General features: G+C 38.1%; 1 protein-coding gene across 3 annotated transcripts; it reads left to right on the forward strand.

Annotated features, from left to right (window-relative positions):
- Positions 1-31849: 31849 nt before the first annotated feature.
- Positions 31850-56996, forward strand: ikzf2 (IKAROS family zinc finger 2). Of its 3 annotated transcripts, none has more exons than XM_079464067.1 (8): positions 31850-31972; positions 34539-34586; positions 39971-40075; positions 44117-44308; positions 46089-46256; positions 50594-50731; positions 51178-51306; positions 52943-56996. In XM_079464067.1, exons 1-8 carry the CDS (start codon positions 31948-31950, stop codon positions 53671-53673), a joined length of 1536 nt encoding a protein of 511 aa, XP_079320193.1. In that variant the 5' UTR covers positions 31850-31947; the 3' UTR covers positions 53674-56996. The 3 variants fall into 3 exon arrangements, with proteins under 3 accessions (XP_079320193.1, XP_079320194.1, XP_079320195.1); XM_079464068.1 differs by lacking the exon at positions 31850-31972 and adding an exon at positions 32370-32887; XM_079464069.1 differs by lacking the exon at positions 31850-31972 and adding an exon at positions 33165-33275.
- Positions 56997-68548: the final 11552 nt, after the last annotated feature.

Consider the following 68548-nt stretch of genomic DNA (forward strand, 5'->3'; position numbering starts at 1 on the left):
TAAATAAAAAAAAATATATGATTTACCACATCTTTAAATAACGACATCATGTTAAGACATTAAAACCCCTCCATGATTTTCAAATTGCCCATTTGTAACTGTAACAACAACTGAACGAATAAAGTTGCTCAATATCCGCCGTCAAGTATTAAAATCATCATCCCATTCCTCTATAAAGTAATGGACAGAATGCTGATGTAGTTTATAAGTGCTGTCAGTGTGAAAGTTCACACATTCTTCTATAAACGAATGACTTGAAATAAGCCAGATATGCGTTTGTTTACATTGAACCGGACGTTTCTCTCATCTTTCGCGTAGAAAACTTATGGAAACATTTTCTGTTTGACTGCAAACGTCACATTTATAACGCTGAAATTGGCCGTAAATCTTGAATTGACAGCTTAAAATCATTATATTCTAAATTCAGAACAAAAACCCAAAATAGCCTATAAACAACATACATCTGCTATGAAATTCAACAGTCAAATATTGAACTTTATTAACCTGCCCTAACAATTGGTTTAACAGTTAAAGTCATTATCTTAATATAAGCCCTACAGCTGCACTTAAGCAAGATCTCAAGACCACCTGAGCAGCAGTTCTCACTTCATCAGAGCAGATGGAGAAAACGGCCACGCGAGATACTGTCATGCTCTTGAACAAAGTTTTCTGCCATTGGCAGCAAGTTAAACGCAGGTAATTAGAAGAGTCTGGTGTGTGGGAGGCTCAGAGCACTTGCGGTTGCTTGTGCCTTGGCTACCAAATGTCTCATGTCTGCCCACCTCTTAATAACACCATCTGGCCAGCAGTGGGGGCCTGTTCTTATCACATGCACAAAGGCTCCCGGACCGTGACCATTTCACCGGTTTGGATCGGTCACCGCTGCAGCAATTCTCTGATTAGATTGCCTCACACATGACCCAGATGCCAGGAGGGCTGATGAACCGCCACGGCCCTGGTTATAAAACACGAATGCTGACGGGACCAGGCTGGCGACGGGAAGGTTGCCGAGGTCACCTGGGCTTTTTGGAAGGGATTGAATGCTGATTCAGTTGCGGCACAAAGGACACCTGCACAGTTTTCTAAAGTAATGGGATTCATTGTTTGTGCTGGTGCCACCATCTTTAGATGGTGTTAAAATTCATGTGATATTATGATTTTGGCATTGAAGCATGACCGATGAACAGCTGCATGTAGTCCAAAACGGTCAACATGCTCGGGAGAGATTTCTTTCAGACTGAAAAAAGAATGGGTATCATTTCACTGAGGAAACTTTCAGAAAATAAAGAGAAACTACAACTGTGTGCTGGAAATGTTACTTCTGCCGTCTAAAGATTGAACCCATTCACATTTAACTGCATAAAATTGTTTAATCAAATTCAATAAAATTAGAATTTATAGTCCATATTGGGATAGTTACTTGGCATATGATTTCATATACTAAATTAATAAATGAATGCAGATTTGAAATACAATAGCATATGAATTTAAAAAGTATTGAATTATGAAAATAATAATACTATGGCTGCTTGATTATGACAAAAAGTTTTTTTGCCCAATGCTGAGATCATGATTATTTAACACGATTACTCTTTGACTTTCTAAACAATGTAATTATTAATAAAACAATAATTTTACACTACATGAAACTTAATAAAAAATAGTCAAAAAAGTATGAATGCATAACTTCAAATAAATAATATAAATAATTATAAAAAGTGTAAAACAGAATGCGGCACAATTATTGTTTTACCTTGATTATTTTGTTTTCATAATTGTTGAAAGCAAAACTTCGGCATCTCTTTTCTTATAGAACACATCCGAGAATCGTATAAAACTGGCTGTACTGCACGTCACAGTTTGAAGAAATGTTCCCCTAAATTTTATGAAAAATGATATAATCAACCTCTTCTCTTCATTGAAGATTGCTAAGAAATGATGCTTAGAAATTTTGAAGAGTGTGCATGTAAATTTAGGAATGCCGTGTAGAGTGTGAGAAATGCAGAGAGGAATCACAGTTATGAATCAGCTCTCCGAGGAATGACATTGGAACAGCGTGAGCTAATTAAATGGATTTGAGTTATAATCTAATGATGTCCACAACTATTCACTGCTCCAGCACACATACTGTCTGGAGGGACATTTTATATATGAGGATCAAAGCAAGACAGATAACCGTGAGAACTTCAAATTAGAGATGTTTTTGTATGCGCTAATATCTCCGTATGGCAGCTGTGTGACAAATAATTGCGAGATTAAGGGAAGAGTTTTAAAATGGTGTCATCTTATTCACCCTCGTGTCATTCCAAACCTGTATGACTTTCTTTAATCGAGAAGTTTAGCGGAATCTTGAATCGTTTCCAACAAATTCTGAATCTGCAAACAATGAATGCGACTATGTTATCTATGAAAGAAAGAAGTCTTTTGAAACAAGGTTTTGAAATGACATCCGGGCGAGTAAAATACGATACAATTTTCATTGATGTGAGTCACAGGTGAGAATTTCCCAGCGCAGCATCGATTCCTTGTTGATGTTGGCCATTGTTTTCACGGACCAATTTCTCTGAGATCCCCATTTTAATACCAGGAGGGTTTGCTTTTAAAATGGATAAATGCTCGGCCTCCCAAGAAGAGATCGATGCTTTCTCAGAACTCTCATTCAGACTCCTCTGGGAAAAAGAACAGTGGAAAATATCTTCCATGACCCGCAGTTCAAGTGATGCTGTTCAAGAGCATCTAAAAAAACTTGAAGACAGAGGAATGCACTTTTTATGTCCTAGAATAATTCACGAATCATGACAGAATGAATCACAGTTTAAACAAGTTAATGAGAACGTATACTCGGTTCTTCCTCTCTCAGCTCAGGTGAAGACTACTCAACATGTTTTGCCAAGGTTTGTGGTTCCAGATGATTTTTTCCAATCAATTTCACTTCAGAGATTTACCAGCTCAAACATTACAAGGTTTCACTTAAAGCATAAAAGTATTTCAATCACAGGATAAAATGTATGTCGAAGGATAATTGGTTAAATTGGTTAAAAGGATCTTTTCCCATCTTTCATTATTTAGTCGCCCTCAAATGTTATAGCAAACCCGAATGACTCAATTTCTTTTGCAGAACACAAAAGAAAATATTTATAAGACTGGTGGTAACCACACAACATTGACCGCACACATCTTTCAATGTCGGACACAAAACCACTAAGAAATGTCCCAAAATATATTATTTTATGTTCCATAGAGGAAAAAGTCATTTACAGGTTTTGAATGACATGCGCGTGAAAAAAAAGAGTAAATCTTCATTTTTGGGTAAACTTTCCCATTAAATAAGTATTTTATTAGGGAAAGAGGTACCAATTCCAAGGAGCACAGCAAATTATTTATAACAGGCAAGCATAAATGATAAATCTATTCATTTTATGATATTAATTTACTTTATGTATAATTCTATGTCATTAAATAGAAGAATTAAGCATATGTGTACTTAAAGCATAGTAAGCATTTAAGCTCCAATATTTCAAAACTTGAACTAAACTAAACTGGACTAATATCAACATAAAAATCTGTGATTTGTAACTTTGACATCATTTGATTATCAATATAAACATTTATGAATTTGGCAGACGCTAAGCGACTTACATTGCAATTTTCCTATACAAGTATGTGCAATGCCCTGGGATCCAACCCACGACCTTGCCATTGTTAAGGCCATGCTCTTACCACTGAGCTACAGGAAGGCTATATAAAGATTTAGATATTTAGTTTAAATGGATTGACTCATTTTGGCTTAATTCACAGTGCAGTGCAGGAGTGGGCTAAACTCATTTGGCAGATTTTTAATTTCAGTGGTTAAAGTGACTTGTCAGGTTCGTGATTTCATGTTTTTGAGTCTCAACAGGGCTCGTTCAATGTAAGAACTGATAAGTGTAAAATCTTATTTAACACTTAATTAGTCTTACAGAAGTTGCGAAACATTTTGATGCATATAAATATTTAAGCACTTCAGACTCAATTACATCTGCAATGCTTCATGGGAATGTGTGGTCGCAATTTACATTTCCATGGCAACAGCTACTTGTGTGAGGTCAAACAAATCTCAGTGTTTTTAAAAACTTATACAGAAGATGAAGAACTTGTTTCCTATGATGCCTATGATAATTCAACAATAAGTTCCTTCACTTATACAGTATATAAAATGTGTTTTGTTAAACTATTACAAAATTAATCCAAATCCTATACGTTGCACTACATTTAACCTCTCGACTGCAGCATACACTACTAAATGATATGTGACAATGCTCCTGTGAGTATTTACATTCAGCCCAAGGACTTACTCACATGGTTGTGGTATAATTAATTATGGACTCACCGGCCCCCATTTCTCTCGGTCTACTGGCTTTGCGGAGAGAGCTGAGGACATTTTTCTTTTGAAATGCATCAAATTGGTTTCCAGCTGCTCTGCCTTGACGCACATACTGCATGCAACAGCAACAAACAGCCAGCAGGAAGAGCTGCGTGTGTGTCAGGAAGACCAGGGGGAGAGAGTGGGATTGCAGACTGCCACGCTAAACAATTTTGGGACAATGGAGCAGCTAAGAAATATGTCACATATTAATCGGGATGAGAATGTCTATGAAATTTTAATATGAGGGTCTTTATTTAGAAAAGAAAGTCAAGATTGTATTCATTCCAAAAGTGGCCAAAGGATTGAACGGGCAGCTGATCCCCCACACGTTCTGTAAAGTGCTCGACTTGAAAGAGAAAACACACAAGATGATCGTTTTCTCCTCTCATTCAATATGAACGCTAATAGGTGCTTAGTTGTTCCAAATCTGTATAAGTTTGTTTTTTCAGATAAACACAGAGAAAGATATTTGGAAGAATGCTTGTAACCAAACAGTTCTTGGCCACCATTGACTAGTTGGAAAATTAAAGCTTTGTCAATTTCTTTGTTCTGTTGAATACAAAGAATGTAGGAAACCACACAGTTCTGGGGCACTTTTGACTACAATTGTAATTTTTCTTACTATGGTAGTCATTGGTGGCCAATAACTATATTGTGTTTCTATTTAATGCACTCTGAAATTGGTTCTTAAAACACATATATGCAATCAATTAAATAACATGCCAATATATCCCCAACTTTACAGACTTAACCGTACGTGATGTTTCAGCCTCATTTATGTTGAAACAAATCACAGTGTGTTTCACTTCTGGGTGATATTTCAAACTTGTTAAGCTTTCATAGTAATTAAAGAGGCCGTTAGCCAATCTTGTTTAGAATAACACACATAAAATCGCTACCATCAGACAGACAACACTGAAATGGGTGTCAAGAGAAATCACACCTGTCTCTTGGCAGCCCTCGGCTCTATAAACAGAAAACAAATTTGACAAGTGGCACATCCCTTTGTATCAAAAACGCTTTCGGGCCATCAATCATTTTGCAACGACGGGTTAACATGTCTGCTAACATCAGATTGGCTGACATGAATTTGGAGGGTGAGGTTTTGGAAGGACGGGGTTGAAGTTTGGAGAATATGAATAAAATTATACATTTATAATGTCAAATTGAAAACACACAAGTGCACAAAACTGCTCTAGTTTATACATGTGTGTCTGTGAAGTGTACATTTGCATTACAGAGTTTGAAAAGCGTAATTGGACAATTGACTGTGAGGTGACAATGTGCAGACTGACTGTTATAACAGCAAGAAGAAGGTTGAGTTAGGAAAGAATTGTTTTTCTCACTTTATTGACTATCCCCGCCTTTCCCGTGCGGCTTCTTGGAAAGAAGCATCTCTTTTTTGTTCTAGTCTACAGAAAGACATTTGCAAAAAGTCTTTTTTAGCCTGCAGGTCCTGGAAGAGTGGTTAAGAATAAATAGTGATTTTTGAAATTGTTGTTGGAGACTATGAATGAACCCGTTTACACAACCAACACGCAGATGGCTCATGTAACAGCAAAGAGTAATACAACATGTTGAAATGAATAGACATTATTGCTGAGCTCTTCCAAAATGTTTCTGCCAACAGTATGACGGCTTAGGGGAAAATATAAGCAAAAGAAAACAAAGAATAAAGCTTTTCTGGGGTTAGTCACGAATGGTTCACTTACCGGCATTCCTCTTTCTCATAGCTGATGAATCCCTGTCAAAGTTATTGATTTATTCCAGCACCCCTGCATACACCTGGATCTCCTTCATCTTTCGTCTTGGGCGGCAGCCATGTGATGACTGTGGGCCCGGTTCCAGATTCAGTTGATAAATGGAGGTGCCACCAAAGCATGGGTAAGCACTTTGTCACATTTTTGGATGAGACATCAAAATACCTGGGAAAGAATATGGAGGTGGTATAAACCAAAACAATCAGAGATATCAAACATGCTCCTTTAAGGATTGTTCTGGGTTAAATACAAGTAAAATGTTTAGAAGGGCCCAGTTCACTCGAGATGCGCCAATATATCGGCCAATAATCAGCATTGGCGATTGGTCGACAAATACGTCACATAGAACAGAAACCGAACTGCTAAACATCTCTTTTCTGCCTTTAATATTTTAGTCAAGATAAATTCATCGATGTTTTATTTATTGCAATCCATAAAAATCATGTCTCTCATGAGGCATAAAATAAACAAAAGATGGCGAATATGACAGACCGCATGCTGGACGTCTGACCGAGACTTGTTTGCATAATTTATGTTGTTATAGTAACAAAAACCACAGAGGATGCTCAAATGTGCAGGAAAACATGATATTTTACTTTTAATGAGACTGCAAGAAGGATCCCTTCAGTCCAACAGCACGTTGTGATTGTCTGTTTTGTCACGACTATAACATCTTAATGCAGTTTTCTGTCACACTTTATCTGTCTCCTCGTATACAAGGAGAGCAGAGCATCTGATGTTTAACTGGCATTTGTATTGCTTAACTTTTCAGGAGGTGAGAGACGTTCAGTGGGCTTACTGTCATGGGGTTTAAATCTCACAAAGGCTTTCCTGTCTGACTGACGCGTCAACAATATAACTCGAACCACACCCTGCTGCGTCCGAATGAAAGCTGTCTCACAGTGGGACGCATGTCCTTGTGCATCTTAGCAAAGGAATATTTTGTACCTGTTTGTTGAAGGGTTCAAAGCACATTGGGTCTGCCAATAATTACTGTAGCTCTTTATTATTCTTTTATAAAACAAGCGTGCATCTCCATTAATATTGCTAACACTTAAGTCAAGGATTGTTTATATTGAGCAGTGTTAACTAAACAGAGGAGAAAAGAAATGATTGATTCTATTAACCAATTTAGCATTGTATTCAGAAACACAACAAAAACGCTGATATTGTAAACTGTTTGGAATAAACTGCTTTCTACTTTACATATTTTAAAAGACATTTTTACATGTGATACTTAAGTCTTATTTTCAGAGGATAGTGGATACTAATGCAAACTACAAACAAACACTACATTATATCATCAGAAATGAATGCGTTCTCGATACCAGACACTTTCTTGTTATTATCACAGATAAAATATGAAAAGAAATTCTAGTATTTGAGCACACAGCACAGTGACTTGTGAGAAACGCATTTCAAAATAGATGAAAGCTATTTTGTACACTGCTGTCTTGAAGAAAGAAGCCAAACTGGATCCAACACAGACAGAGAGAACAGCACAACAACAAAAGTACAGCAGTGTCTCTTGTTTGAGAAGCAGCCCCCTCAATGATGCTCTGCTGTGGGCTTCACTGAACAGTACACACTATACATCATCTTCATCTGCAACAGTGAGGAGTAGTCCAGGATTCTGGCCAAGGTCAGGTTCACACCAGACCATCACATCAGACCATATAGGGCGAAGAATATAACATTACAAATAATGCATTTAGCAGACGCTTTTATCCAAAGCGACATACATTGCATTAACTTATACATTAGTTTCTAAGTATCTGCAATCCCCTTGGATCGAACCCACAATTCAATTGTTAATACAAGAAAGAGAAATAGCAAATATAGAAAATGCTTGAAGTAAACTCATACATGCATGCAAATGAATGCATGCTTTCTAAGATCTCAAAACTCCAGACTTTTGATAACACCTAGAATAACTAAATCCACCTGAGGTGGTAGAGATTTCTCATACGTATAACCTAAACTCTGAAAAAGCCTTCCCGATACTATTCGAGGGTCAGACACACTCTCCCAATTTCAATCTAGATTAAAGACACATCTTTTCAGCCAAGCATTAACTTAATGCATAATATGCTAAATAAACCACCGGGAGACTGCATTTATTAGATATTATTTACTAGAATGATCGTGATTGTTCTATAAACACCACGTACTTGTGCTGTGTTTTACCTTTTTTGTGTTTTACAGTTTTTCTTATTTTCTCCTATAAAGCTGCTTCGGAACAATGCACATTTTCAAAAGCGCTATATAAATAAAATGTATTGAATTGAATACATGCATAACTCTGTTCAAAAGAATTACACTTTGACATTTGCTAAATTACTTTGAATGCCTTGTCGGCTAGCTGATCTGACATTGTCGACTGTGATTAAGATGAACAAGTTCAATGAATACTGTATGAATTCAATAAATAAGCCCTATAAAATGTGTAATCAATTACACCCAAATAAAACTATGTTTATATATAAAACTGTAAATAGGTCATATTTATTATATTGAAATCAGTTCCAGTAGTGTGGGCATGCCAACATGGTGTTTGTTGGATTAGTCTGAATTTAGCCTTTAAAGGGATAGTTCACCCAAGAAAAGAAAGGGAAAAAAACCTTTTGTGGAACACAAGAGAAGATATTTTGAGAAATGTCTCATTGGTTTTGTGTCAATACAATGGAAGCACTGTAAATGTTGGTCAATGTTTTTTAGTTACCAACATTCTTCAAAATATATATTTTTTTTCCGCGGAAGAAAGCCATACATAGAATGGCGTGAGGGCGAGTAAATGACGGGAGCGTTTTCATTTTTATAAACTATCCCTTTAAAAAACCAAACAAGCTTCACATGATCAGAGTTACGCAAAAATGATGGTGCTTAAAAAGTGTCTTCACAACGATGCCATAAAATAACCATCGAGTCAAGGGTTCTTTAAAGAACCACCTCTTTCTTACCTTTTTATATTGTGACAAACCTTTTTGCCACAAAAGAATGCTTCGTGAGAAACGTTCATCGGATGTTAAAGTTTATTTATTGAAACATTTAGACAACAAAGGTTCTTCTATGGCATTGTGAAGCACCTTTATTTTTAAGAGTTTGCAGTAAATCATACATTCTGACTTGCTTCTGTTGTCCTGTTACAAAAGGCATCTATCAGAAAGCCAGAGATAGCAAGAGATGAAACATCACCTGAATATCACAGTTAGAATCTAAGGTCTGCACCGCTGTGACAGAAGGGCCCGAATCTAATAGATCAGAACACCACAGAGTCACGGACCGGACTCTTTTGGCAGTAAGCAACATCACAACTTTGCAGAGATCTTAGCAGCAACCGAGAACACAATCTGTTTAACTAATAAAACACTTATTTAAAAATATCACAATAGGAATGTTATTGTGCCATCTTCATTCTCCAACATTGGCATGATGAGTTTTGCAAAGACAAACATTTCTCACTTATTTGACAAATTTGTCTGTTTATTTTGCACACAAGGCATAAAGCCGTCACAGTTCTCTCGGCCCAACGCTCAGCATTTAATCTGCCTCACTAAAATAAACTTGTTTTATTCAAGCGTAATTTGATATAAAAACTGACCCTAAGGAACAAATCCCCCGTGATGTATGACACATTTCAATTTCCAATTACTCACTCTGTGTTCATGGTTAGATGAAGCATCTAATCAGTGGTTCAGAAACGCAGGTACTCCGTCTGTGACAGCACATGATTAGAATATAAGAGCGTGAATTACCTTAATTCTGTCTGACACGCTCTTAAAATCACTCTCTAATAATTTGACATAGCAGGAGCTTTGCCCTTCAGAAATAATTAGAACTTGCGAACAGAGAGGTCAGTGCAAGTCTGCACACAAAAAAAGAAAAAAAAATCACTCATGGATTCGCAATCACTGAATGATGACGATGTTATTATTTTATTAGGCTTCAGACAGTGACCCACCATTTCGTAATGGATTAACATATTACATATTGAGCTAAACATTATTTTATAAGTCATCTCTGAGACAACTCTGCCCCCTGGTGATGCATCCAAAACATGCAACCTCATGCACAGGATCATGCAATAATTTCAGCATTGCAAGGCCCAGATGGAATCCGAGGGATTTTTTTCACATTTTCCTTGGCAGAAGAATCTGTGGATTTCTGGAGTACAGATTTAGACGTGATAAAAGGAATTAAATGGAGCCTAGAATTCTGCACTCTAATCGGTAGCTGAAAGCAAATTAGCCAAAATATTTAATAAACAAACATGCAAGAAGCAAGAGCTATGTGCAATCGAGGATTAAAAACATTCACGATGAAAAAAAGTGGGGGTATTCATTATTGTGGGCTTCATTGTCAGTTTCGAGTTATTTCAGAGAAAATTGTGCATTCATCATTTTTTTGTGGAGGGTTACCAACAAATTTGAGTAAGTGTGTAGTTCAACAGGCTGTCTTATATAAATGTTTTAAACAGATTGTACCCTGACAGTTTTCCATATTAGTTCTGCCATGTAAAAACAAATCACCTGCTAATGATTTTTTCCCTCCTTCTACGTTTTATAAATCGACTTAATTTTCTTGGTAATCTGCTTGGAAACATTAAAAAAGACCCCATATATTTCGTGAGAGACACAGAAATAAAATCCTAATTTAAAACCCAATGCTATGGAAAACATAATACTGTGCCATAAGCATTATTCTGGCCCTGCCTCACATGAATCCTGCTGGCCATCCTGCGTGTTAAATCTGCACGCTTGTCGACGTTGGCAAACGGTTTGTATTAACACGTTCCACCACACCTCAGAGTACGCAGCAGACACTTTCGCCTGCCTGCGCCTTATCATACTACAACAGCATTCCTCTGACCAACACACCATCTAGCAATTCAACGCTGCATAAAAATACATGCATGTCAGTCAGATTAGAAAATGGTGGGAAAGAATGAAAATAAGTTGTGTCACGAAGCTGGAGGAACAAACAAGGGGGGGGGGCTATAGCCCAACACATGTCACAGGAAACTAAATTCTCCACAACATCCTTATAATACTACAAATCTATTCAGCAAAAACATTGACAAACCATTTCTGGAAGACAGCAAATGTCCTTTGAAAGTAAAGCGATCAAACTCAAAAGTAAAAGAATATTTGCACTGGCCGTGTGCTAACGTAGGTGGTCACAGGTTTGTCCTCAAAATGTGTCCTGAACAAAGTGAAGAATGGGTTTGTTGACGGTCTTGAATTTGGAACAGAACCAGAGCAGACATTGAGCTGACAGCGAGATTCATCACAAAGACATCATTTGTCGACAAAGCTCTTTTAAAAATAAAAAAATAAGTCCCACCACTCCCATTTTGTGGCATCATTCATTATTCCGAATGGATGTGAAGGGCCACATCATACATCATGAGACAGCCATACATCATCATAAGACAATAAAATCGAGCGTCTCGAGGTAGGGCGGGGATGCTGATGTCATTTCCTGTCTGGATTAATCGAGTTTTATTATGAGTATTCGTGGAAACAGCCATCCTTCAAAATGAATGGAGAAATAATGAAAACAGGCATGTTTTAAAATGATTTATTATTAGGGATGCACCGATATGAAAATTCTTGGCCGAACATCAAGTGAAACACTTGGCCGAATACTGAACACCGAACATGATTTTTATTATTTCTTCTATTTATTTAGCCATTTGTTTCACTATAACATAAACTGAATGGTCAAAGTGTGCTTTTTATAATTTGTCTTGCATTTCGATAAAATACAATACAACTTAAAATAAAATTGAGCAAAACAAAGTCTATTAAAACAAAAAATGTTGCACTCTCCCTGCTAAAAGAATGTAATGTAAGTTACTCTGTACCCCATACAACAACAGTTCATTAAAAGTGTCATTCAACATTAGGCCTATAGGCAAAAAATATGTATAATTGGATTATTATAGGCTACATTGCAAAATGTTTTTAAGAAGAAAAAAACATCCAATGCAAGTAATTCTGACTGGTGCTGACTGACCACCATATCAGTTCACGTCTCTCCTCCAAACCTCGCCCACAAAAGATGACGTTCTCTCAGAAGATGCACTCGTGGCTGGGATGCACAGAACATATTTTGACCAGGTGTTTACTACAGGGAACTGAGTGCACGTGACCACTCTATGATGTCAAAGGATGTCATGAGCGGCGGGGCTACTGTAAGACCGACCGCTCCAGTCTGCAGTACAGTTACTGACCATTAAAGACACTTTCATTCGGAAAGTCCGGCGCTGAGTCTTTCTCTGACACTTTAAAATGCTCCACACACACTGCCAACATTTTTACGGCATTAATAAAGCGCACAAGCATCTCTCTCTCTCTTTCTGCGCTGGTTGCCAATGTAAATGTTCGGTAAAATGTATTCGGCCATTATTAAATATTTCTACTATTTGTGCAGGCATCATTTGCAGACTTGCTTTCCCAGAATGCATTGCGACGAGCTAAGAAAGATAATAAATACAGGATGGTTGAGAAATGTATATAAAAACTATCACATTTTTACAATAACATTAAATATTAAAATCAGGTGCAAATAGAGCCCCACGTGGTGTGCTGTTTGTTAAGTGCTGCCTATGTAAAAAGCTTTGTGACGTTCAGAACGCTGCCTTCGAAGGTAGTTCCCTGTGTAAACAGTATGCAGCACACTAGGTCCGGAAACTGAGCTTATCTCTGGAATTAATTTTCACTTCAAGGAATAGTGGATTGTGTCTACTCAGAGAAATACCAAGACATTAATGGCTTTACACGGATCCAATAGAGAATTGCAGCACGGAAAGAAACTACACGACAGAGCGGATCAAACCTCCCACGAAAGGCGGTCAGAGTCGAGCAGGTCCCTGATATCAGAACAGACCTCTTAAAGCCTTGCCTCAGGGCCCTCTCTCCAAGACGATTCGCCTGAGCAGAGGAGACACGTGGACCAAATCCAAGAGAATCAGCACATGGTGTGTGGCGCACAAGTCTGACAAATGGTGTGAGATGAATTCTAAAGCACTGCCTTCAAGGGGTGACAGATACTTTGGGGCATCTGCCGTTAAAGCTCCTCACACACCACACTCATCTCTCTGGAAACTTTGTAATGGTGAGAAATATTTGATTTGTGCATGTTTAGGTATGCTTTCCTTAGCTCTAGTTCCCAGGCTGGAAGGCTTTACTTTATGAAGACTTGTGAGCATGTGACCCTCCTCAAAAGTCTTAGTGATCTATCAGGGCTGATGTCAGACCCACGTTTGACCCACATTTGCTAAAGCCACATTTCATTTTCATGTTTGGATAAGGACACTTCATTTGTGTGTTTCTCAGAACTCAAGTGATGTTGCCTGAGGTAGTGTATGGTAACTGGGAAAATGATAAGAAACAGGGGCAGTCTAGAAACACCTTTGATAAAGTTAAAATTTGACATTCAATTCAAGACGTTGTTGTGCATAAAATAAATTCTTCATGTTTGATGTTTTGTGTTCGACATACTAGAATTCAAATAAACAGTTGAATTTAATTCATCGTCAAAGATTCAGTGTCTTATTAACTTGGACAACATATACGTCAGATTGGTGGAGGAAATCAAACAGCAATATTTTAATAAAGCCACTCAGTCACTATACTTAAAACTAGACCCAACTAGACCCAACTAAAACTGTACAGGTATAGTAAATATAAACCTTAAAAAATGTTTTATCACACTCTATGGTGTGTTAGCACAAATGCCACTTGTCATAAACATGTCCATTGACAACTGGTATCTCCACAAAGTAAGCTAAATAAATGTTTGACAAGCTTGAGTTTTTACCATTTATAATGTCAGTAAACACTTTTCAAAGTCTTTTTGTTGAGATTCTAGTAGTAACTGGCGGCTGAATGTTTTTTACATCCACGCAGACATTTAAACTTTATTGTGCATTTTATCCGAGAAAATTCAACTCCGCCATTCACTTGTGCGTATTTATCGAGTAATCTAGACTGGTCCAATATGGCGGCACAGGTGACGTATTGAAGACAGGCCAACGTGCTCAATGCGACGTTTGGACGTCTGTTCCTTATCACTTGGTAACGTTAGAATCTACCAATATCAGGGCCCTTGAACTACACCACAAATGCCAAAGTGAATTGCATAAACACTGCCGCTTCCTAGAAAACTCCGAACAAAATAATAGAAGGTAAACAAAAATACAACCCAAAATGTAAATACAAATGTGTTAATGGTGGTTTGTATCCACCGCTGTATAACGTTAGCCACGTTTACAGGACATGATCCCCCATGATGTATGGGATATGACCAACAAGCCTATGCAATAACACTGCTTCCTTCTATGCATGCACACATCAATAAAACAGCAGGTTTAACAACACTGTAAGGTATCGACAGTAATAAATTATTTCAGATACCTGTGAAAATGATGAGAAACATGGCGGTTAACATCTTCAGATCGAATGTTCGAATTCTCTATTCATTTCTTGCGTCGTGCGACACCTACAGGATTAATGTAAAATACACGCCATTGATATCGTGCCCAAACAATCCTAATAATAATAATAAATGTGTGTCTTTTTGTCGGAAATGTATACACAAAATGTAAAAAGAAAGTTTTTTCATAACTTTAGTAAAAAGAGATTTTTTTAAGACCTGCTTAAGACCTTTAAGACCTGCTTAAAACAAGATTTCTCGACAAGAAACATTTAGTTGAACTTCATCGTCTGCAGCATTGGCTAACTGACCCCTACAGCATATGTTTGTGATTTCATCCGCTGGCTATAGCTCAAGCCCACAACGCACTGCTCCCAGCCTCTTATTGGTGGCTGGAAATAACAAGACAGTGGCCAGCCGCAAGGATCTACTGGACTAAGGGCCACACAGGCTAATTGGTTTGTGCACAATGGGAACAGATCATTAACCATGTCAGCAATGAGGGTACACAGTCTCCAGCTCCGATCAAGGGAAATGTTCACCTATAAGTAGACAGTGGAGCATTTTAAATAAGCTACTAATAATTTCAACAATTAATAATTTGATGTTACATATCAAGGGCTCTAATAATACCTGCAAATGATTCTTTGTGGCTCAAGGAATGTTCAATGTCATTTGAAAGCAACTTTGAAATTAAGTGCATTTTAATGAAGGGGCCAGTACCCAGAGTACTTGGCACACTGATTAGACTGCGTTTAAGTTGTCCTCCAGTGTCCTTATTTTGAAGGTTACGGGGAAATGTTTTTCACTAATCCTACAAGTTTTAGATAGAGATTATAGTTGTAGATTTGTGTGAATAAATCCTGATAATAGATAGCATATATAAATCTAACAAACCTATCAATACTATGAAGAATATAAATACTTAGAAATGATGTTGTATTTGAAAAATAAAAACTATTTTGTATTTTAGCCCCGGCCTGGAATTTGTAAATATGTACTGTAATCTTGGCATTTATCAACCAGCTTCTTATAGTTTTGCCCTCAGCAATGCTATTTAAAGAGCATTTAAGCGAGTTGACATTTATTCTGGGCTCTTTTTGGCTGCTTTCTCTTCATTTAAAGAAAAAATATGCCTTCAAAAATATTGTTTGATGTGACCCTAAACTTATTTACTCATATACTATTTCCTTATATTCTTTGTGTTCTGTCGAAGAAGAAATGTCAAACAGGTTTGAAAGGAAAAGAGGGTGAATAAATGATGTGTTAACATTTGGGTGAAACGTGACATGGAAGCAGTTTAACATTTAGTTTAACATTTTACTGAAATGATGGTTTGTGTTGGTTTTGTTGGTGATCACTGCTTTCATTTACATTTTGCTTTTATAAAATAGCCGTAATGCTATTTATATAAAGCACTTTACATTAACTGCATTTCACTGTCTATTTGATGATCTAATTTTAATTCCGGTATATATATATATATATATATCCGGAAATTATTAAGGGTCAAACCACATGCCAATAACTGAGTGTGTTGATGTCCCATCTAATCTCTACATTAGAAAGCGTGAGACTTGATAAATTCCACATCATTGCAGTCTAATGTCGATGTGTCTAATGATGATCTATCTACTTTGAGAGTTCATGAATGCGAGGCTTAGAGACTTATGCTAAATGTCATGTGACTATCTGATCATCCAAAGAACTGCTAGGATATGATCTTGTCACCTTTGTGCATGAAAAATGAACCAAGGTTCATAGAACCATTCCTTCTTAATAAAGACTTACTGGCTATTTGTTCTTAAATCAAAGGATGGGCTGTCGCTATTGGCGTACTTCTTGCTCTAAATCTGTCACTGTGGATCGAGCGTTTCATCAGCTTCATTCACACAATCCCCGCCTGCAGCTCATCTACAAAGGGCAGAAGATTTAAGACAAATGACCCAAGGCATTTCGTCAATGTTTTGGCACCTGTATCGGCTCAATTACTTAGCAGCCTCATCCGTGCACGGGATCACAATGTGTTCCATGGCAGGTTCCAATTTTGCTCCTCATCACGGTGTATTTAGAGAGAGATGGTAGAGATTGAATTTGCGAGGCGTCGTCTACACAGCTCTCACTGGGAGGAACAGTAGCTGGTAATTGAGAGTTAAGCTTAGAGAAGGAGTGGAGGTTGAGCGAGCGGACAGATGGATGACTCACTCAATGCAGGGACCCGATGGAGTCGTGCAACAACAGGATACTTCATTAAGAGCTTTTTGGCACCTGTGGCTTCTCCCAATGGATAAATCCTGTTTTGATATTTTCCTTTTTAAAGATTGATACTGGCAGAGCTCCTGATCTCAAATAGGTGGACAAAAAATAGGCCTACCTAATACAAAATTATTTAAACAGAAATTTTTCTGTTAACTTATCAAATTTTTATGTCCAATCAGATGGGCTGTAGAATGACACTAAGAAGGGAAATGCCTCCCGCCTTTGACTTTACATATAGAAAATCTGGTTTCACAGCAGTTACATGACTACTAAAGCCTAATGGCTGTGTTTAGATACGTCTGTGAGCCGGACACTGTGATTTATGCACTTTTTGTTTACAAGGCAGACAGTTCTCTGAATAATACAACACCTGCAGACATTTTCAACGTGATTGTAAAATAAATATGGAAGTGCTCTGTCTGTCCCAGGTTGTACAAATCCAAGTTTTTTTTACATTCTGGTGTTATTAACAAATCACTCCTCTGTGCTGTACTTTATGTACATCCGGCCATGCTATCCATAAAAAGAAACCTGGTTGTGCTGCAGAGTTATTCATATTTGACATCTTGCTATTAATATTTGAAAGTGCTTTTGTGATCTCATCATTTATTTGTTTATTTTATGTCGCAATGTACGTTTCATTTAACTACTAGCTATAGCAACATGAGTTTACATCGTTTTTAGTGTTTTGTTTAGTTTTCCGAGTAATATTTAGGCTGCTATTTTATTTGACAACAGATATGTTTAAATAATTGTACTTTTAGTTTCAGTAATCTATTTGAGGTATTAAATTAGATTTTCGATTCATGTGTGTTTGTTTAAATGGAATGGAAAAAACAATTGTAACTACCACCAGGGGGCATCCCATAATTACAAGTTTCATCAATGTCAAACAAAACATATCATGCATAGGTTATGTTACGCTGTCTAAAAGTTGCTGTATGGTTGTTAGTACTACTACTAGAACTACTGTTGCCATACTGAATTCCTCAGATTATACCATTGCCAATAGTATTTTCATCGTTTTTCCATGGATTTTGATGCATTTTACCTGCATGACATTCTAGTTCCATGATATATATTATTATATAGGATTATCAGATGTACCAACGCACTCATTTTTGTGAGTACCGTATTGTCTTTTGTGCGGTTAGAGATCCTTTGTATCGCTCAAAGGCCTGTTGGTAATGTGTTGGTTTGTTTGTTTATTGTAGTGACCTGCTGAACTGGTAGTGGACACAGAGTGTGATCTCATGCACTGCTGTCTAGTATCTACAGTACACTTCCTGCGCTCATGCTCAGTTTCCTCTGACTTCTTGGAAAAACATAAAGGTCAACATTACTGTATGATTTATTATGCAATTTGGGTTTTGTTCCCAAAACTCTTTATGACTACACATACCTTGTTTTATTTACATGGGCAGACAATGACAGATGGGTTATTTTAAGCAAGCCCAACTTTATAACTCCCACTGAGTTCTTTTAATATTATGTTATGTTTATTTTACAGAAGTTCAGCTGTAATACATAAAGGACACGTGTTTCAAACATCTGACCTTCGGGGAGATTAAGCTATTGACGAGAAGGAAAGCGTTAGGATGTGCTATGAATAGGGATCGAAACCGGTGAGGGTTCCTATCAGCTTTTTGAAATGGTTTTAACACTTGAAAAAAGTTAGCTTGAAGATAAAAAAAGATGACCCTTGCTATAAAACTCTCTAAAGGTCTGCAAATAAATAAATTGGCTGTAGCGTCTTTTTGAAAAACTTATTTTTGTTTGAGTTGATGAAATGTAAAGTTTTATATATATTGTTTTGTATATACTTTTTAGAATGCACACTTTAACAATAAGTTAACAACAATGAGAGTAAAAGGTCATGTGCAGAAACACAGTTTGTACATGCTAATGAGGGTTCAAATGTGGCCGCACCGCAAAGCACACGTGTTAATGTTGCTAAGGAACAAAACCAAACATATAAAGAAGACACAAGACTAAAAGAAATGTTGGCTGAACTGTTGTCCATTTAGCACTGAATGTGAGAAATAGAAATACTGCATTGGCGTGGAAGGCAATGTCATTATTACCTACTTGCAGCAGAACATACGAATACATAGAAGTGCATAAAAAACATTGCAGAGTTAAGGTGAAACATTACTGCAAATATTATTTACACATTAAGAGTAGAGTTGTGCGATACGTAAGAAAAATGATGTATACATTAAGTTGCTAAATAGTGTGATACGCGATGCGATAATAAAATGGGTTTTACAGACTTTATCAAAACATATTTAAAGACTGAAAATTAGACAACCATTCACATTCTTTTGTTTTTGTTATTGATCATTATATCAGGTACAAGCCATCTGCTCGTTGCATTAACTTTAGAGTTTGATTAAACATAACTTTAGGATTCTTAAAAAAGATTAAGTTATTGAAAACCCTTGCAATATGCATATTGAGCTATATGTACATTTGCGATATTTCGATCATGTTGATATATTTTCCAGATCCAGAGTGTAGTACTGTATAAAGAAGTTACAGTTTTCATTTTCTTCAATTTTTCTTTCAGATTTATATAAAAATGGACATCATTTTGTGATTTTTATAATGTGACTTAATTTTGCTTTAATAATATCATTCGCTCCAGTAGTGTGGTGAAAAATCAGATGATGCATTTTATCCAAGCATTATTTGAGAATTTTCCAGGGCCATCTTTTACATTTTAATAAATGTTGGGAAAAATTCACATTATCAATAGCTATGTACTATTGTAATGTACTATTTTAGGTCATGAAGCAAAGACATTTCCTTAATATTATAATTATACTAATATATTATAATCTGTTTTCAAATTTTTTATAATTAAACAATCTGCTAACATTTGTATCAACAGAAGCAGCCTATATGTCAGTAATGTGTCTTTAATGTCAGTAAACTGTTTGTGCATTAATTTCAGATGATGAGCACAAGATAAATCATCCATTTGTAAAATGTGTTGCACACTACTGCCAGTAATAGGCCAGCCACTGTAGTTTTGCAATGAGCTCAATAATCTGCCTAATTGCTTTTTTCATGGGATGAGTCAATGTCTGTTTATGAGTGGAAGTGGTTTGTGGAGATGAGGTGAGTATTTTTATAGTCATATCTCACCTGGCTGATGACAATACCACCCACACAATACTGGAAGCCCTGCTCAACGCCAGGCAGTCTACAGGTGCCATGACCCCACAATCACCAGAATTTCTCCACTGCCCACCTCTGCCTTCCGAATCCGTGGCTTTGACATATCTTTTCAGATGGGAGGAGGAAGTGATAGATCATGGGGGGCTGTAAGGAAACATGTGGTCTGGGGTAGTTTGAGGGTGAGAAAGCAAGCCTGAGAAGCACAACATCGTTGCAATTGACAAAATACTGACACAAGCATTTCACAAAATATCTTATTTTTAGTCATATACAGGTTTGGATGGACGGGCCAATAAACGATGACATTATTTTTATTTTTGCTTGAACTATCCCTTTAAGCCCAGTAAAAAAGTGCACGAAGTACACTTCCATAATGTTCTTAAAGTGCTCTAATTCCACACATACATTTTGCATTTACAACGTTGATTACACTAGATCTTCTTTATCTTAGGTTTATATTAAGGATTACTAAAAACAATTTTATAAAACAATATTTGAAGTACAACAATAGTGAATAGAGCACTTTAGGTACATTTAAGTGTATTATAGTGCACTTTTTTTCACCTGGGATTACTCATAACGTTGTGTTGAGAGATTATATTACAATATTTATTTTATATTTTTAGTTTTGACCTCACGTGATCTTTCATTTTCTTTAATCAAAGCAACTCTGCAGGGTTAACAGATGTATCTCATGCAGCACTTACTCAGACTCTCTACTCGAGCTACACAGATGTTGACACTTTGATCAAGGCGAGTTGTAATGTGTCCCACACCGAAAATGAAAACAAAAATATTTTCAGTTTTCATAACAGCTTTCTTTAGCAATAACAGTGTAGGCATGATTCTAACAGGTGTCACAAAGTTTATTGCTCAGGAGATCTACTGGAGATTTTAGTTTATTACAATTCCTTAGGAAAAATATAAATAAACACAGATGAGATGATTTTTGGCATAGGCCTACAGATGGAGTACAAAGTTGTTCATAAAACGGATATTTTATCCCAAAAAAATATATATGTCATTCAAAACATATATAATTTTTTCTTCCATGGAACAAATGAAAATATTTTGAGAAATCTCTCAAGGTTCTTCGGTTTTGTGTCCATACAATGGAAGTCAATGGGGGCCAGTGTTGTTTGGTTACTTACGTTCTTCAAAATGGATTATTTTGAGTTCTGCAAGAAATTAAGGCTTACACTGAGTCTACACGTAACACCGGACGATAACCCGTGACGCAACAGGACAATCGGCTTGATCTTAATGGGTTTGTCGCATCACGCCGCATCCAGTGTGGACAAAATGTTAAATTATAATGAGTTCTAATGCGTTTCTAATGTCTTTTGTTGTGTCGCTTCGCGTCGGTCGCATCCTTTGTAGACAATGACATGAATGTGAGAAAATGATAAAATAATTTTAATTTTTGTAGTCTTGGACTTTTGATCCCAGATCTATCTGGGTATCATATATATTAATATTTAAATTGTAAGAATGTAAATTCATAAAAGATTTTCAGTCAGTTCACAGACCAGTTCACAAACTACTCGTTCCTGTATCTTAGGGAACCCCCCGGATCTGTTGTGACCTCCTTTCGTCTGCATGTGGTGCCCAGGGGCACACCCTGCTTCAACCAAAGGGATCTTTCCAAGGGGCTAGGGTGGTTACGCAGACTTTGTCCGCCAAGCGTTTGGCAGAACTCTCGGTTTCAGCCAGTAGTGAAGAGGACGTGTCCGAAGAACGGCCAACGTCAGTACTTGAGACACGAAGGCCATGAGACCCAGCATTTTCTGAAACGCCTTGAGGGGGCGTGACGCTCCCGGTGTGAAAGAGGCTACGAACTGCCGAATAGCCAGAGCACGGTCCGGCACCATTCTGGCTGTCATACAGGTCGAATCAAAAACCCCAAGTAAGTAGATAAGTTGGCCGGGGGACAGCACGCTCTGGGCAAGGTTGATCCTGTGCCCCAGGCATTCCAGATGGCTGAGGAGGAGGGCCCTGTGGGACCTTAACTCATCCTCTGACTGTGCAAGAACAAGCCATTCCTCAAGGTATTTCAGAATGTGGATTCCCGTCTGCCTGAGAGGGGATAGAGCCACGCCCATGCACTTTGTGAAAGTGCGGGGAGTCCGAATGGAAGGACCAAGTATTGATATGCGACCCCTTCGTAGGCGAATCTCAAGAATCGTCTTTGATGGGGGGCTATCTGGATGTGGAAGTCCGCGTCCTGGTGAGTTGATTGTGAACTTCCGGGAAGAACGGTAAAGTCTTTGTGAGAAACATACCGGCGAAATATCTCTCTGTGGAGAAGGCACGCCGAGGGGGCGTGAGCCTGCACTTTCCCGAGCACTTAGTTCCTCTACCCCGCTGCTTCTTCCTCACAGAGCCCTGTGGGGACTGAAGCGGAAGGATACGCACAGAGGAGAGACTCATGCTCTCGCAATGAGGGCATTCCGTCTCTGAGTGCGTCTTCATCGTGGGAAGGTCCCAAGCATGAGACACACTCGTGGTGCCCGTCAGCTGCATGTAGGATAACCCCACACGAGTGACGGGACGATGCAGCATTTGAATCAACGCCGCAGGAAATTTGTTCATGGAAATTTGTCTTTTAGAGCTGTGCAGCAAGGTCACTGAGCAGAGAGCTGCAGTGTTTTTCCGACAGCAAAGCTATCAGCCCGAATTAGTGAGGTAGAAGTCGTCGCTGAAGGAGAAGAGATCTGAGAACCCTACGGAGGTGTGTCTGCTTATATAGCCATATCCCTGCCCCTTTTGGCGGGCGCCATAGGTCCGTGCCACTCCGCTGCCATTGGCTCGAAGTTTCACTTTGCACTTACCAATGGCCGTGCAGTATTTACGGTGTTATTAAAAGCTTCAGTCATTGGAGAAAATTTTGTTTTCCCCATAGCGTCCTGCTATGCAGTAGGAGTGAAGTATAGATAGGAAATCCACCTTAATGAACACAGCAGGACTTCTTTGAATAGTCTTTGAAAGGATGCACCCAACCTGTATGGATTCCAGTAATTTTCAGACCAATTGGAGTTTAAATGCTTTTGATGGAAAGTCCTGCAGCAGTGTATTTTTTGTTATTTTGTATTGAATGAATGGTGTTGGTGACAATTTGATTGTTTAACCTTTATAACTAAGACTACCTATATGTTCACTTGTGATGTGATTCATAAATAAAAAACAAAACAAAACAATGGTGGCAAACGGCAACGACTACAAAATAAATGCAGTACATGAATAAATATATTTAATAATGGCATGCTTTTTCTCTAGCAGTTTTTGCTGGTGTTGATAAAGTCAGTAGATGATGGTAATCATTTTTGTGATCTCAGTACAGTGCCATCTGGGTCAACTCATGACTCCTACATTTGATCCAATAGTGGTGGAGGTGACCAACTTTAGGTTCCAGCTGTGACTAATAGTGGACTACTGTTTCACTACAGTATACTTTAAAGAGTGATTTGTCATTTTTACATTTCCCAGCTTTCAGAACAGCTCACATTAATTGTGGGGCTTTGAAGCTTAATATAGAAACGCTACTCATTTAAGTACATTTTGCAGTAATGTGGCTGTGGCTAAGCTGTTATAGTGCGATATAAGTGATTTTCAAGGAATAAGTTTGACTGTAACATGACAAAAACCTGTATTACTTGTTTTTATCACACTATTCGTCCAACTTTACAGCCATGATAATTGATTAGATGCTCTTTAAGTGCTGGGAAGTTAGATTCTTGTAATAGTGCATGAATTGGTTGAGATAGTTCAAACTAGTTTTTACAACGGATTGCACATCTTAGTTTTGCAGTAATGTAAGTAAGCAGATAAATCCTGCTCTGGTTGCAAAAAAGGAAACATTTATATATTTCTGATTAATGCCCACCACTGCTAATATGTGATATGAAACACTGGCAAAATAACATGCTCATGACCTGATCTGAGCTAATATCTGTAGCCAAGCCGCTATCACGCCGATGCGTGTAACAGAGGTCCAGGTTTCCATTACACATTTGCGCAAAATTGAAGCGATGTTTTCTAATTGTCGATTAAAACAATATAGCGGAATGACTATGTTTTCATTAAATGTTCTTATGCGATTAAAGTCTATTTTGACGCTTCTCGTGTCATTCTGGACATACTTCTTCTTTATATGTTTAGTGGCAGGTTGCAAACAAACGTAAGTGCATAGTGCCACCTTATGTGATGAAAGAATGAAGATTAATGTAAATGTCTATGTAGTTTATATTTTTTTACATTACCTCAATGTTCCTAATAAATCTCTATACCGAACTCACTCGTTTTCCTGCATTTGGGCCAACACATAAGATATTATTTAATGTGAATTCCTTACACCCTTCTTTCCATTCGGGCAAAACATACCGCGATTGGCCAAGTGACCTTTTTATATGCCACGTGATTTGTTAATAGGACAATAGGTTTATAGGTTTTCCATTGCAGTTTTGCGAAATATAACTTTGTTATTGCCTGAACAAACCCCTCATGTGAGCGTGAGAACTTTTTTGCGATAGATTGGAGTTTTAGCGAAACTAACATTTCCATTTCCATTGGGCGTATTTTTAATGTGCTATTTCAAATTTGCGACATTGATCACATTGGTTGGGGGTCCAGGGTCATTTGCATATCACTGCTGTCCTTCTAAACCTTGAACCTCCATATTTCATAATTTAAAAAAATTGCCAAAAATCATAATTTTTTGTCATTCTCTATGTTTATCATAAGGTTTTGCTAATATGACCAATAAAAAGTATTTGAAGTGCTTGGCAACTTCAAAAACACTGTTTCTTTAAAAGTATTTTTTTCTGAAAATAAGTTGTTTTGTCTTGTTTGTATCTCTCTCTCTCTCTCTGCATTGCACATGTCCTTGTGTATAGATGTCTTCCAGATTGTCTCTTACATGCCTTCGAGCAAAACACCAGCCAACATTTTGAGTATTTCTTCTTTCCACCCTTCATGCATGCAACCTTCATCTGGCTGGCTTGTTTTGATGTTGTCGTGAATTTCATGATGATGTAATTGTAATTCACAGCTGTATCATTGTTCTTGGTTGTAACAAGGTCTTGTGGGGTGACTTTTTGCAGCCTTGTTTTTGTATAACTACAATTGTTTTACCTTGATATTTCAGACGCATTAAACCCTCGCCTGCTATTCCACTCATACCAGACAGACAGACCAAAAATCTGTGAAAAATATTCCGCCCAAGATTTTTAATGTTAATATTCCATAGGCTTCATATGTTAAAAGGATGTCTTCCGAATCCAACATTTATAGCAGTCAATCGACTATAAAGGAAGATTTAAAGTGAATAATGCATTTTTTACACAACACTATAGAATGTATTATAATATAGTGCAATATAAGTTTAGACTTACGTTATTTGTACTTGACAATCCCAGGCCGCATTCATCTTCATAAAACTGCACATGGCCAGGATATTCTGTAAGACAAGACAGAAAAGACATTTAAAGAAATTGGGATGAGCTGTTCCTTTAAGATATGCGGCCATTATTATTTTATCTCTGGATTTGCTTCTATAACTTATCTCCACTTTGGATTTGTGTTTTTTTTTTCATTGTTGTTCTTTTCCTCAGGCAACATGACAGCAAGAGTTCCTTTAACTCAGGGAGGGTGTATGTTACGTTTGATAAAAGCTAATAACGAGCATAACGTTTATCTTTTGTCCTTTGTTTTTAGTATCTACAGTTGAACGGGATGAGGAAGGTCGGTTCATTAAGTAATTTATCTGATGAAATATCGAGGATGTAATGAAATCAGCAATGGAAAATATGCCCACATGCAGGCTTATCGCTCGGCACGTTGTGTGAATATTGATTTTTGTTCAACTGGATGATTATATGAAAGACCAATAGTGCCATCTAGTAGCTAACATAAACCACACATTTTTTTAAGAATATATCAAATTCACTCACCATGAACAGACTATTGTGTTATAACCTGACAGTTTGAATTGGCATGTTTTTTAACCTTGACCTATGTTTGCCATAAGACAGCTGTAAAAGTCTTCAGGGAAAAAATCTAATGTTGGTGTGGGTCTTAAGGCCCTTGCACATTGCACATTTCTGCTTTCCACCATTATTAGCCAGGATAAACTCGCAAGGGCGGTTAAAACTAGTCATCAGACTAGCTTCAATTTTAGAGGTGTCTTGATCGAAAACAAACTTGCTCTGACCTATCCTAAAATATATCAGTGCGATTGTTTTGTCTCAAGATGCACACCAGTAATGTTATTTTGTAAAGTATGTTTTAAAAAAGGATTTAAACATCCTAATTTAACTAAGGACTAGTCCTGGTTTAAGATTATCCCTGTCTGGGAAACCACCCCCGAATGGTTCATAAACCATAAATTGAAATTTATCGAGCATGGTTGTCACACTTGACACCAAATTTGTTCATTTATGAAACAGAAAATATAAAAAAACATATTAATATATCTAATCATAAATAACACATTAAATCATGTGACATTCTGTCCTGACCTTATACCCACCCTGAAGACCATTATTATATATTTTCCATTTTCTCAAAGTATCTCAGTGTGGCTTTACCATATTTATTTGTTTATCCAGGCTGTGGCAAAATATGATGATACAATTCAAGAAAAGAAAAGCAGACAGCTCTGCTGAAGGACCTGTACAGTATATCTCATATAAACCAGGGGGAAATCACAGATAAGTCTTGGAGAAAAATATGCTGATTCACAATATATATCTGTCTGTCACAGTATACAGTATATCTGTCGGTTTCACCATGGAAATGACCCAAAACATACAACAAAAACCATTCTGGAGTGTCACAAAATCTAAAGTTCACAATTACTGTCATATCAGGTATTAAATCTAGAAAAAAAGAGTCAGTGAATACATTCAAACCCAAATGTGTTTTTTTTATTAAAAAAGAATCTTTGAACTCTTAAAAAGCCTGTTTCATTTCAAAACGTGTTTCATTTCTCGACTTAAGATGGAAACTATATTCAAAGTTACATTTTACACCATTTCAGAGATGTTACTCGGTTTATCCTATTGATTTAAATAAACTCCAGCATGTGCGTTTTTAATATGCTGTCTTCCAAATCTAGTGTCCTTGAGGATTTCAGCTTTTTCTCGGTTTATTCATATTTCCATTTTTATGGTTTTTCCAAACCTGTAAAGAGCGATGATGCCGCCTCGTGAACTGCAAGCCCACCTACTATAGTTTTCATTTACAGAAATGGCATCTGAGTACATTGTGATACAAAATATAAATAGGATGGACACATAAAGACAGAAGAAGTAAAGTAGCAGTAGGCATAAAAAAAACTTGTATCTGCAACACTAATATGTTAGAGATGTGCTTCTTTAAGTCTTAAGCAGGAAATGGCTTTCTCCTGTGAAAGACCTTGGGTTATTTCCATTCTTGGGTACGAAGACGTTTCCTGTTTAAAAGTGCATCAGTGGTTGTCGAGAGGAGCTGATATGCACCCTGCACGCTGTCAAAAGACATCTCTGGCCATCCAAACTGTGTGCAGGCCTGTGCACATATCCAAACCCAGCACGTGTTCTCAGTGTGGGTGTCTGAAACTCGAGGTTTCTGCTTTGGTTCTCTGCAGCAAGCATATGTTTGGTGACATAAGATGTTGTGGTGAAAATTCAGGTTGATTATGAATGTGTGCAGGAGTGGGTACACAAAGATCGATGGGTTTTATTGGTTCCACCAAGAAACTGGAGCTACATGAATAGTAAAAAGCAAAAACGCAATGCAAAAGATTGCAGAGTTGTTGTGGATTTGTGTATGTGCATATAATCTGTGTGCGTGCGTGCGTGCCTTGGGGTACAGAGAGTTGGAAGCTGGGGGAGGTGCAAGAAAAAACGTAAAAAAAAAAACATTGACAATTAGAATATGAGGAAAACGAGGCCTGTGGTTGAGACTGTTTTTCTAATCAGTGGTTTTGTGACACATTTAGCTTGAACATGTGTTGCATGTTGTAATACTTGAGTGCATCAACATATCCCAGATAAAGATGAAACTAATTCCATCGCTTTGCATTTGACATAATAAGACTCACTCCACTTTTTAACTAAAAACTTGGGCTGATTTAGTGTCTATAATTCTCCATCACAGGTTAGCGTTCATAGGGTTTTGTCAATTGTATATCTGTAATATATTTTCTGTGTTTTAGACTGTAATATCAAATTTTTCAGATGGAAAATGATCGTATTATTATTGTAATCTCACTGGAAGAGCACCATTGACCAATATCCTGAAGGTCTGTGACATTCCTGATCATTTTTAATCGAAGATGTGATTGATATTGTTTAAGGTGCAGTTAATGCGTGACAAACTGTTAAACCCTTTTACACTGTATGTGTGTTTTTTTTTGCGAGAAAATACAGCTTGAGTAAATGACAGAGTAAAATTGTTGAACACAGACAGATGAACGGTATTAAACTCCATTTAATTGCAAAAGGACTGACTGTTTCGCATGGTGATGCTTGGTGATTTGTTTTTGTGTAATAAAAATGTTTTTATAATCACACAAAGTTTAAATTATACATTACAACAGACACAAGTGTTAATTGACGAAAAGTATAAACATTTTATAAATAAATGTAGAATACAATGGGCCACTTTTATTTGTATTTTTTTTCCACTATGGAGCACAGCAACATTTTCCAGACGTATAAAATGTATTGTTTTCACAATAAAATGCCAACGTATGTTCATTTAATGCCAACCTTTTTTTATAATTAAAGATTCACATTTCTCATCTGTTTGCATTGGTCTGTATCATAAACAAACTTGCTTATTCGTTTCTTATCTTTCCCTTTAATCTTTGAATTCGTTTCTCATTTTTAAAAGAAAAAAGTGTAGTTTTCTCAAGGGGGCCAATTGTACTGTAGATAAGAGTAAAAATCTATTCGGTAACACTTTAGTATAGGGACCAATTCTCACAAGTTGCTTATTTGCATGCATATTATTCAAATATAGTTTTAGAATTCGTTAATAAGTACTTATAAAGCACATATAATGCACAACCATATTCAACATCCCTAATACCCAATACCTAAACCTAACAACTATTATACAAACTATTAATAAGCACAACATTAGGAGTTTATTTAGGCAAAAGGTTAAAGGTTTGTTTATAGCACGAGTTGGAACTTACAATAAATTGTGACCAAAAATTTGAATTAAACAGTCGCCTATGTAATTAGGTTAAGTAGGCATTGCATTTTCTCTTATTGCAGAACCTTTAACACACTTGACATACAGTAAGTGAACCTTGATACCCTCGATTAAGCCAGCACAGGATGTACAATGAACTTCATGCCTCAGTTAGCACATTTGCTTTTCCATTGTAAATAATATGTGCACCGAGACTGCTGAGTTTGTATGTACAGTGTATGTTTATATTATCAACCCGATTTATTATAAGTAAATGGCAATGTTCTTGCACTTAATGTCATATTATACGAATCAACTACCTACAGTAGAATCGTGCATTACTGTACAGTATCTTCCCATTAGCTTTTCTTATTTATTTATAATATTTTCGCATATTTTATTGAGATACATTTTTTAGGAATTTGTTTCCAGCAAACACATTTTCTGATATCATTTTTGAGGTAATGTTAAATTATATTTATACAGTCACTTTTTTGGAAGAGTTCAATTAGTTTATATTTTAGTAAATATGATTACATGCTTGATTTATTGGCAAGTTTAATTTATTTATAGAGCACGTTTAAAAACAGCGCACAGGCTGACCAAATAGAATAGAAATAAAAAACTGAAATTATAATTTTTTTAAGTATTTTACATTCAGTCTGCAGTTAGTTAGTGCGTAAAAATAATCTGAGTTTGTCAATTTTACATAGTAAATCAAGCTGTTGTAGCTCAACTGGTACTGTAGACCCTACTGCAATAGTGACGCCATATACACGGAATTGATTCCCAGTGAATGCACATATTGATAAAAAGAATTGTCCGAATGCATAATTGTATATAATGTATATGTTTGTGGACTGTGAAAACCATAATAAAACAAGGTAATTTGATGGATTGCTGAAAAATACAAAGATGGGTGGTGGGGGGTGTTAGACGGTAATGTAAAAAAGAAAAGATGAAAGAAAGAGATGTAGGAGAGAGGGTGTCAGAGGAGGGGGTGTCTAACGGTTTCCCCTCTACTTCAAACAGTGCTCTTTAAACTGTGGAAAGTTAACTAGCAGCCTCTGAACAAAAGCAACTGATTCTTATCTGAGGATACAAATCAGCTTAATGGTAAAATAAACAAACAATGCAACCTCAAAGACCCACAGTTTAACTCATTGAAACGGTGACCTGATTAAATGGCTCAAAACTCATTTTCTACATGTTTGTCTTCGAGAGATCACAAACAGTCAGACAGAAAAATCATTTACTTGTTGGTGTTTGATGTTGTGAAGCATTTCACATTTTAGTATTATGTTGACTGACTTTTCTTTATGAAAAGAAATATGTTTTTCAAATGTTCACAAACGTTTGCTACTAAAAACCATTAGACCTTCAATTTACAGTAAAAGAAAAGATAAAGAAATGGAAATGCACAACCTTTCGTGACCTGCTCCAGTTCTTCCTGTTATCATTTTAATCTCATTTAGACTGTTATGATGTCATTATAACCAAATGACATCACTGATTCACCCTATTACTGTCATGAAAATAGCAACGCCATTAGTGGTTGGCGGTCACCGTCTGTGCATTCAATCACTCATCGTATTTGAATTCGAAGATGAATGTGAAACATGAGAAGACGTCTTATATGACATGAAATGTAATAATATAATATTTTTTATAATAATATAATAGTTTTTATAATAATATAACATTTAAAGAATGAGTGATTTCCTCAGCATTCACAAAGAGGCGTTGTGTTCCACTGACATCACCTGCTCTCTCCTCCACAGATCTGACAGGAATCCAAGTAGGTCAGTGGAGTTCTTCTCTCTTCAACCAGTAGAGGGAGCCCAAGGGAAGTATTACTGGCCTGTCACTTCACTCTGGACTTTGTGCAGCCAAACACCAATCTGCCGAGACCCCCATCAGTGACTTGGGTGTCCGTTCGTTTACCCACCTGTTGATCTTCTTTTGGAATATGTTATTAAATTGTAATTTTACTGTGGGCTTCGATATAACTTCAATATAGAAACCATATAGACATAGGAGTTCATTGCTTGTAACGGAAATACTATCGATTTTAATGGAAACCATAATGGCCTTTGTGGGACTCTACTTGTAATGTGTTGGGTTGTTTTGGTGGAATAGGACGTGGCGGATGGGATCCAATAGAACACCATTAAATCCTGCTGGATTAAGGCCCAAAATGCATTAGATAAATGAATGTTGTTCTTGTTTTAATGGTGCACAGCTGATGGGTCATAATGGTATTTGTAATGGGAACCATTAGAATGTGTATTGTTTTAGCAGGGAAAAGAATAATCAGGGGATCTTGCAAGATGTGTAACAAATTGCACACACAAACACACACCAAAAAATACAATAACATTAAGTCATATTATAAAAACAATATTCATAATAATAATAATGAGCAAATAAATGTGAATATATTGCAAGCCACGGGTTAGTAATAACCGGCTTCATTCTAGCCTCCTCTTTTTTAATACATTTCTTATAGATACCTAAATGGTTAAGTTAAAAAAAACAAGGGATCTTAAAAAAATGCATTAATAAGGCGTCTAATCGATTACCGAGCAGCAACGATAGATCCGTTTCTCTGTGTCGCTGCTGTCCGTTCTGAAGATGGAGGAATAACTGTTGCTGCGAGTCTATCGCACTGCAGTGGATGATAGTCGCCGCGTGAAGACACTGCCTCCAACTCCACATCCGATGAGATGGAAGTGCGCCGTTAAAGGTAACCTCAAATGACCAATGCGGATGTTAAGGTTTTTTCTTTCTTAAGGTCTGGAGCATTTATCACGGTAAGATATACGAGCGTTGGTATATCGTGGGTTTGACAGGTCCAAGACCGGTTCGCTATCACTTGTTGCATGTGCGAAACTGTTCGTGTGTCTCTTTAACCGAATACCACGTAAATGCTCGTAACTCGTATTTGTAAATAGAAACAAAGCTGGATTTGTTGTGCATTGAAACGAAGTTGGCATAAAGCGTCTGCCGGGTGCACGCACGCAAACGTTGAAGTGGAGAGGCTTTTATCGGTTTGTGGTCGTGTGTCTAAACGCTAATTCGTGAGCTTTTTGCACGTGATGCATAAAGAAAGTATGCATACTGTCATTCCACAACCATTGATAGAGTCAAAGGCAGGTGGAAATATTGGGCTGTAAGCCTATTGTAGGCAGTTCCCGTCGTTTCCTTATTTATGGCTTAATTCCCTTGGAACCGGTGGATCCAGTTGAGTGTTTCTTTCGCCCGAGCCTGACATCGATTGACCCAGGTGTTAAGCAGGTTTCACTTCTCTGTGAACACTTAAAGCAGTTTAAGATCATAGGAAGAAATCTAATAGTCGAGGGAAAGCGCGTAGACGCGTGTGAAATGGAAAGGCTGACGGGCTTGTTCGGCGCAAAGGAAGTCACCAAACCATACAAACCCAACCATCAACTCGCTTCCTAACTTTTCTTTTTTTTTCGATTTGGTGCAAGATCGTCCCCTGTTTGTGGCCAGTATGAACTCCAGTTGAACATGACAGTCAGAGGACTTCATCTTTGCGCAAGCCTCTGAAACCTTTGTCATTGGAAATAATCGAAGCAGTTTTTTGTATTTACGAAAGGACTTTTCTTGGGACGTTTTCACAGGGGGGAGACCGAAGAAGGTAAACATTTTTTTGCAATCGTGTTTTTAATATTTCGCAACGCCTTAGTTTATTTGAAGGCATAGCTATATATATATTCTTTAGCTTAGGTAGTAGTGTGTTTAAAATAAATTGAAAAGTTTCAATTCTGATCGTTGACACATATTTATTTTACCAGAATGTATTATACTAAATACCGCGTAACAAATATATTTAAACCCTATGTCGGTTCAAAACATATCACAGGAGTTTAGTTATTAGAGGAAACACATTAGCAGTGAGGGACTGGTCGAGGACCGTATTGTAATGTACTAAATGAAGGGGACAGTCGACTGTCAGTGTGCGCACACGCGTGCAGGGATCAGTGTGCGCGCTGGGGCCACTGGAGACGTGCAACGGCGCGCATGAGGTCAACCTATAAGAGTTTTTTTTAATTCCTCAATGTTAAATTATTTTCTTTTTTCAATTTGAAGCTGACTTTACATTAAAAATGAATTCAGCTAAAATCAATGGTAAACTAAGAAAGCTTTGATCAGAATATTGTGTAAAGATTGAGTTTTCCATGGAGAGATGGTTTATATAAGTTTCATCATGCCTGTGTACGGATACCTCTAGGCTTTATGGTTTGTGTATATTGCGTTATGTTGAAAGTATGTATGTATGTATGTATGTATTGTAAACGCATCAAATACAAATTTAGTTTAACATTCTTTAGTTTAATATTCCATAAAGTGAAGAAATGTATGTGCTTTATTGACATTATTAATAAATACATTTACTCAAATAAGATGATAAGTAAATTTAAACTTAGATGAAGATAAGTGTTTTACAAAGATTAATGTCAGTGCCTTATAACCAAATGTGTACTACCAAAAATTTGTTTCCTAATTTCAAACCTTTTGTAGTGCTGTAAGAATAATTTGGGTCTAGACCTGTAGATTAGATGTACACATGTATATTGAGTCATATTTCTTCCTTTCCACCAGCAAAACACAAAATAAAGGCAATAGTTCTTTATATGTTACTTCACAAACATCATTGGAATTTCTAATAATCGGTGAAAATGACTTTTCCCCAGTCAGTTCGATTTATTTAGTTAAACATGAGGCCCAGCCGTTATATGTTATAAAATTGATTAACAATATAATGTTTCTGTCTAGCAGTGCGTTCAGATGGAATCGTCCGATATAACTGCTACTTCTAGTGGGGGCAACAACTTTTGTTGTTTTTGCATGTATGATTTTTGCCCAACCAGGAAGTTATCTCTTTATCTGTTACTTCCCTAATACTACACAATAAAATGTATATGTTATTTTTAATACACCAAATCCGCATATCATGAGATATTGTTGATCTAGGCAGTTACGTAGTTCAAAGCGGTTAAAAACTCAAGGAATCAAAAGGTGTAAAATTGAGAAAAATGATGCCGTCGCTTGTGTGTGTTAGATATAAAAAGGAAACACAGTGTGCCGTGTAAACAATTCAAGTTTCAATATTTGATAATTTTCTGGTTAATCTGGTGTTTTTTTAAAAGACTTCTGATCTGATTGTTTACTACATTCTAGATTTTACTTGGTGTTTTTATATTTACTATCAGTAATGTAAAGTGGCATTGTGTGTAGTGAAATCCTAATGATTCCTTCATCTTTACTGTCTTGTATTTATTTTACAGTTCTGCCCCCGACTATGGACATGGAAGCATCGAATGGCTATATTGCAAGTAAGTGTCATAATTCAAGAACGTATAAAACATGATTTTAAAAGTAGTTGAATTAAGTGAAATAGAAAAATGTAGATTCCGTGTAACACATCTGTTGGCAATGAGATCACAAACATCCTCTAGCTAAAAATATAGCTGTTCTGCCATCACAATGGTTATATTATATCACCTTGTTGTCTGTTCCTGTGGGTCTATATATGGCTCAGCCTTTCACCTTATAGTTACACCTATTGACCATTATCTTTCTCCTTACGTCTTGAAAAGTAATCATCAAAGGATTGTTAAGAAATGTTTTCAAGATGCACGCATTTCAAAATGTCCAACTGAGTCAAGAATAAGGTTATCCGTTATTAACTTTTTGAACTGTGCAAATATTTTGGTGCTTTATTATTATTCAATCCATATTGATTTATACACCTTTTTTAGATACACTATCTAAAGCCGGCAGCACACTGTGGGAGTGCGTCTGCAATCGTACACCTAGTACTAAATAAGTACACTAGACAGGCACACAATATCCCATTTAAAAGCTTACTGCATTTAGTTTTGGCTTGCCTTGAGATCTGTTATCTGGACGGGGCTTCAGTACCAGGTGCACAGTGGTACCTTCCTGCCTGCTACCTCCCACTACAGATTCCCTCAGATGGATCGTGCTGATAAAGAGTTGTTCATCTCTAAATTTTTTTGCAGGTGTCTTGGAAAAAGAAAAGTTTACCGTTTAACCTCTCAATACGTTTTTCCTTTCAGAAGGTTTCATTATAATCTGAGCAATGAATGAATGCTTATTCACACGCTAGATATGGCTCAAACTCTTTTGCTTGTCACTTTTATTGTAAAGCATCTCGTGTTCCTTTTTTTCTTTATTTTCTAACTCATTTGAAGTCTTGGCAGTTGAATGTCTCAGATTAAGGAATACATTCTCGCTTCAACTTTGATTCTGTTTCGTAGGCAGTCGGTGTCCTTGGTTCATCCACCATAACTCACATGCCAATACCTTAACCTTTTGTATGTGCTCTTGATATGCAAATACGACCGTGTCCACTTGAAAATATCCTTTTAAAGAAATGCAATTCAGTGACGGCAGGTGGCTAGAAGCGTGAGTGGGAATGTTTTGTGTTTGATGTGGAAGGATGGTTTGGAGGTGTGTAGACGGACAGGATAAACCTGATCTAAGCTCAACCTTGAGAGTCTACAACATGCCACGACCAATCGCTCTCTTTCCAAGGAGAACTGATCCTGTAAAAAAAGTCCCTTTTTTGTCTGTAACTGCTGTGGTGCTTAACCAGCCTTTAAGCTCCTCCCCCTCCCGACTGGAATTGAGCCGCTGGCAACCATGATGTACAAATCAGTTCAACCTCCTATCAGTATTTCCCTGTAAAGAGCTGTTTAGTTTACTTATAATAATTGCAGAGTATGGCAGTGCTTTTCATATTCAGGACAATTTCCAATAGTAATAAAAGGCACAGTCTATTGGGGATGTGCTTCAGGCAATAATTGGACTAATATCGTTTTTTATTAGTAAAATCGTCAGTGATAAAAAATTCAAATTAACTCTCACAGTGTATATATAATCCTGTGGATTATATGTACACTGTGAGAGTTAATTTGAATTTTTTAAACATGTAGTTCAGGTGAGGTTCACACGTAGTTCAGGTGAAATAGAGACTGTACTATTGGCCGTAGCTTTGAGCAAACGTGAACAGTAAGGGCTAAACAAGGCAAAAAAACTTTGATGGGAGTGGAAATTTTTGAGGTTGATTTTCTAACAAACGGAAACGGCTATGCTTTTTTGGGGGGTTGAAAGCCGCAAATGCCAGGGAAAGGATCAGCGCAAACTTTAGTAAGTGTTGTGTGATTCATTTAAATACTCTCATCCTATAAAGTTTGCGTCTGAAGAGGAACTCCTACAAATGCGAAAACAGCCGTGTCCACTGTGGACTTTAGTTAATACCAGCAGTAGTTTTTATGCTAAAAGACGCATTTGTGTGCTGAAAGCTGTTAGTAAATCTGGCCCTAATGTGTTTGTCCATCTATGTGTCATCTCTGTGATGTCCATCGTGTTTCTCTGCCTTCGGCGTCAGACTCCATCATGTTCTGTTACCCTATACCGAGGCAAATGGATTGGGTCCCATCCTACACTTTTTCTTATTGAAAATCTGATTTAATCCGGAAAACCGTCAATTTTTAACTCGTAGGCCGTGCCATGATTATTTTCCCTGACGATCCGCTAAAACTGTGCATGGAACAGTCCGCTCTGTAGGTTGCCGTCCCTTCTCAGATTTGGTGTATGAGCAGCATCACTGAGCGATCTGAGTGAACTGGGATCTAATTCTGACTCAGCAGTGTCTCAGGCCAGACCTGTAGTCACTCCTGTAGTCTCCAATGGGCCTACGGATTTTCAGCATGCATCACTACCCGGGGGCAGATGGAAGCCTTTATAATAACAACAGTGCACTGTAGGACGTCATCCCACAGTGTGGGAATGTCAGAGTGATTTGTAGAGAAGAAAATACAACCAAGTGGAATCATTGATCACGTCAGAGATTCTTAATTTGATTGTAAGGTGCAATATTTATTACAGCACTGTTTTAGTTAGGAATAGGGCTAGATATTTTTACTTAAAGCTGCAATCAATATATTTTGGGGTTGAAAATGAATAATAATCTTTCATTAAGAAAGTGCATGAAAAATCTGTGTTTAAAACTATTTCATTACCTTACCCTGATAGCAACTGTAAGTTATAATAATGGTTTATAATTTAAACTGGTGGGTTTGAGAATCACATCCTTTGACTTCAACCTAGAAGAGATGCATAGAACCATATCCTGCAGTTTTATGTTTCAAACAGAGATTTTCGATATAGAGGCAAACCTTTGGCAGGTTTTAATTTTTGAACAAATTATTTGAGGAAAAGAACACTTAGTACTTTCAAATAGTTCCACAATAACAGAACCTTCTGTCATTATTTACTCACCCTCTTGTCATTACAAACCTGTATGACTTGCTTTTATTTCTGCAGAACACAAAAGAAGATATTTTTTAACACAAAATATCTTCTTCTGCAGAAGAACAAAGTCATACAGGTTTGAAATGACGAGAGGGTGAGTACATGGTGAAAGAATATTTACTTTTCGGTGAACTACAGCTTTTATCTGTTTTCACATTCAAGTTGTGGATATGATCCTAATTTTACAGGGCAATGACGACAAGTCATTCAATCAACCTGCAAACTATTTTATTACTTAAATACAATTTCGCACATCCCTAGTTTATTGTATTGTGGGTGACAGGAGAGCTCTTTTATGCACTACTGTACAGAGTTTGGTTTTCTCTCACCTAACCCAAGAGGCCATCAGACACACGGCTCTGTTATGGAAAAATCCTCCCCTCGGCCGTCAGTCAAATCGGAGTGGCTGCTAGTTTCCCGTTGCCAAGGGACTGCCGGTTACCTGAGATTTCCCTCAACCCCGGCACAGTAACCAGAGACGAGCTCTGGGATTGTGTCATTGGCTGTAGTTTCTCTCTCAGTCAGTCTGACAGCGTCTGTCCCGCTGTGTGACAGCGCAGATATCAGCCTACCTCAAAGCTTCCATCTCACTTCTGTCCCCTGACACACACCTGAAAATCCATTTGAATTGGATTTTTTTTCAATCGCACTCTTTCCAAATCTGTCAGTTTTAAAACTGCAGTTTAAAAATATAAGTCCTTTAGATTCCAAAAACTTGACACTATACATACCAAGAAACCATTTAGAAGCACTCTTACGAGCCTCTTCTAGACAGGTTTTAATAATAATTCTGGACAGCTTTCGGATTAAAAAAGGACACAAAATGGCCGACATATAGTTTAAAAACACAGTCTTTGAGCTCTTGTTCAACATACTTACTGTGCTACCCAACAAACCTGTTTTAAGGAGGGATCTTGCTAATAGATACGCAATATCATTACAGTTCAATTATGACATTCCAGGTACTTTCCATACCGTTCCGCTTACAAACCTAGAGTTTAGGGAATGATAGAGGCTGTGATACCGCCCTCGGTTGTTGCATATGCATAATGCAAACTTTTGGGGCTGTCTAATGTCGTTGCCGTTGTATTGAGTGTTTGGCTCTGAAGGGGTCAATGGGTAATGGGATCAGGGAGCAGGATTCAGTCCCCCTGAGTGGACGCGTTGAAGCCGTATTATTTCCTAAAGCTCGGGTGCAGAGAGACACAGAAATCCTATCTGGATCTTAAGGATGTGGCTGAAAGCTTAACAAGCTCTCCGCACATGAGATGATGGCACACGGCTGAAGCGTTGTGCTAGTCACTGACCCAGGAGAAATTTCAGCTCTGGTAACGGAGAAGGGTGCTAAAAACGGTTAAGGGTATACACAGCTGAAGACCAGGAGGATATGTATCTCTCCTTTACCAGGGTATCGGTGAAATTGTATTGTACAATAAGTTATATGAATGTGTTTGTAAAGCTACAGTGCACATAGAAATGAATGAAAAGTATAAACAAGAACGGTGATATGCAATATTGTGTTAACACTACAGATGTAATAATGTCATAAATTATACAGCACCAGTTTAAAGTTTTGCCTCAAGAGCCATAATGGTTAAAACCGCCTTGCTATTTATCGCTCATTTATCGGCCAAAAATAGGAAAGTAAACCAAATTAAAGAAATTGACTGATCATTATTTTGTATTTAAAGAAAATCAATAGATATCGCAATAATGTCAGCACTGTGCTTTGTTTTGGCCGTGATAACGTGTTGTGAAAATCTGATATCGTGAGATTTTTGTTTTAAACGATGATGCATTTTTAAAGCACTTTTACTTTCAGACGGAAAAATAAAGCGCAATGTAGGTACTATACTGTATATGAGATATTTTGCTCGCTCCTACTCCCTTGCATTGGTTTTGTGTCTACTCAATAGAAGTGAATGAGTGCCGGCACGGTTTGGTTATCAACTTTCTTGAAAATATCTTCTTTTGCGGTCTGCGGGAGAAAGAGAGTAAATGATGGCAGAATTTTCATTTCTGGGTGAACTATCACTTTAATAAGGTAAAGCTGGTGAAAGAAAGTTATTTTACAGGAAATAACAGTGGGAAGTGTATTGGAGTTTTAACTAGAAGGATAATACATCCTATAAATTAGAGAGTATTGTATTAAGAACAGATTATAATAAATTAAGCAGTAGATCTCAGTAGGAAGTATAGGCAGAGTAGTGTTTCTGGGTTTCCAAACCTCCATTTCCATCAACGTGGCTTTTATAATAAAACTGTTCCTTGAACTGTCTGCTTGTGCTGATCTGTGTGTTCACATCATTATTTAAGCACAATAGCTGCGCTGCCTCAAGCAATGTCCTCAGTGCACTTGTTTCTGTCTGTCTCCTAGGTAACGGCGACTGCGCTCCCAGGAAGGAGAAGTCGAGAATGCTGGTGGACCTGTCGACCAACACACCCAATGGCCAGCATTCCCTAAGTCCTGATTCCCCTGCCGGTCAGTCAACCCTGTCCTCTTCTGTAATAACCTCTCCTCCTCACTTAAAGGGACAGTTCACCCAAAAAATGTATTCTGTCTTCATTTACTCACCCTCAAGTTGTTCCAAATCTGGATAAATGTTTTTGTTCTGATGAACACAGAGAGCGATATTTGGAAGAATGTAAGAAAGTAAAGTACTACTGTCATTTTGACTACTGTCATTTTTCCTAGTCAATGGTGGCAAAGAACTGTTTGGTTACACGCATTCTTTGAAATATATTTCTCTGTGTTCATCAGAACAAAAAAATCACAGATTTGGAACAAAGTAAAGTATTTTTGGGTCATTTATCACTTTAATGATTTTGAACAGGGAGAATGGTGTGTGTTTAAGTCTTTTAATCCTAAATGCTTGACAAAAAAAGAGAGTCTTTAAAAAGGAGAAATAAATGAGTAAGCATTTGCATACAGGGGACAGGGGAAGAGGCTTTATCTTAAAATGTAAAAAATAGAAGTTTATTTCTGATCTGATGGGATAGGCCCTGGCCCTTCCTCAAAGCCAACCGATGGTTAGACCGAAGGCTTGTCAGCATGATGTTGCATACTAAGAAAAGGGAAGCGCACGCTGCTGAACGATGGAGACACAGACCATAATCCCAGATCGAGATTGCTCTCATAGATAATGTATTGGTTATGTTGCATACAGTATGAGGTTGAGAAATATGTTACAGAGTAAAGAGAAATCCAAACGACACTCTTAGTTTAGTTAACCCCGTAATGACCATTAATAAGCGAAGGCTGTGCACAAATGTTTTTTACCATGATCTTCTTTAAAAAATGTACAGTCGGACATGTTGGGATGTTTTAAACCAAGGTTGGGTCAAATATGGACGATTGGTTTGGTTTTGTTAAACCAAACCTAAATTTTTTTAGTGTGTAACGTTCTGTGATTTTAAATGACTCATATTCCAGAATACAGAGATGGTACATCCAATGAAATCTATCATCTCATGCTTTGCCAAATGTGTATGACTGAATTAAAGTCTAATATCCAGAGACAACTAAAAATAATACTAATGAATGTATAATGATTGCTTTGCTTTGCACCTGTTGTGTGAGCCTGTTAGCCACTGGCTCTGCTGTGTGTTTGTGTGTGTGTGTGTGTGTGTCGTGCCTCCATTCATCCTCTTTGATCAGTTGAGGATGAGAACGCTAAAATATTCTGTATGTTGTCCCGGCAACCATTTCAAGTTCACTCCACCGCAGTCATCATAGACACTCCATAATGTGCATGCTAGAGCACATACTAAAAGACAGGCGGCTGTTTCCTAAAGATCTGTGTTTGACGGAGAGCATCAGTGCATTTCTTGCGCCAGTTTGAAAGTGTCGTCTTGACACAATGAGGTAATACAGGATTAACTTTTATCTGTGTGAATTTATTGAGTTACATTTGCCAAAAGATTAAGATGTGTTATGAGATGACTGCACAGTGCAAGTTTAATTTTTTGTGAAGTTGATTCGTATCTTAGAAAGTTACGATCTCTTGTGCAATGGTCGGCAAGTAAGCATGTAATACTTCGCTGGAAGTGCTAGTGGGTGAAGTGAAGGTTATCGCTCGGCTGTGCCACACAACACAGGTCTTTCTAAACCTGCATGTCTCTCTGCGTAAACAGAGTGTCTCCTCACTGAAAGAACTTGTTTTTGATCTGCTGTAATGTACTGCATGCTGGTCTTTATCTTATAGAGTTTAGCTGTTCTAGGATAGGACTCAATATTGTTAACCTGGATCTTATTCTATGTTTCTACTTTTTCTCAGCAGTCAGGATTCTGAATTTTACTCTGTACATTTGTTATCCTTGGGCTTATGTTTGTATTTGCATATTTTGGAAGTTAATAGCATTGTTTGGACAAAAACAGGGACAGTTTACAAATGTGTTTTATTCTGTCATCATTTACTCACCCTCTTGTCATTTCAAACCTGTATGACTTTCGACCTTCCACAGAACACAAAAGAAGATATTTTGAAGAAAGTCGGTAACCGAAAAGCAGCAGCACCCATTCATTTGCTTTTGTTTTGGGCCCATACAATAAAGTGAATGGGTGCTGGTGCTTTTCGGTTTGCCAGTTACCAGCATATATCTTCTTTTGTGTAATGCGGATGAAAGAAAGTCATGCAGGTTTGAAATGCCATGACGGTGAGTAAATGATGACAGAATTCTATTTTTGGGTGACCTATCACTTTAAATCTTATGAAACATACAGCAAGAATAATTCTCACTTCATCAAACCAGCTAATGTATTTATCTAAAATACAAAAATTTTACATAATTTAAGACTTTTTAAACTACGGCTGTTTCATACCCTGCTTAAAAAAACAATAGAACCCTGCCCAAAACACAATAGATAATTTAATGGTTGTAATGGGAATTGTTTTGGTTTCATGGTGTCTACTGGTATGTGATGGATTCTATTGGTGGGCAGTTATCTGGAAGATAAATCCTATTGGAGTAATGCCTAAAATACACTGCAAATTTAGTTACATTTTCCTAATGGTACTTTAATAGAAACCAATGGTTTCTATTGTTTTTCAGCAGGCTACTACTTGTCTTAAAAATCTGTAAAATCTGTATATATATATCTTCATATCTAACCCCTTTCATAATCTAGGATAATCCTGTGCAGGTAAAACTGGTCTTTACCCAGGCTTTTAAAAGATGTTAACCCAGGGTTGAGTGTAGTCTTAAAAGCTTGGAACTACTGACCTGAGGGATTAGAGATTTCTGTCATACTTCTATACTAATAGTCAAAGATGAGCAATGACCTTAGGGAAAACACTCACCCGAACAGGAAGGACCAGGGTGATTCAAAGCTTACTCTCCAGCTCTCGCCCAGAGATTAGACTGGTGGTAAAATAAACAAAAAACAAACAGGTTTGTCTGGATGGCGGAGAAAGGCGCCTGCTCTTTTTCCACCTGCCGAGAGAACCTGGAGAATTTGGTGCGTGCGTGGTTGAGACGGAAAAGTTGCGGGCCGGGCTTTTTGCGTGTGTCGCTTTGTGTTTATGCGTTCCTTCTGCATGTCTATTTTTGTCACGCTCTGTGTATCTGAGCGCGTGGGGGTGGCCTCCCTGGAGGTTTTCTACAGCCTGCATACAGAGATGATATAAATGGAGTCTCCGACTCAGTCCAGACCAAAGCACCGGTCTAAATCCGGTCTCCCACCGTCAGTCATGTTTAACTACACCTGCCTCCTGTTTGTGCTCCTCTAGAGACTACAGCTGCGACGACTTTTTTCAGCTTGCTTTTATCCCAATGCTGTTGTAAAGTTGGCGTACAGATTTCTTGGTCACTGTGCTGTCATAGTTACCAGTGATTTTAAAAGAAATGCTGACATTGTCATTGATGTGCATTTGGATGTCTTCATGGAAGCTATTGCTTTTCTAATACTTTTGGAAATAGGTTTCAGGGTCTATAAGACAATAATACTTCTCTTGAGAACATTTTCTCTTAAAAGGATAGTTCACACAAAATGTTTTATTCTGTCATCATTTAATCACACTCTTGCCATTCCAAACCTGTATGACTTTCGGTCTTCTGCAGAACACAAAAGAACATATTTTTTTTAATGTTGGAAACTAAACAACGGTGGTACCCGTTGATTTCTGTTGCATGGACACAAAACCAATGGGTACCAATGTGGTTCGGTTACCAACATTATTTGAAATATCTCCTTTTGTGTATTGCAGATGGTGGAAAACAATATATTTTATAGATAATGTGCAACGCAGCTGCTTTGCTTATGCCACAGCATATTCCAACATCCCATTTAACCAATTTAGCTTCTTTTTTAAATTTCTTAGACATTCACCCTATCATTTAAATTTCAAGCAACCCATAAAATCAATAAATCAAACAAAATGTGTAATATTAGCGAAAGGGCTATCGCAGTTGTTTACCTAATAATTTGCATCATTATAATTTTTTTGAATAACTTTTTCTGAATTGGAAAAAATACATTATTTAAAACTGAATGTAATGCTGTGTATGTAATGTTTTCTTACAGCCCGTACAATCAAACAAGAGGAAGGTGCTGAAGAAGAGACAGAGAGACAGCCGGTAGGTCCAGATGAGACGGGCCACAGTGGGGAGGAAGGATCTGGATTAGAGGAGCCCATGATTGACAGCCCAAACAACCTTCAAGATGCTGGGCCAGGAGCAGAAGCACAAAGTGAACTAGGAATAAGACAGCCAAATGGTAAGGATAATAGTGTGATATATTTGAAAAGATCTAGAAAACAAGTCATACATTTCCCAGAGTCCCGTCAAGGTGTAGATTATAATGTATATACTTATTTTTCGCTCTGTGCTATGAAAGAATGTTATCAACTAAACTTTTTGAATGTTTGCAAGCTTGTTTATATCATTCAAGTAAATCTACATGATCAAATCAAGTTGAAAGATCAGAATTATGTTATTTAAAAACGGTTTGTTGTTTTAATCTAATAATCTAACCACACAAATGTTAAGCGTTTGCCCCAATTCATTGTGACACTTCTCGTGTAAGTTTCGACAGAACACATTTCACCGACTTCCCATTCAAATGGCAAAACCATGCCGCGACCAAGGCTTGTCGCTCACGCGTTCTTCCTTTTTCAGAGTTAAAAGGGTGTGGACAGAGTCACTGTTCAGTAAGAACACAATAGTTAAGACTTATTCTCAGGGAAAACATCCCAGGAATCCTCCATAACCTGTTCCCAAGCCCATGGCTGACGCTGATACTGCCTGACGGCACGGTAGCAGGACGGGCTCATGTTTCACTTTTCCAAGTCTTTATATCAACACACAATGAGAGCAAAATTTACTTGGTTAAGTCACGGCAGCCTCCTGCTGACCTGCAGTAGGTGGGGTTGAAAAACAGATGATGGATAATGTGTTCACCAAACCTTTAATTGAGAGTCGTGAGCTATATTTAGAGCAGATGCTTACACTGCAGGTCTGATGCATGAGTAATGCAATTAATTCAAGACACCAACCAAAACTGAACAGATTGCATTGCAGAAGCTTACAGTAGTTAGTAAAGACGTGACGGCGATCTTTGACACACAGAACATGAGTTGGCTGAAACTTCAGTGGGTGAAAATCGCAATGATGGAAGTTCCACGGTATCATAAGAAATAATCTATCAAAGACTATTTATGAAATGTAATGTCTCATTTTAAAAGCCTAATAGTATAAGCATTTCTTTTATGTGATATATTGCTGCTGTCCTTGGAAATCTTGTATGTCCATATACATTTTTTGCCATTTATTATAAGTCACCCTTGGTCACTGGGTTTGGCAAATATCTAACCATTAGAAAGTAGTTAAAAGTGCTTTTTTAAACTTTAATAACATAGTATTTAATCATTTAAAAAGTACTGGCGTTTCCATTCTTTTAAAAACTGTGAATTAGGACATACAAGGTTTCGGAAGGACAGCGACAATATGTATACAGTACATGTCAAGGTTTAGGGACTTTTACTCAAATGTTTTAATGATCATAAAACAGTATGAAGACTGTTTTAAAAGAATTTTGCCAACATACAGTATATACTTTTTCAATTCCAAAACAATTTATGAAACAAATGTTTTAAAAATGTGTGACTTCTGTCACGAAAATAACAGCAGATTGAAGCCTATAATAAGTGGGAAGCTGGTTAAAGTAAACAAATACATGACTATCATTGACAAGTTATGAAGTCAATGAAATATATTATTGAATAAAGAAAAGAAAGGTAAAGACAAGCCAGAAGTATATTACATTGATAACATTGAATATACTAAAATAAAAGGGTTTTGAATAAGGTTTGATTTTACTCCTCACAACATAATTCCCAAAGTTAAATTTGTGTTATTCCTAGTAGTGTTTTGCCGAATAAAACTACTGAGTAAAAACAGTATAATTCCTAAATGTGGGAAAAATATGAATAAAGAATGAAAGAGTGACCCTAAACGTTTGAACAGTACATATATGTGTTTTTCTGTCTATCCATCAGGTGACCGGCCCTTCCAATGTAACCAGTGTGGAGTTTCATTTACTCAGAAGGGCAACCTGCTGAGGCACATTAAGCTGCACACGGGAGAAAAGCCCTTCAAATGTCCTTTCTGCAACTACGCGTGCCGTCGCCGTGACGCCCTTTCTGGACATTTGCGCACACACTCAGGTCAGACATCTTTTAGTAAGAACATTAACTTATATCAGAGTAAAAAATGATAGCCCTTCACAGCTGGAAAGAGCAAAAACATCTGTCCTGTACCTGGGACGGCTCAAAAGGCCGTGTACAGACAGCCTAGTAAGCACTGCGGTTAGACCTCTTAGGACACGCTGTTGTGTTGCCTTGCGCTCCGCCAGAGGAAATGCTCTCTGTCAACCAAAGGGAAATGTCGCTTTGGTAAAGCAGCAGTGTCTAACCCACTTTCATATCAGCCCACCATCAATGTCTAGTGTTGAAGATCCAGGTCAGATGATACCATCAGCGCTCGCCTCAGGACTTCACGACCTGTCGCTTATGAACGGATTTGTTCAGATGCATAGGTGTCCCTCTGCATCTGAACAAATCCGTCCATAAGCGACAGCAGGACCAGCCTATCATTCTAATCGAGTGTTTTTTTGTCTTTTGTCATTTCCTGTTTTGCAGTACTGATCTGAGCGCAGGGATAGTTTTTAGGGCAGGCAGCCGATGTCTGTGGTGTCCTGTTTTTGTGGGCAGAATGTCTGAAATATTACTTAAAAACTTTGGGTTTCAGATATCCGCTGATTGTCATAATGGGAGAGCGGATGCGTGCCACATGCATGCAGTGTACCAGTCACACGCTCAAATGGATTTGTGTTACTTTTGATCTAAAAGATTGTGAATAAACGTGTTGAATTGGTCTTGTTAAACATAATTTGGTAGAGAAAACTGAATTTAATGATTTGGACTGGAAGAGCACGCAACAAATGTCTAACATGTATGGGAACCTTTTTAAAGGGATAGTTCACCCAAAAACTAAAATTCTGTCATCATTTGTTCACGCATGGGGTTCAAAACCTGTGTATGGCTTTTTTTCTTCCAAAACACAAAAGAAGATATTTTGAGAAATGTCTCAGTGGTTTGGTGTCCATACAATGGAAGTCTATGGGGTCCAGTGTTGTTTGGCAGCGTTCTTCAATATATCTTCTTTTGTGTTCTGCGGAAGTAAAAATTATTTGACTGTGTAAAATATGAAGAATATTCATTTTTGGGGAACTTTCCCTTTAACACTGTTCAGAAGTTTCCACCTCATGTTGTTCGAGAGAATGCCCAAAGTGTTAGGTGTAATCTAGGGAAAGGGTAACTTCTTTGAAAAAGTCAAAATATGAGTAAGAATAAGTAGGCGTGTCCACATTTTTGACTGATGGTGTAGATTATCCATCATTTAAACAGCAAACTATGCAAAATTTGTGGTGGATGTGTGTTGTGGTCTATCATATTGATATCAAATGTCAATGAGAGAGCGTTTACCACCAAAGCCTACACACGCAACTATATCTCCGATTAATCAATTGCAGCCAATGAGATGCATTAGATCATTCGCACATCCTTTCCATAGGCATCGTAAGGAGACACCACAAGAAAGGTCTGTTCTACCACAGCTATAGACACTGTGTAGTTTGAGTCATTTTAATGAGTAATTCAAGGACTTCAGAAACAATGTGGCTCAGGCCAAGTTTATCCCCACTCCTTAGTGACCCATATGCCTTCCCATCAGCCACCTCAGATGGAGAGGAATGGGAGGAACTCGGCAGGTCCGATGGCTTTTTGTGCATCTTTCAGGCCTTGGCAATAGGTGGATCGGTGGCGAACGGCCTAGGAAAGTCGAAAGGAAGCAGAACGTACAAACGGTCACCATCCATATGCTCGCATACATGCATGCCACAGACTTGTTTCAGATGTGCTGGAGAAGACGATTATTTTGTGAAACTGAAACATCATGTATTTCTCCACGGTTTTAGGCGTGTGTCATAATGTCGGTGACTGTTTTGGTTAGCTCTGGCTGTTTTTGCTACCTTAGTAAAGTTGTGTCTCTTGATTCGTAGGAGCGGGTAGTTTAAGATGGGTGCGTGTTGAGTAAGTTAAGTACTTTTGATAGGCAGTTACTTGAAATGAAATGTCATCCTCATCGCACAGCTTCCTGTTTTCAACCCAAATGGATGCGGTTTAGAGGGCTTTAACGCCATCTGCATGTATTTGCATTTGAATAAATGCTTACAGAGGGTTTTTTCAGAATCGTCCAAAGTGTGCCACAGGAACTCGCAGGGTTCGGAGTTCGGCGGGCATTAGAGGGGTTTGGAACAGATTGTTTATAAAAGGTCATGATTTTTCCAACATACATTATATTGGTGTGATGTTTGCCCCAGACTTTACAGTTTGCAGGTGTCTTAACAGTTCATTGAAGCAAACAATTCACTTCTTTTTTTTCGTTTCCATTTATAAGACAGATTTGTACGTATGGATGCACAATATCCTCCAAAACGTCCTCTCGCATGTCTACGAACAAACCCATTTCTCATGCACCATGATGCAGACACCCAAATTGTGAAAGTTTCATGTTTGTCAGAAATATTGAAAGTGCGACCACACATGAGCTCACCAGGTGAAAATGTTTCCAATACAGTCACCTACTGACATATAAAAATCCTTAAACTATTGACATATAGTAGTATGCCGCACCACTACCTGACCTTTAGAGAATTACATCAAATCTGAGTTCATGAAAGGTCAAGTTTGCTAAATCTTCAAAGTTGACAGGAGGTGAGAATTCCCATCAATGGCTTATTAGTCATAGAGATGATTTAGAATTCACAATGTCTTTAATGTATTTTTTTAGTTTCAGTGTAAATTAAACATAAGCAACGTTCATCCAAACATGAAAATAAAATTATTTACTTACTGTATTTGTCTTTATTCTGATGAACACAAAGAAAGATATTTGAACAAATGCAAACAGTTCCTGCTCACCATTGACTAACATGGTAGGAAAAATTTGACTAAGGCACTTTTGACTACTATTGTAATTTTTCCTACTATGGTAGTCAATGGTGGCCAAGATCTGTTTGGTCACAAGCATTCTTCCAAATAAATATCTCTGTGTTCATCAGAACAAAGAATTTTAGACAGATTTGGAACAACTCGGGGGTCAGTAAATGATTTTGTTGAACTGTCCCTTTAAACCAAATTATTATATTAAATTATAAATTATTTAAATTACATACTACTCTATTTTCCCTTATGCACACATTAATTGTATTGCTGATGATAAAAAGCAAATTGACATGTAATTGTGACACTTCTGGATGGAAACGAACACATTTTTTAAATTTTTTTTACATCGAAATGGATAACTTATTATGTCATTTCAAGCAAACCAAATCTACTTTGTGTGACGGACGTTTTCAATCCATCCTTTCTCACAGAAATCACACGGTTTATGTTGTTTAACATGCGTTCTACATGTGAAAGGTCACTCCACACTGTCTCGTTCAGTAGCTGTCTCACTTTCACTGTTTGCTTCAGACCGAAAGCACTACGATACTTTGAAGAGGGTTACCGAAAAGCGTCGGGGTATTTTCACAATGGGCACACTTTACAGGTAATCCCACGGGCTTGCTAGTAACAGGTGTGGATGTTCATAATTTTCTCACGTGCAATACAAGGCTGGTAAGCTGCTCGCCTGGAGCGTGACTCAATTTGCTAGGCTGGTTTGTTTCGCTGCAGCGCTCTTTATGAATAATTGTGAAAGTCCCTTACACCAGAGGATTGACCACAGAGTTTAAAGCGGCGCCTATATCAATTTCTATCAGGTTTTAAGCTGACATAACAGAACGAGGCAGATGTGACGGTGGGCTGCGATACACCGATGACTGAATCAGAAAAACATGACGGATCTTTGAATGAATCAGCCGATGGATGAATGAAACGTGGAATGAATCAATGAAAGAACGGTTCCATTAGCTACTGGAAAACTCATGGGCCACGACATCTCAAGGCTACGCACAGCCACCTTCACACCCACAGTGGAAGGACACGACGCTTGTTCCTATTGCTTCTTTCTTTGGAGGTTTGGTCCCATGCACTGACCTAGACTTAGCGGAACCGAGATAGTGAATCACTTCACACTTTATCCAGTTGAGAAGAAACACTCTTTTTTTCTGTTTACACTTCAGAGACTTTCCAAGTCATCACTTGAGTGCGGTACCAACAACAGATGTTGATTTGTTCATACGCAGCTACCTGACATGTCATCCTATATTCCATATTGTGTTGTAGTGGTTTTTTTCTGTGCGGGGTTGTTTCTTTGCAGAGTTGCATGATCAGTACGCCGAAGACGGCTCACCCTGGGTTGCATCATCGCAAATTGTGAACGTGCCCACTCATTGGGTTACTCAGTCACAGACTGAAACTCGGTTGTGTGAGCGGTCTGAATGAGTTGTTCACCTCCTAATACTTATGTTTTTCTTTTCTTTGATTGTCTCTTTTAGTGGGCAAACCACACAAGTGCAACTACTGTGGGAGGAGCTACAAACAGCGCACGTCATTGGAGGAGCACAAGGAAAGGTGTCATAATTACTTGCAGAGTGCCGGCATGGACTCCGCCCCCAATCCTGGCCCGTATCCAGGTGTGGTTGATGACTGCTTCGTTGAGAATGAGACATGACTCTATTAATCTAGTTTCATTTGGGCGACTTGGGAAATCGTGTTGTTGTTCCTTGGAAGCTAAATGATTTGAATAACTAACATATTTGTACAATGACACAAACTATCAACCTTTAAGTTAATTCAGATAATATTTTAAGGGTTAATTTACAAACTTTATTTATTCACCCCCATGTCATTCAAAACTTGAATATGAGTGTAACACAAAAGGAGCTCAGCAACATTCTTCAAAATATCTTCTTTTGTGTTCTGCAGAAGAAAGGAAGTCTTACAGGTTTGGAATGACACATTGGTGAATAAATGATGATAAAAATTGAATTTTTTGGTGAACTGTCCCTCTAAATACTTTATAAAGTCTTCCATAAGACCTTGTGAGGTGCCCTAAATCTTAGCTGTTTTATCCTTTTAGGGGATGTTCTGAAGGACCAAAGGCCCCTGGAATCGGCCAGCATGCCGGTTTTCGACCGGCCTCCTGTAATTGAAAGGCTGCAGATGAATGTGGGTAAACGGAAGAGTACCACGCCACAGAAGTTTGTGGGTGAGTGTCACCTCAGCAGAAAGTGTGGTTGAATCTACTGTATGCAATGCATTGATCTTCAAAGTTTTAGTAGTGCTAATAACGTAGGCAGGTCACATGGCACAAGGAACCCAACGTCAATCTCACAAACACATTCGGTGTTGTAAGTTCTGACGTGGTGATAATAACACTGCAGGGAAACGCATGTATTTGTGGTTTTTAGTTAGTCACGTGTGATTTAGAATAACGCAAATCAAGAAACAATTTGCATGGGGCAATTCCCTGTCTCGCAGGCCTGTTAGATTTTTAAAGGTGCTCCAGATTACGGCAATCTGATGTTTTTTCCAATGACTGTACAGCGCGATCCAGACACCCGAAATAGCTTATTAATATGTTGACAATTTGTGAAGACGGTGTAGTCTAAAAAATGAAAGCGTGTGTTTCTTACATAATGACTGTGAATACATTCATTTGGTGTTCTCATTGCGCAGTGGTATTTTAAAGGGACAGTTCACCGAAAATTCTGTCATCATTTACTCATCCTGTCTTTGTTCTGATGAACACAGAGACAGATGTTTTAAGGTTTTTTTTAACAGTTCATGGCCACCATGTAGGAAAACATGAAATGGTAGTCAAAAGAGATTTATGAAAAATAAATGTATAATGTAATTTTTCCTACTATGGTAGTCAATGGCGGCCAAGAACTGTTTGGTTACAAGAATTCTTCCAAATATCTTTCTCTGTGTTCATCAGAACAATTAAATGTATACATATTTGCAACTACTCAAAGGTGAGTAAATGATGACAGAATTTTCCCTTTTGACTGTACTGTTCTTTTAGCATTTACTAGATTATGGGTAGTTAGTGAATCATATGAAGGTTTTTCTGCTTAAAAACTTTATGAATTGGCTTCGGCGTCTTTAAATGCATTTGTGTGCGTGTGACCTTGTCTTTATGTGCAAAAAAAGCTTATAAATCGTACAGAACAAAAGAAAATCTATGGTCTTCAGGTTTCAGAGGATAAAATATACAGTTTGTACAGTATTAATCCTATGGATTATGGTGCCCCGCCATAAACCAGACATGTTTGTGTGTGTGCTCGTGCGTGTCTGTGGTTTACTCTTATATTTAGAAGACATTTTTCTTTATAAGATGAGCAGAGCTAACATTAAAGGAATGAAAAAAGAAGAAAACATTTTTTATGTTATTCTAAAAGGAAATACTTAAATGAGTTGCAAAGAAATATACAGAAGCATGAGTGCATCGAAGAAACATACTTAATCTTATTTCAAAGGAGATGTTTTAAACGGTGCATTTCATATCTGCAAAAATCAAACTAGGTATTAAAGTGAAAGAGAAAAAAATCCTTGAGTAGGAGTTTTTTTTTTTCATTCTGTGGTTTTTGCACACCTGTATCTTTGCCATTGCTTTTACTGTGTACGCCAGAGCAGCTTACCGCATCCATATTATGCAGGGGTTAAATTTTCGCACTCTGGTCTCCAAACGGGGCTTTCCATCATTAATGCAAGAAAAACATAGTAACAGATCCTTCACTGCGCTTTTTACAGTAAAGTGCAGGGTTAGTAGACGTAGATATTTCAATGTAATGGAAAGTACGTTGAACCTAATGTTTTCTTTAACTGTGCTGTTTATTAAGGTGAGAAAATGGTTCGCTATTCATACCCCGATCTGAACTCGTACTCTGAGATGGGCCTGAAGTTTGAAAAAGAAGCTGAGCTGATGCAGGTCCAGATGATGGACCATGCCATTAGTAATGCCATCAACTACCTTGGTTCTGAATCTCTGAGGCCTGTGGTTCATCACCCATCCATATCCATGGCTGAGGTGGTACCAATGGTCAACCCTCTCTTCCACCCCGTCTACCCAATGGGCCCTCGTATGGAGCGTCCTAGTAGCCGCGAGGCTCCTCCGTTGCCGCACGCTAACCACGAGTTCCCGCACCCAGCCAACGGAGCGATCCCATTGGTCAGAGCCAAGAATCCTCAGTCAGGCCGAGACGGCTCACCATGCAACAGCGGTCAGGATTCAGCCGATTCGGCACGGAGCAGCCCCCGGGACAAGCTCAGCACTGGGCCCAGGTCCAGATCCAGTCCATGTTTTGGCCGGCTTGGGGAAGCTAGGGCGATCGAAGGTGCCCGCATCGCAGCGAGGGATGGGGTCCGCGTCTTCGGGCGGGAGGGTCAGGAGCTGAGGGTGTTCCAGTGCGAGCACTGCCGCGTTCTGTTCCTGGACCACGTCATGTATACCATCCATATGGGTTGCCACGGTTACAGAGACCCCCTGGAGTGCAACATCTGTGGCCACTGCAGCAAAGATCGCTACGAGTTCTCGTCGCACATCGTCCGCGGGGAGCACACCTTTCGCTAAGAGACTCCTGCAGAGGTTTTCTGCAGTCGCAGCATGTACGAGGCTAACATGCTCACTTGAAGCATTATGTGAGCAAATATATGAAGGTTTGGGTCCAATGGAAATGTTTTCATTTTGGTACTGTTTGAAGATTTTTGTTCTGGTGAGGGGATGAGTATGTTTATGATGTGAATGTTTTGTTTAGGCTTGTTCACGCTGCCCTAACAAACACCACATCTTTTTGGTTAGTGGGTTAGTTTGTGTGTTAACCCTGTTGGTGTTTGTTGGGGACAGAATGAAAAAGTCTAAATCTAACAGCCAACTTTGGAATGTCTGAAATATTGGTGTTTGATAGCTTTTGACTTTTTATTTTAAATTTGCCCCCGACCCACATAGACATTCCCAATGTTCGTTTTATTGTTGTGTATGTACTGAATCTTCCAGCAGAGCAGCTATATGTTACCTTAAGCTGTGAAGTTCTTTTGTTGTCTGTATTTTATCGGAGTACCTCGACGCATACTTTCACTCCTGTTTTACGGACCTTGAACGATTTTACAGGTAGACGGGACAAAGAACGTTACCGGAGGACCATCTGAGAACTAAACAGTGCTTTAGTTCGGAACAAAAAAAAAGACTTTAATTCATGGCTTTATGCTGCTGTGGCTTCTCAGTGCCTTGCTGATGTTTTGAGTGGCGCAATCTGCCTTTTGATGGAGTGTTTTTATCTTTGTATTGTCTGTCCTCATCAGTCGTTCCTTTTCTGTGAAGGTACAGGAGAACTCTTCTGAGACGGGCCTTGTTCACTAACCCTCCTGTTCTGTTATGATCGACTTTTGTGTCTTTATAAGTAGAGCGACAGAGACCCCAATGATTTTTGTGTGAATTCAATAACAGCAAATTAACCTTTATTTATTTTGTAATATGTCTCTCAGACCAAATGAAAACTTATTTGATATCACAGAGTAGGCTTGAACTTTTCAGAAATGCGGCTGTTGTTCAGTATACAAACGATTAATAAATACAATAAAAGAAACATATATGTACAATTGGCAAAACTGCCATTGCATTTAATCACTTTTTAAGTTGCAGGGTCTCTGAAACGGAACATGAGGGTTAAAGATATACGTACTATGAAAATGTCCCTCAAGTACTATAAGTTAGTACAATAACATTCATAGTTAATTCGATGAAGTGTTGATGACAATCTCCATTGTGTCTCACAGATCTTAATATGAAACGTGATATAACATGTACATAGAGATGTTTTGCAGACAGATGAGGTTTGCGCGCCGTGTTTTGCTGCTGCTGTTTCACAATCTCTGTCGTCTCCTGGGCTCTTATGCACTTGGCTGAAACTGCATTGTAAATGCCTTGATAAACCTGTTTTTGCACTGTTTGCTTGAGGCCTTGGGCAAAAATCAGCTATTTTCATGCTATTGATAAAACGAACAAAGGTCAGCGTGCAGTTCGGCTAGTCGCAACATAGTATACAGTATTGTCCTGTATGTATGATTCAACAGGAAAGAAGTCACAGTATATAACCGCTGCACCATGCTTTAACAACAGGGTTGCCATATATTTTTCATTCACCTTTGAGACCAAATGCTTCGAACCCTTTCACAGCGAACTCTTTTTCGTTATTTTCGTTTATCTTCATTTGTTGTACATGAGTATATTTTCAGTACTTATCTACACGTGCGCATGCCACAAAAGTTATCACAGGGCTTCTAAAATACGCACTTATATTTTTGGTTAGCTCTGGTTTGTGCATTTTGGATACAGAGAAACGTGCGCGGTCAAAAAAAAGCATTTCTCATGAACAGAACAAAGAAGATCTTTAAAATCAGATGGCGTGACAAATGCTTTTATTGATGTCAAAAGATTGGAGAGATTTAATCGCTCGCCTAAACTGCACAGGAGCGTCACGAGATACAAATGCGGTTTATTTATCAGCCCCCCTCCACCCTTTAAAAGTTTCCCATGCTTGATATGGTGAAGTTCGCTAGTTGCTTCGCGTTGTTTATAGGGCATTGAAACGGTTTATTTTTTTCTCTCCTTGTCATATCTTTCTTTGTTATTTCAAAATATCGTGACATTAGCATTCTGTAGCACAACCCATAAATCCAGCTTTAATGAATGTGGACGGCTCACAATGGTCAAAATCTCACTTGCACATTTGATGAGCTTTTCCCCATTGTAGCGTTTTGTGTCGGTTCTCGAAGAGCCTTATAACTATCTTTCTTTAAAACCTAAAAGCCTTTGGTGTGCCTGTTGTAGTCTTCTTAACCTTTGAAAAGCTTTGCTTTTTTATTTCTGTTTGGAGAAAAACGCGAAATACTGTGAATATGCCCTTTAAACATTCTGATGAATAGCACTGATAGAAGCGCATTCGTATTGTTTGAACGTACAGTTTTTGTTGCTTTGCCTTTTTTAACATGCAAAAAATATCACGACACACGCACACAGTCTCTTAATTCCTGGAATTTTTTGAAGAATTGATTTGTTGTGAAGCATGAAGATCTTTGGGTATTTTCCGTTTTGTTTGATCGGTGTCACATGCAGGCATGATCATCAGGCTCGCTGAATGTGCTCCACAACTCCAGGGCATTTTATACAACTATTATCATACCTTATTGTACAGTATGTTATACTTTTTTCCCAAAAACAGGAACAAGGTGAAGGAAACAATGATGTAAGACTATGTTTACAACCGAATAACCAAGAGCACACGAACAAAACATGTTCTTGTGAGTCCACACTTGTGGAAGGTGGAGAGTACTTGAAGTCACGAGAACGGCCCTCAAAGTCAGGTTCCACTTTTTACCTTAAAGTGAATGGGACTGCTATTTTCTCATGTGTGTACATATCTATTTTTTGTGAGAGAACAGTGTTTTTACCTGTTCTTACGGACTGTGGACCTTACAAACAGTATAAAAAAGGTTTGCAGTGTATTTTTATATACAAGTAAATAAATGTGTGAATTACATACAGTATATTTTGGTAAACATGTTGAAAAGGGGTTTTCTTTTGCTGTGTGTTGGTTCGCTTTTTTGGGTTTTCTCAGGTACAGTGTTGTCAAAATCTTATAAGAAATAACTGCATTTGTAAGGAAGTGTAGGAAATGAATTAATATTGAATTGTTTGGTAATATTTGTCTTGAATGTCAAATATCCAAATCTATCTATATAAAAATATTTTTTTAAATATATCAATCTTACAAGAAAGACAGGGGTTTACTGATATAAACTGTTTCTAAAAGTTGAAATTTGTAACTTTGAGAAATTTGTGTTGTATGTTGATTTTTAAAGCATGAGCTTTTCTGCATTAAACTCAGTCATCATCAGAACCTGTATGTTGTTTCCTTTTTTCAACGGCATTTAATGTGTGTGAATTTATATTGCTGCTCGTGTGAATTACTCTTTCGATTCTGTATTGAGCTTATGCGGTCATAATATATAGACAGAGGCGTTTTGGAGGACTTGTGGTTTTAGTCAAAGGCCATTTCTTTCCTTTACACTGTCCTTCACTAGTTTGCAAACATACTCGGCATCTTAAGTGACAAGTCACACCAACAACACGCATGCAGTGTTACAGGAAAAACAAGCCAGAGATAGATATTTCTCTTACTGGGTGATCAAGAATGAGAGCGGAAGAAGGTTTATTCTTATTCAACTTGGATGATCTGCATGAGACATTTAGACTCATGCTTTGAAAATCAGGAATGAATTATTTTCAATTAGACATGATAAATATTTTTCTTCGGTTGTTGTTTAGATGTTCACAGTCAGTTTTTTTGTAAAACTTTACAAGTTTCAAAGTCAACCCTTCTATTCACTTTAGGCAAAACGATCAAAACTTTTTTACATTTCATTTCGGTTCTTTTACTAAATTTGGGACTACTAAAGTCCCAAAAAGTAGGATCACTATATTTATTGTTTTTAAATTCTACATTTTACAAAGCTGACTGACAGCAATAACAAGTTTGACTGACGGCACCTTTAGGAACATCACAGGTATTATTTCCCTACGCAAACAACTGTTAAAGCAAAACATTTATGTTTTATACAGGTGCAGACATCCGTCTTTATGATGAGCCGAATATGTTCTTAGAAACACCTTGATGAACAGCAACGAACCCGCTGGGGCTCCACTAACATTGCATAAAGGCTGTTTCTTGTTACAGTCAGTGACCTTTGCTTGTGCTTATACGCTTGGTTTCTTCAGACAGGGTGCCAGGTGGTTCTGGGTACCTCCTTGTTTCTGGCTTTTAATGCAGCAATACTGGCATCCCCTAGAGCGCTCAAAGTCCACATGCATCAAAGTGCTGGCTCGACACTTTGTGCCTGCAGCGCCGAAGCCCCCAAAGATTGGCACGCTTGCAGAGAGATGAGAGAGATTATGTCTGCGTCAAAGGGGCTGTGTTGGTTAAGAGCTGATTGCAACAGCGCATCTCTAAACCTCCACTCTCCCCTCCCTATTGTTTGGGGTTTTGTCAGTTTGGTACTGTCTCTATATCTCTCTCAATTTTTTTTCTGACTTTCTTCGGCTGATCTTGTCTGAGCATGACTCATATCCTTAATGGTGGATGTGAGCTTTATCTCTAACTGTCTCTTTGCCTAGCTTTGATTTGAGGAGCTCTGCCAAAGCGTATGCTCATGCACTTGCATTGGCTAATAAACGTTTAAAGAGACATCATATTGGTACCTTCGGCGCTGCAGGTGATCGTACAATTTTTTGTTGTTGTTGGCCCCAAGTTGTGGAGTAGTCTCCCAGTCCATATCAGAACTGCCTCAACTTAATCTACTTTTAAGTCTACTCTTAAAATGTACATCTTCTCCTTGGCATTTAATATTCTTTGACCTGGTATGCGATGATGAACCTTATCGATTTTACAGCATGTGTATTATAGTCTGTGTTTTATTACCTTGAATTGTATTGACCCCTTTTGTCTTGCCATGTGCAGTACTTTGGTTGTTTGTATGGAAAGATTTGTATGCGCTATATAAAAAATATACGTTGTATTATATTGTATTTCATTGTATTGTATTAAGTACGGTGTAGTTTTATTTATTTCTGTACTGTTTTTAGGCACTTTGGAAATGTAGCCTACTTTTTCATTTGGGTCTGTGCCAATACTTAATGGATTTAAGAGATGCAACTTTATTAATATAGCAAACTGGCCTATGATTTCATGCTACATCCCGTGATCTAATACTACTTGGTAGTTAAATGTTTTTTTCTGCATAAAACAATGGGGTTTTGAATTAATGAACAACTTTAATTAAGGTGAATAAACTTGAGGAGATGAATGCAACAGCTTGCAATGTCAAAGTACTAATGTCTAAAATGAAATGCATATTTAAAACAGCTAAAGTTAGAAGAGTTGACTTTAAGTAAGTAACAGCCCAACACTGGTCAATGCTGGTTACTGGTGCACAAACAAGTGGGGATGTTCATGTCTCAAGTTTTATCTGTGTAAAATCCTAGGGAAGCTGCATACCAGTGTTCACCACAGTGTGAAGGAGAGTTAAAACTGAAGTGTGACTTGTGCCTTTAGCCCTCATGCTGCGGCAGATGTAGCCTACTGCTGAAGCCCTCAGCAAGGTGTGAAGTTACTCTGTGGTGTATTTTAAACTTCCTTATTTTGATATTCTCGCACAACTTGAATGGTGAAATAAGAAGAACTGTCCAACTTTCTTTTGACTTTTCATTTTTAGTTGCCAAATATAAATTTGGACCATGATGTCAGACTTTTTATTGGAGTGAATATCTCACAGGGTTGTTTTTTTGTTTGTTGTGTTCAGACACATACAGTACTACATAAAGTCCTAGTTACAGACAACAGCTATTGATCTGTTATTCACTGTGTAACATGCCATTAAAATGACTCAAGCTTCAAATGATTAAAGTGTTGCTAACTCAGACAAGCGACCGGAGTTGCTAATGTCTTTGAATGGCAGCTTTCATAGTGAAAACCTTGTATGGGTTGTATTTTTTGTATTTTTGGACACTCTGTCGTTGAGGAAAATTCAAGTGGGACTTAAATATGCCATGGAGGGGTGGATAAACAATTTTAAAATAAAAACGGTGGATAACAAATTGAATTTGGAAGCGAGGGTTAACAGATCACAATGGAAGCGGGAGAAGCCACGCGGTCGTCACGATCGCAGATGACAACATCTACAGATCAACTGTCAGTTTTCATATGGAGAGACGCTGAAATGTAGACCTTCGTTTATGACCTACAATGTATGCTGTGAGTACAGTTAGATATTTAGGTTTGTACGCTAGCATTTACTCACTAACTTTAACATTAACTAGTTTTATTCGAAGATGCGATACTGAAGCACAAGATGACATTAACGCTCTGCTTGATCAGACGAAAACTATAACTTAGTGAAAGTATGACAACCAGAAAATAAACGTTTGGTCTTAACTCTGATTCAAGTTTGATCGGGTGAACTTACTGCTCCCATGTTTAGCATTTTTTTGTGTGGGTTTAGGAAATTGAATAAAATAAACAAAAATAAAGGACGCCTGGCATTAGTCTTAAAAATACCTCAGGTTGATTCTAACCTCTCCCAACATCTAAGGTGCATAATCCGGCAGGGGTGCCTTTCTCGGCATTACCCCGTGCAACTCATATTCAACTGCCATTGGCTTATCTGCCTTTGAGGCGAGGGGCTTACCGTCAATTGTAAAACACAAAGAGTAATGTATTCACATTTCAAACCTTTGTTTTGTAATAAAACATTTTCACTTTGACTTCATGTTTGATTGTTTATTTGTCATATGCACAGATGTCAGGGAGAGTATACATTGAAATGCTTTTGTGAGGGCAAAGCCAGTCTACAGCAATACACCAGTAAAACGGAATAATAATATAAGAAATATTTGAAAAGAGAGAGAGAGAGGGGGAAAAAGTGAGATAAGAGACGGGGGAAGAGAAATAATTATAATAAATAGATATATTTACAGCATAACAATTACTGCTGATGTGGCAAACATATTGAGAGCATTTGCAATAAAAACATACAGTAAAGTAGTTTTTTTTTCATTTGTGTGACAATCACAGTGTGACAAGTGATCTGTTGGGGGGGAATTGTTATGACGGTGCTTGCATTTCAGTTGCATAACTGTATATACAGCGCATATACATACACACACACATTACATAGAACTTTGGCAGACGCTTTTTTCCAACTTAAATTGCATTATCTTATTTGTTTCTATGTGCCATCCCCTGGGATCAAACACACGACCTTGGCGTTGTTAGCACAATGCTCTTACCACTGAGCTACAGGAAAGCTACAAAATATTAATATATGAAAAATTAATTATTAATTTGATATTTTTATTCGAAATTTGCTGATAATATTTAGTCCGTCTGAAAAAAGAATACATGGGTTTTGAAAACCACAAGCCAAACTGCTAGTAGACTTAGTATATAGTAGTATATTTCGGCTTTTTACCACTTTGTATGTTGTACTGTGTTGTATTTCAACTTCTCATTGTATAAATCATCTTTATCATTACGCAATCAAATTTTTCCTGCTGAACTTTTTTGTATTAACTTATCAATATAGTTAAATCATATAACTAGATTTATGAGAAGTTTGTAGTTTTCCCATTACTGATTTTTCTAAAATCATTGTATTGGTGTGTAAATATGCCACAGGATCTTTCTTTCACATGTTGAAAATTTTAATTTTTCTGTTTCGGAATGGCTCATCTCCCGAAACTTCTCACCGAATTCCACAGAACCTGATTCATATTTCCAAAAATCCCTCCGATGATCAAAACCAATCATGCAAGTCGGCTCCGGTGACGCTTGCCAATTTTCAGATGATTGGTGCTGTGTTGTCAAGTACTGATCCTTGTGACCCAGAAATATCTTCAGGATTGTTGTGCAATCATCACAGGTGACTCCTATTCCAGTTTTTCCAGCTCGACAATGTGGGGGTTGTATTAGCTGGTGCTTTGTGCCATCCATTGCAATGGAGAACACACCCTGTTAAAAATGCATGCCTTTATTGGTCTTATTGGCCAAGACCAATTCTCCTCACACCTCCGCAGTCAGATGGCAGGATTCGGCGCGCGCTGACTGAACATCCGAAAAATGTGCGGAACACAAACTGTAAGGGCCGTGACTCACGTATAGGCGCTGGACAGAAAGTAATGAGCATTATGTGGGAAAAATAGAGCGATTGCCATGCAGTGTTTTAGCCCTGGGAGTGTCAGGAGAATCCAGCTCCACAGGTGTGGGCGGTTTGCTGCCCCTGTCATAAAGTTCCAACAGTCAGTATCCATTATCACAAAGCCTAAGGAAAGCAAGGCCACTTTCTTAAGTGCCTAAAGCTACCGTTGAAATCCTACACAAGCTCATGGGAGGTGAAGACGTGTGAGAGAGAAAAGGTTTGTTGCTGTCAACATTGTGCCTGGGGCCAGTTTAGTGAAAAAACAGAGTTAAGTAAAAAAAATGAAATATACCAGCTACCATTTTGTTTTCTAATGTTAAATAAATACAAAATAAGCTGTTATTTGTTGAGTTCTTGTAAATTTATTGGTACAAGTTGCAGCAGCAGTGAAACACAAATATTTACTTTAAGTCATTTTGGATATCAGCAAAATGCTAAATGCCAAATGTATAAATAATTTTTTTCCATAAAATCTACGGTAAAAAGAATGGGAAAGAACATCTCAAAAATTATCTTTGAGATCTCAATTTCTTTTTGAAATAATCATGAAATATTTCTTTTTTGACCTATTTCGTGTCAGGTAGCACGTTTGTCAAATTATCACTCCAAATTATTTCATTGCCTGACCCTCTGAGGCCTGCAAAATCACACGTTCGCTTAGCAACGAGGATGCTACACCTCCATCTTGGGTTTTTGAAGGGGCTGAGGAGTGCTATTTCCTGTGCTGAGCGTGAAAAAAAAGAACAGAGAAAGAGGGAGAGAAAGAGTCTGCTGCAAAGGCCTCTGGGTATTGGCTGGTTTGTGGTTAGGCAGTCGGAGAGCTGGGGTGCAATCTGAAGCGAGAGGAGGAAGAAGAAGCGGGAGGGGGCTTCTGCGCTCCTTCCTACCGCTCACCAAATTCATACAGCCACTGCCAAGAGGGAAACTACCAATCTGGGACCCATACTTGAGGCAAAATCGAACGCTGAACCCTAAAATAAGCTGAGAACCGTGCACTTGCTTACTTTAACAGCACAAACCGAGGGTTAAGAGTCTGCACCTGCGAGGAGCTTGTGTGAAAGGAGATGTGTGGAAAGAGACATCTGTGGAGAGTGGTGGAGGAAAGCGAGAGAATGCGGAGGAACTCTGGAGAGAGCTGAGGGCGTGTGGAGAGAAAGAGAGATAACTGGAGGAAAACTGTGAAACAGTGGTTTGATAAAAATGGGTGCACAGCTGCCAATAGCTGAAGTGAAAACAGGAAACAACTGAAGATGACATCTCCCAACACATCTGACAACCCCGTGATGACATTGAGAAGTATTTTAGGACTGCTGGATGAAGCAGGAAAGAGAATTTGAAGGCAGATGGCTTGAAGCTTTGGCCTCGGCACAGGTTAAGCAGGCATTAGGCCTCAGAGTGTAAATTGCTTGCTCACTTGGTTCACACTTTCACATCCTGAGCAGACGTTTGAGCATCGCAAACTGAAAAGGTCAGTGGAACGTAACCACAGTGGAGCTGAGGGAGCCAGTTTGCAACCGAGGACCCAACGCTGGTCCCGTGGCACTGAAAAGAGTGCGGCTGAGACTTACTCAGCAAGGCCTTATCTCCAAAATGTCCCTGTCACCGTTTAAACATTTCCAGAGACTTGTGAATGATGAATATACATAAAACAGTGTAAAATAACATTTGTTTGAATGTTAATTTTATTTAATATCTCCACTGAACTAATAGATCTAGTAAAGACTTTTTCACTGTTTTTGACATTTTAGATGAATTGTGCAATTAAGTGAGCAAAAAATAACATCCATCACACTTACTTTACAGCTCTGCCCACTTATTTTCATCCAAAATCATGAGGTGCCCTGAAGATTTAGTCCAGTTCATGCATTATACGGCTCTTCTTTTTACATCTTTTTCTTAGTTCTTAGTAAAAATATCCAATATATTTTATGTATAAAAACTAATGCCGTTTCTCAGTATGCGTTCTTTAGCGGTCTTGTGTCCATGTGTTCTCGCTCTACGTCATCAATAGCTGTCAAAGTCTGTTCCAATATTCAAGAACAGAGAACCCATGAAAGGATGCATCGAATGCGTCACTGCTGCGCGTCCATCCAAGATCTCCAACGGATCACAAGTCCGTTTTAAAGCATTTAAGGGTTCAGTGTATGAAATTGAGCGGCATCTAGTGGTGAGGTTGCGAATTGGAACCAACGGCTCACTCCACCCCTCCCTGCTACGACAGGCTCTCACAGGACTAAGATGTCTCATTCTAAGGTAATAAAAACATAACGCTTCATCGTGTAAGGTCTCCCCTAAAGACATAGTTGTTTATATGATATTACATTACTGTCAATACATCCTACAAAAAGTTACCCATAGCACCTTTAAGGATACAGGTCAAACGTTTTTTTGCCAGAGAAAAATAAATTCAGGGAAATGTGTTAGATATGATCACGCAGCTCTTTGATTACATCACCGTACATTATGACAAACCCATTCACCTCTCTTATTTGGCATTGTGCCTCCTTTTCCAAATGTCAAAGCAACAACTGTTTCTCCACTGTACTGTAATGTGTAGAAACACTTTTGGTAGTAGTCAACTGTGGATGAAGTAGAGTGTGTATGTGGGCTGGTATTGGTTGTATGTGAAGGGAACGATGAGTATGAGGTTATGACAGGTCATACTGTGTGTGTAAGCTGCAAAACTCATAAGGCGATGACACAGACTGGTGGAGTATTGTTTAAAAGCAATTGCTGATGCCCTGACAGGAGGATCCAGATCTCGACCTGTGACCATGGCATTGTAGGTGCAAAACTGATGTTGGACTTCCCTGAACGCATGGCAAGATATAGATAATGTAGGCCTAATAATTTAGCATAAATTGATATTAATGCAAATTTAAAGTATAGGCATTTAATGTGCCTGCATTTAATATAAAAAGTCTCACAAAAACGTACCAGTCTTGCCGACACATTGAATGGTGTTACACAAAAATGGGGTAACCACTATAAAATATGTGAAATTAATTTATTTCTTAAAGTATTTTTTCCGACTTCCTGACAAAGACGGGATATGTTTTTAACACCCAAATTTTACACATTAATGTGTGAAACTAATGCCTTAACTATTCTGATGCTGCCACAAAGAATTGGGGAAAACAAGGTTTTTTAGTATAGGCTAAAATTAATAAATAGCATTTTCATCTCAAAATTTACCTTTTTCTAGTAAAAGTATATCCGTAATATATAAATACATTTGCACAGTCTCCATTCAGATTTTACCGGCCAAACAAAGAAGTGTCCGATACTTTCTGTGTGTTTTTTCTACCAAAGGGATTCTCTTTACAAATATGCACAAAGCTGAAACTGACAGATGGAAGAACCATACACACACATAGCTACACACACATTACCATATTCTAGACCTCCTGCATTCCTGTATTGTGCTAGTAATGTAAGATTAGTAAAAACAATGTGTTTTATTTTAAAACATTTGTGTAACATTTGTTTTGAATGGCACTATAAAAATCATTTAACCACCTAATCATGGGAAATATATAACCATTGTATAATCATTGTTTCTGTTTTCCCATAAAATAACGTTTTACACACAAAACGCCAACTGTGCGGTAGATTACAGCTAGGTATTTCATCCAAGTACCGCGAGAGTGATTTGAAATCATATGGAGCGGTCAACCCTCGCGGTACTTCACTGTCATAAACCAAAAACTCTGCGCAGCGCGGCATGGAGAAACTCAATTTCAACTTTAATCTGTTTAAGGTGTAATGTTAAAACGTCGATAGCCTGAAAGAATCGTCTATAAAAACGTAGATTTTTACATTTCGCGTCTAAACCGCCCGGAAAAATCGATCTGCACTGCGTTCTCCATTTTTCCAAAGCGCCTGGACTTTGCGCTCTCCTGGAGTCTGTCGTCGCCAAGCAACCATTGGCCACTATAGCCGTTGAGGCGAGGAGGTATAAACAAAGGACATATGGATTAAATGCACTGAAAACACCTTGCAATAACTCTGCTACTAGATTAAGTAATGCTGTGATCCGCTCCGTCTCCATCTTCATTGACCTCGTCTATATTGGCTGGTTGGTTCTTGTCACGTGACCCGCAAAGCTCGCGGCTTTCTGAAAAGTTGTTTTCATCTCGATGCGGCGCCTGAAAAAAAGACCGCGTCGCCCCTATATGTCTACATTTAAAATAACGAAAAGACGCGTAATGTGAATTGGGCCTTATAGGCGGTTCAGTGAATTCCATACGTTTTAAAGTGAGGTTCAAGAAGAGACCTAACCACATTTCCTGGTAGTACTGCTATTGGAGCAGCTCGTTTCACGTGACATAAAGGTGTGTCTTTCATTTATTTTACCGGTCGAGTGACAACTAATTCATGCGTAGTTAAGGAAAACAACTTCGGTCGCAAATGGCAAACATATAGCAAGAATGCAGTCGTCTCTTTGTTCTTTTGTCGCCATTGGTTGTTGAATTAAAGGACGCGATAGGAAGCCACGCGAGTTTCACTGCGGCCGTGGGCCTTTCATCACACAGAAGTTGGTTGAATCATTAGGAAACTGTCGAGAGTCCGAATGCTGTTGAGGTTTTAGAGGTGGGAGTGATTCGGCGAGCCTTCCTGTGTTCAGAAAAACACAAACTGACACTTGCAGACAGACGCGCATGGACAAATAGGCCGATGCCGCACACGCGCTGACGTACAATGTCATGTCTCCGGTGCGCATACACAGACGCAATGATATGAACTCTCACATGCTGAACGCACGCGCTTATCTTGGTTATGAGCGGTGGATCTGGTGTCAACGCTTGTCTGTGTCTGTATCTGTATATAAATAGTGATAGCTGTGAATGTGAACCATCATCATACACCCTGACCCACGAGAGACCGCAGGGCCACACTCGCTCTTTAAAAAGAGATTAAGAGCAAGTTCGCAGACCTGTATGCGGAAAAGATACGTGCACAGTTTCTCTGTGGTACATTTTACACCAACATTAAAGATAACGAACTTTAGTCTGGGACATTGATAATTTGGCGTTTAGATGTCATCTGCATTTTTCGTGTTTTATGTCTCATGTAACAATCCATTAGTGCCGTAGTCGAGGAGGACAAAGTACCCAGGTCCGATGCTGCCTCCATGTGGCATACGCTTTCATAGGCCCTTCATTATATCCTGTTTACATTTTTGCCAATGCTGACGACACATTGCTATTAGCGTGGTTCTATTTTTTCATGTGTCCAGCAGATGTCATAATTGTACTGTGTATGTTTTGTTTCAATGGTAAGGTGTGGAATTTCCGCAAAACGTGGAAATGTGGTTCAGATGCGTCGTTTGGTCACAAAAAAGTCATACTTTTCATAGAATTATTTGGATTTCATATATGACACCGTTTAATTACTATTTTAAATATATAAATAGCCTGTTATATCATTAAAGTTTTTACATTACTTGAATGTTTGTCAAGTTGACCGGGGAATTGATTACGCTTCAGTATCAAAAAGAGCATCAGTTGTTTTGACGTGTGGCATTCTGCTGTACTTGGGCTAACTCTCTTGGATGTCAAAACATTTAGTTTTATGCTTTTAAGGTGCATTCATTCTATATTTATCAGTGTAAAACGACCCTGCATGTGACCTTGTATTTGTTAGTGTCAAGTGTTTTTGGCTATCAGTCCTAAATAGTAAAAGTCTTATTATTAGTTATATTTGTACGTTGGCAAAATATTGTGTGCTTGGTGAAATCAAGTTAAATTTGGACAGTGCTGTATCTAGAGAGATATACATCAGAACGGTGATATGATGTCCCTTATTTAAGTATCGTTTTTATTTGAGTATTTTATGATTTTAGTCAAACTATTTGGAAAAGGTAACTTGAGCCACACTGCCTGCAATTCCCATGAAGTCCTGTAGATGGCAGCATCTCATTTTTAATTCTTTCATAATAAAAAAAGAGCTTTTGGAGAAATCTATGAAACATTACAACAGTATTTCATCAGTCCATTAACCAATGATTTAGTTCCTTATTTAAATCTCACTCTATTCAATTCATCTGGGCTCCAGTGAAAATTATGGCTGGCAAGTATTAAAACCCAATTGACACCATCTTCACAAAGGCAGTTATTATTAATCTGCTCTGCTGAATCACTAGTTTAACCGAAGTCTCCCTCTTCCACAGTTGTGTATATTTCTTCTCATGCGTTTGGGTAAATGTTTCTAACGAAAGGTCTAAATGAAACTAAACGGGTGTTACACACGGTACCATTTACAGAGAGCTTTACCCGAGTCCGAAAACTCTTGCGATGAGTTTTGGTAGAGAGCATCCACCAAATTGAAAACAATTACACAGTCACTGAATTCCCTTCAAAATTCTGATGAGGGCGCTTAGCAGTGGCAGTGGCCACGTAATGGTGTGTATGTAATCCGGTAATGCCTCTCATTGCTCAGCGACTCCAGATCTAAGCGACCTTAACAGCCTTCGAGGAAGAAGACACAATTTGTCAATTGACTCCAGGCCATTAAAAAAGTAACAGATCATCAAACTCTGGGGAGAATTTAGATTACTGAATGCAGAGTCATTCAAAAAGCATAATTATGTCATAACTTTGCAATTTGCACATTGTGAGGCATTGATCTCTATTAAGTTCTTCAAAAGTAATTAAATTACAGTGCCATTCAGCCCTGGTGTGTTCTTAGAAATGGGT

This window comes from Barbatula barbatula (genome assembly GCF_947034865.1).
Source record: "Barbatula barbatula genome assembly, chromosome: 9".
Lineage (NCBI taxonomy): Eukaryota > Metazoa > Chordata > Actinopteri > Cypriniformes > Nemacheilidae > Barbatula > Barbatula barbatula.

What these genes read in the sequence shown, in the direction of transcription:
- ikzf2 (XM_079464067.1), top strand. Translation starts at nt 31,948, where the DNA reads ATGAGATGGAAGTGCGCCGTTAAAG. An exon ending in ATGGAAGTGCGCCGTTAAAG is followed by an intron (nt 31,973 to 34,538) that starts GTAACCTCAAAT and finishes TTTATTTTACAG; the next exon opens with TTCTGCCCCCGACTATGGAC. An exon ending in CACGCCACAGAAGTTTGTGG is followed by an intron (nt 51,307 to 52,942) that starts GTGAGTGTCACC and finishes CTGTTTATTAAG; the next exon opens with GTGAGAAAATGGTTCGCTAT.